Here is a 71,025-nt window from a genome sequence, read left to right on the forward strand (position 1 = left end):
AACTTAGGTTACATATGTAACAGAACAGAAGCTCTGAATATTATTAGCTTATGATAGTCCAGTTCTATGTCTATGGTATGCACTGATGCATACCATAGTCCACCACTGTCCACATACCAGTGATGGCTTGATGGTTAGGGAAATGCACTTGTAATTGAAAGATTGCTGGATCGAATCCCTGACCAGCAAGGCACCACTGAGGTACCCTGAGCAAGGTACTGCTCCGAAGCACTGCTCCCCTGGCGCTGAATTAGCTGCCCCCTGCTATGTCACTAAAGTCACATATGGGTTAAATGCAGAGGACACCTTTTGTTGTTGTGTGCTGTGGTGTGTTAACAATGACCACTGATCTTCTAATTCTGATTGAATAGCAGACACAATGCACAGCAAATTATGCAATTATAGTACAGACAGGGATCTGGCAGATGGTATAAGAAATAAATGCATTTATCTCATTTATTAACTAGGAGAGTATGCTAGAGGTACCATGTGGGGGAAATAGCATGTACTTTTCCATAATATGAAATACATTTCAGCGTACACTTAGTTGATAAAAAAAGTAAAATGTATGTTGAAGGCCAATTAAGGGGTGATGAGGCTGTTCGATGTATTAGGAAGACCTAATATAGATTGCTGCAATTATAAGAACCATTAGAAAAATCCATATTGTTAGAGGACAGCCAAGGACAGCATATAAAATCTCTACAGCCGTACTAACCAGTTAATGGACGGGAATACTTAAGAATACTACATCTTGAGAATAGGCCCGATGGCTATTTCAGTTAAGCACCGACTCAATAACAAAGGCACAGAAAAATCCGGCCATATAGTTCAAGTGTAACTAAAGGAAACATTTCTTTACACATAGTAGTGTAGTTCAATCGCAGAACTGAATGATTTAAGGAAAACGAACACACATTTCATCAAATTCTGTGCAGCTTCAGTGGCCGGACTAGAACAATGCCGTTTTTATGTAAAAGACAGATAATATTCAGAAAATAAGTAGTACATAAATCAACGGCTCGGCGAATGACAGAAAAGTACTAGGGAAGTTTAAACGGAACGTGGCGGAATTATGTACCGATGCTGCCAAACCGCATGCTCATACTTCCACTATGCTGTGTAGTTTTATTCAGGGCTGAAAGGCAACACATGGATCGCTGTAGCGACGTAACGCGGCGTAGCGTGATTTGACGTAACGTGACGTGCGCCGTCTACCCCGGCTAAGAGAAGCGTGTTAGCAGGTAAACGAAATGAGCCTTTTGTGAAATAAAGTAATACAGTACATTTCATACTAAGTGCAGGTATTTAAAATGTTTCCTACTGTTACTAGGTGAAATGATAATTCCGAAAGGTAGGAAACCCGTTAGCTAGAGAATCTAGAAGTAATTCGATGTTATCAGTAGAACAAGCGAGCAATGCCAACGGTGTTTGTCGGTTTCGTTCGTTACTGAGCTGTCTGGCTAAGCTAATAGTGGTTCCGCCTTATGGCTGCCTTAATTTCGCTGTAAACGTTAGGCGCCGGGACTCCAGGGCGTGTCCGATAAACGCCTGGGTTTTCCTCTGAATGGTCGAAAGGGTAACGGGTATTTTGGGGCTGATAAGCGGCGTTGTTACTGACCGCCAGTGCCCGGCTCTTCGGGGTCGCCGACACAAAGGGGCCTCGAACCTGGGCTAGTTTTACTGTAGGCCTCGAAGAGAGGTGGTTTATTGGGACTGAAATACGAAGTCGTTAGACGGCTAGTGAGATGGTTTAATGCATTATGGAGGGTGAGACGTGGTCGACAGCTACAGCGAAATAAGCCGCTGTTGCTGGAACAATAGGGAGGCGGCGCGGCGGTGTAATTCTCGGATCCCTATAACCCCTGCGTCTTTAATACTACAATGCATGAGGTTAAACTAGGTTATAACACAGCATTTTAATTCTTTACAATTGGATATACGGAATCAGTTTAAGTAACTAATATTACGACGCATCCGTCTCTCTCGAATGCTGTTTTACAACGTACTGTTTACTAATTGTAATTAATTCATGTGTTGTTTGTGTTTTTATTGATGGTGACTGCTTATGAATCTTGAATATGGCGCAGTGGTGTCCTGTTTACTTTGGGATTCCTGTTACGCTGTTAAATCAATCTAAATTATTCCAGCAGAGTTGCTTTTTTGCTCACTGAGTTACATGTACAAAATGAGACAAGTTCCGACAGAGAGCGCAAATGGTGAAGTGTAATGGGACACCGGGGCTGTCCTTTCGCGAGAGGCTAATTTTAAGTCAAGGCAGTCATATGTTAGGTTGTGTTCCTCCGGTGTGTGGGTGGCCGCCTGCGAGATCACGCCTTGTTCCGCACTCCTGATCCAATCCCTTGTATCTTTAAGTACTACACAGTTGTTGTACTTGGTAAAAATCTACAGTGTAAGCCCAGGTTGTACAGCACAAATGTTTTTCAGATGTAGCAGGAAATCTACATGCAAACTGTGTACCATAAACAAACGTTTGAATCATCCAACTCTCTCTTCCAGATTTTTCTATTTTGTACATACATTGTTTTGTATATACTGTATATGATGACTTCGTTAGTCACCGACCGACCCCGGGGCACTCGGGAGAAAGTGCTACCTGCAGCACCACAAGCAGTACAGATACAGGTGAGTAGCAGAAACCCTGGCAAAGCTGGGAGTTTTTTGTGTGTGTAAGGTCCTGTGAACAGGTGCCGTTGTGACAGGTTGATCTTGTCAATAAACGTTCATGAGGATGTAGGGAAAAACTACTCATATTTCTTTGAAGCTTTATAAACAAGTGTTCTGTCTTTCAGGCTACAGCAGAACAGATTCGCCTTGCTCAAGTGATCTATGACAGCAATGATACGGTCTTTGAGGATAAAGTCAAACAGGTGAGAGAGGTGAATTTTATTGTCGTGTAAGTGAATGCAGCATGGTTGCTGAGCAACTGTGTGTCTATGGTGGCAGTACTAGAAGTAATGACATTGCGTATTCAAAATTGACTGAACTGTCATTCTTTGTATTAGCTGATGGAAGTAACAGGGAAGAATCAGGATGAGTGCATGGTAGCCCTTCATGACTGCAATGAGGATGTCAACAGAGCCATCAACTTTCTCCTTGAGGGCAGCTCAGATACGGTAGGAAGAAGGAAGACAGTTTGGGGATACTGAGGTTCACACATGATATGTGAAAATATAAAGATGTTTATTAATTTATCCTGTCACCCCAGTCACAGACCCACTGTTTAGCTGTTTAGTTTATTTGATTTGCGGGTACTGATTCTAACCCAATTTCAGAATTCTTGGGAGACCGTGGGGAAAAAACGAGGTTTGCCGAAGGAAGGATCTTCATCAGACAAGGAGAATAAAGAGAGCCGGGAAAAGAGAGCAGAAAGAGAGGCTGGTCGGGGTCGTGGGGGGCCAAACAGGAGGGGCCGTGGAGCTGTCCGTAACCGGGAGGGTAAGGAGATGGAGGATCTGTTGGTGACAGAGTGCAAAGGAAGCTTTCATTCATAACCTTGACCTTGCTTACTTTGTGTTCCATTACATTGCAGAGTGTATTTCTGTGTTTTACATTTGTCATTTTTTAAATAAATAATGTTTTAAATATGCAAAATACAGTTTCTCATTTGCCTACTGAACAGATGCCAATGTGGCAAATGGCCTGTGTGTTTGTGCTTTGCAGTGTGTCTGGAGGAGAACGGCGTGGACCTGCATCAGGGGGAAAGGGGGGCGGACAGGGGCCGCCGGGGGCGAGGCAGAGGTGAGCTGCTCTTAGTGTGTTTTCTTTTAACTGTGCACTTTTATTTTTCACTGTAAATGATACTTTCGGCTTGGGTTCCGTTTTGGAAATGTGAAGAATTAAAACTAAGGGTCTGTATCACTGCACTGATGAATAGTTGAAGCTGAAATAGAAGTTAACTCTGAGCAACAGTTCTTTTGATTAGTTTTTATATGGAACACTTCCAAATACACATTTCCCAAAGTACTTAACATACATTTAGAAACAGCTTTACCCAGTTGTTTTAATTTCTGTGAAGAATAGCATCCATCCTAAGTGCTTGTTATAGTGTTGCCAGTGAACCTGAAGGCAGCATCATACATGTTTGAGTTAAGTGGGTTTGTGAATGAATGTTCCCTTGCCTTCAAAATCACAGGCAGTTTATGCAGTTGATGAATGTGGTGATATAAAGAAATCCGTTACGTCTCAATTACAGAATTATTAGAAGTAGTTGTAGCTTTTCTTTATAGGTAATCCCAGGACTGGACCTTAGGTATGAATCAGGAAAAGAGTGTGGCTTGATAAGGGAGAGATGAACAATTTTCCTGGTCCTGTTTCTATTTATGTCACATGGCTGTCACTGTGAGCCATGTGCAACGTGTTGTGTGGAGGTTGTCACACAGCTGCTGTCGAGCAAGGCTTTAGGATAGGGGCAAAAAGAATGAGTCTGAGGAGGTGAAGGGAGGGAAGCTGGCTGCCGGGGAAGATTTTTGCTGGTTCCTCGATTAGCCAATTCCATAAAAACTTTGTTTCTGTCCTGCATCTTGAAGCAAATCAGTGGAACATACAGACTATGTTGTATTTTGGGACACTGCCCAGTTTGGGACCCAAAGACTTGGTGGTGATGTAGCTGTATTTTCAGCTTCAGGTGGTCGAGGAAGGGGCCGGGCAGCTGGTGGCAGCAAGTTTTCATCACAGGGAATGGGGTGAGTGTCGCACGTAGCCGACGTGCTCACAAGGAATGGGGTGAGTGTCGCACGTAGCCGACGTGCTCACAGGGAATGGGGTGAGTGTCGCACGTAGCCGACGTGCTCACAGGGAATGGGGTGAGTGTCGCACGTAGCCGACGTGCTCACAGGGATTGGGGTGAGTGTCGCACGTAGCCAACGTGCTCACAGGGATTGGGGTGAGTGTCGCACGTAGCCGACGTGCTCACAGGGATTGGGGTGAGTGTCGCACGTAGCCGACGTGCTCACAGGGATTGGTGTGAGTGTCGCACGTAGCCGACGTGCTCACAGGGATTGGGGTGAGTGTCGCACGTAGCCGACGTGCTCACAGGGATTGGGGTGAGTGTCGCACGTAGCCGACGTGCTCACAGGGAATGGGGTGAGTGTCGCACGTAGCCGACGTGCTCACAGGGAATGGGGTGAGTGTCGCACGTAGCCGACGTGCTCACAGGGATTGGGGTGAGTGTCGCACGTAGCCGACGTGCTCACAGGGATTGGGGTGAGTGTCGCACGTAGCCGACGTGCTCACAGGGATTGGGGTGAGTGTCGCACGTAGCCGACGTGCTCAGACTTTTCAGTCGTCATTTGGTTCATCATTGATTTTCTGCATTTTAATCTATGTTGATGTTATATTTTGGCGGATGTTTGCTTTAAATGCACCTTTCTTTTTTTTCTCTCTCCTCTCTTCAGGACCTTTAATCCAGCAGAGTATAGCACAGACTCCAATACAGCTGCAGGAGGCTCTCGCTCTGAAGACTGGGAGACAGCAGTGACAGAGGCGGTAGATGGAAGAGGTATGGAATCTATGGCTGCAACAAATATTTGATGGTTTGGTAAATTCGGAAATTAAAACTTTCAGATTCGATAATTCATTTGCTTTGGGGTTGCTTCACTTTTCTGCGAGGGTACCTTGAAATTTAGGGTTTCCCCTTAATGTGCTGTTCACCACAAGTTTAATTTCTACTGCGACACCCCCGACATGCGTACAGAAACACACACGCACATACGCAGTACCCACTATGCAACAGTTACAATAGAAATCAACATTAAAAAATTCTAAACAAACCACTGAAATTTCTTGGGTGCCTGTCAAGCCCCTGTCTGGCACTGCCCCTGATTTGAATAATCTGTACTTGGACACTTACATTATTGGAAAAATTACAGAATTTTTCCCTTTTCAACTATTATTAATGAGCAGCAATTAGTAGTTCTCTGTGAGATGTTTAAAAATTAGGGGGGAAAAAATCACAGAATGTATGCAAGAAAATCAATGGACAAAATGAACAGAAGTCTCTCAAATGGGGTACAGTTACAGTTCTGTGTTAACTACTTTGGGTTGTTTGGCCAGTTTTTTGATATTGGAAATATTTTTAATGCAAATATTCTGCAAAACCTTCTAATATCTTTGTATTTAAAGAAATAGTTGGAGGAAACAATGGCTCTGATGTGACAGGGTACTGGAGGATGTGAATGAAACTCAGTGTTTTGGACTTGTGTGTGTTTGCTGACAGGGGCTTGGACGGTTCCACAAGACGACTGGGCCACAGATGATTGGGCAGAAGATGTAAGTGATTCTGGGAAATGGTTACTATGTGTTTAAGTATGTTAGTGGGAATCAGGTAAAATGATTGCAAATGCTGATTGATGATTAATCTGCAAATATTTGTAGAAATTGGCATACAAATAGAATGTTTAATTGTATGAGAGTCAGCTGCTTGAACAAGCTTCAGAAGTTAATAGGAGCTTTGTGTTACTTCTGTCTGCAGCTTTCGGAGACCAAAGTATTTACTGCCTCTTCTGCTGAGAACCACATCCCATCTGGAGACAGGTAGACATGCTCTTAAAATGGCACCTTTCTCAAATAAACTATAGTTACGGGTTCCTCAGCAGCTGGGTTTGCTGTGGAGGTTGCTGATTATTCATTTTTTGGGGGCAGTCGTATCTCAGATGGTTGGTGAGGTAACTTTTCATGCAGTTATTCAGTCGATTTTAATCTAGGTTGTTCAAAGTTACGAAATCCAGCAGAGTGGAAATGCATTTAAAAAAATTCTTGGCTTTTGAATCACTTCATTCAGATTTTTGACCACAGCATGTCTCCTCGGCTTCCCAGAGTAATATGCTTGATTGATGTGGTTGATTGTGGGTATGATCTCTTCCTACAGCAGTAATTTTTATGGTGAACCCCCCACAATTTTGAAACTTGTTAATGCAGTAGAAGCATCAGAAAGGTGTCCTATCTCCGTCTTCATAGGTGATGTGATGACATCCAGAGCCTTGGTAGTTGTTGTTGCTTGTTGTCTAGTGATCTCCTGTCAGTGCTTCTGTAATAGCTATTCCGCATTGCACATCTTTTCAACGTAGGGCTGGGCAATTAACCGAAAATGAATAGAAACTGGCATTTAGAACCTCTCACCAGCTTAATCTTACTCATGTCAGTTAATTCAGTTAATACATTCCTCACTGCATACATTTATGGACTGTCCCCTTAAAAAAACTCGTGTTCAGTCACATGCCTCTGCCCTGACCAGCTAGCGTTAGTCCGTGTTCATTCTAAGTGTAGCTGGCGGTATGGATGACAGTATCACAAACACCAAGCTAACAAATTGGCCTTAAATCGAGCAGCTTATACCTAAAAAGAATGCAGTGTCCTTCCTTTGGACACATTTTGGCTCCCATGAGGACGACACCAAACCAAAAACAGTCATGTTAATTTGTTACATCACTTGGACCGCAGTCACAATACCAAATACTTTTACTTTTTCAGAAGACGCTTTCTATTCAAGCCTTGTGTGCTTTGATTTCAACTGTTAAAATTTTTCAATCAATAACCATAAACGGTTCATCTGTGTGTTTCCTCTAATTTTAAAATTACAAAGAGATGTGCTCCTTCATTAGAAAAAAACCCCCCAGCTTTAATAGTTCAGCATATTTGCAGTATAGACCTTGACAGAGAACTATGAGGGCAATGTAAACAAAATGCATATAAAATAGTTATGGGAAAAAATCGATTGAGTTATGTATCGTGATTTTTTTGCGTGGTGATTCATGTATCGCCACACTAACTCAGAAATCGATTTTTAAAATTAATTTATGTATGTCTGGATTCGTGGTGGCAAAAAACGTTGCAGTTCCTCTATAATTCTTCCGTTTGCGCATTTTCCCACATGGACAGGCAGTGCAGGAATGGCAGAATACATAGCAGAGATTCATGCTGCTTGTCCACAGTTTAAATCCAATGTATGGAGGAACTTTAGCTTTCAAAATCTAAACTGTAAAGTGGAGTTGGACACGAGCCATGCTGTATGCAGACTGTCCTGCGAAAATTAAGTATTGTGGCAATACGACAAACATACGGGCACATATTGCTGGACATCATCCTGAGATGGACAAGGCAGCGGGGAAGCATAAAAGCTCAGTGTAGTTCATGACATCAGCAAATGTAGCTTCTTGTTAACTTCTAATTTTAAGCTGAAATGTATTCAGTTGTATTTCTAGTTTTTGTATTGTTTAAATGATTCTTTTGGTTTTCTTTGAGCAGGAAAATTATTTGGAGTATGCCGTGTTTACTCATCTTCAATTCAGCTGTGCAGCTATTGAATAAAAGTTTAGTATTATGTTTTTTTTGAACATGCTTCAAGGTTTTAAAATTCTAAAAGAAAAAAACTGAATTGGGATATTCACAGAATCGCAATGCATATCGAATTGGCTGCTTGGTATCATGATATTGCATCGGGAGGTCACTGTTTTATATTAGGGATTGGAATCACCAATCGATCAACAACCGTCATCAAGGTAAAAGTGTTAATTGTGATATTGATTAAGTCATTTTGCCAGGCCCTATTTAAACGCTGTACAAGTAAAGGATTCTAGACATAAATTTAACTCTTAAAGGCAGTTGATGGATTGCCAGTAGACATTCAGATACATTCACCTTTTTGTTGTAACAGGTCTTCAGCAGTGTTAATAGGATAGCAGTCTAAAGCAAGTCATTCTGCATTAGCATTTTCGGTAGCTGAAGCTGCTTCGCTAATGGATCCTCTTCATATGCATTCCTCAAGTGTGGCCTGTATAGTTTGACCTGTCTTCAGGCTAGCATCACTCACATGATAGCGTGTTGACAAGTACATTACTACATTTTGTACCTAAGCATATGCACATAGCTTTTTATGTAAATGTAAAGTGAAATTTGCTATCTGTTAAGTCAGGGATGGCCAGTCAAATCCATAAAGAGCTAGTGTGTATGCAGGTTTTTGGGATAACCTGTAGGTCAGCTGTTCAAACAGGTGTGAGGGCTCTTCAGCCACTTAGTCCTCTAATTAGTAACCTAATTAGGGAGTTGCAGTGAAAATTCGCATACACATTTGGCCCTTACTGGATAAAATTGGCCACCCTTTCATTAATTACAGGCAAGTACGTTTACCCTTGCTCATAGACATCATGTAGACTTACTGAATAATTTCCCATGCTGTGTAGTACCCTCATGTCTCAGAATTATGGGATTTGAAGATTGTGCTATTATGTTGTGTGATAAACACATAAAGTGAAGCGCGCTAATTTTGCCAACCTTATACATACGATATGAAAATGTTTCAGTATCATTCTTTCTGACACATATCTGGCTTTCAGACAGTCGAATTCAATGGCTGACTACATGAAGTTGCGAGTAATTGAGTTTTCTTGTGTTCTCACTGTCTTCCTGTACCTAGTTATAGTTTAATGGGAGTGTATTGCACATACCGCTAAACTCTACCGTTTTGTGTGTCTTAAAAGGTCTGGATGGCTTTAAACCTAACTTGATGTAAAAAATTGGATAATAGCCAACCTTCCCTATAAAAATACCAGTAATTGACTTTCTCAAGTGGATGTTTGCTATATGCAGTGGTAAGAAATCAGGCTTTGGCAGATAAACTACTTGGCTATAATTAAGAGCTACAATACATCAGAGATTCCCTACACGAAAAAAATAATGCATTATAGCCTAACTCAGTTTTGCTAAAGTTCACCTATATTTTCAGCAGCATTGCTGCAACAGTGTCCTGTGGACAGGTGACACTAGCAATTATCAAAAATACAGGTGTGAGAAAACAAGTGTAACAAATTGAAGAAATTCTGTTTTGGAAGTCTGACGCTGAAATGCTGTGGTGTGATCGGAAGTAGGGCCATTCGAGCGAGACATTAAAAGAAATCTATCCATGGACTGGAAAAAAAGCTTTGCAAGGACAGTTGCGTTAGAACACTGAACAAAAAACCAAGTTTCTGTATCTTATGTTAAGCTCCAATGAAGGAGCTTCAAATAAACAGTTGCAATAAATAGTAGCTTCTCACTTAAATCCAGAGAATTCCAAAGAATTCACTCCCCCCCCCTCCCCCAATTCAACTGTACATCTAAGTGGGTCTGTTTTGCAGTAATGATTTTGGCATTTTGTGTGCATGCAGTGTGGATGCGGAGAGCCTCCTGCTGAAACCTGTGGATGGAAGAGAGTCTGAGGATATGGGATGCGTGGAGCCGTCCTCCCAAAGCCTTGCCCATAGCCTGGTGTTCACCAATTCCCACCACCCTCACACCAATCCAACCAGCTATGCACACGCCACCCTGGTGAGTCATGGAAAGGAACATCTACAGTAAATAATGCATGAATAAACTAGCCCAGTGGTTCCCAAACTTTCTCTGCAGGGCCCCCCTTTTCTATATAGGAACATTATTGAGTGAAACAAATGCAATTACAAAATACAAATGGTGCAATTTCACCACTGTGGGAGAAAAAAGAGCGAGCTATTAAAAATAAAAGTCCAGCATAAGTTTGAAATTATGCAAATGCAGATTTAACATTCCTGTTAATATTCATTGGCGTACACAAATTAAAGTTTGTCTTACGATTACCGCATTTTGTCTTTAATGATAACCGCAGGTTTCAGCCTATACTATAGCACAAAACAACACTAAATCTTACCCATAACCCATTATCCCTGCACTTCATGTAGAAATTTTTAAACCTCGTTTTTCATGATATGGTTAGATTTTTTTGTCCGGCGCTGCAAAACGTCACGCATTACCATGTCAAATGTTACGAAAACCTTGCAAGAGCAAGACGACTTAAAACAGATTGTACAGCACCTCTCAGCCGGCTGAACAGACTGGAACAGCCTCCGTGACGACACAACTTTGCCCTTATTGGCTGAAGACCGTGACGTTTGTATGACGTTTGTATCCCAGGAAGTTCCGATGCGTTATCTGCTATTTCTCCCGAATATCACGTAAAGCAGTGAGAACTGGTTTTCAGTTAATTTACCTGGTAAAATAAAGTTTAAATAAATTACATAAATGCTTTAATAGTACATGTAAGTTAGTGATTTATTTATTGTTAGTTACTGTAATGTTGCGCTGCTTTATTTGTTTAATCGTCCAGTCTGTGAAGAGATCATTTTAAGGTGGCACATGCCCCTGAGGCCATTTCTGCGCCCCTCCGCAATACCTCTGCGCCCCCCAGTTTGGGAACCACTGAACTAGCCTAACATGGTCAATCATGCACAGGCAGGTTTTATTACATGCTGAGTGTTTGGGTTATGTGATGTTTGCATGGAGTCATATGGTAAAACACAATTTGTAATCAAACTTGTAGGTTCTTATTGGGGCAGTTCTATGAAGTTTGTTTTAGCTTGTTTATTAGTCTCGAAGTTAGTAAAAAAAAAAAAAAAAAAAGTTAGTAACTTTTTGTTTATATAGCTGCAATTTAAAAACTTGATTTCTGAATATTTTATGATCTTTCCCACCTCCACACAGTCCTCAGTCCTCGGTTCAGGCTTTGGAAACTTGGGCAGCTCCAAGCTGCCGCTGTCAGCCCAAATTCTAGAGCAGCAAAAGGGCCCAGGGATCGGACAGCTGGCTGCAGAACAGGCCGTCTCTGGGGGCAGCAGTGGATCTGTGGGAGTGTCTGGGGCATTGGAGGTTGAGAACCCTGTCCCCACTTCATCTTGGGAGGCCAAGCCGCCGGTTTCACAGAATACCACTGTGCTGTCTTCTCCTTTTGGTAGTGAGTAAATGAATTCTATGGTCCAAGGGCTAATTCAGCTTCACATTTGTTCTGAAAGACAGTGCTTGCTCTTTGTGCCCATGTAATAAGACACATTCATCAGAGCCAGATCACTGACCACAGATAAACCAGCACAGATAACAGATGATCTTTGTAAAGCGATCTAAACAATCCCAAAAATAAGTGGCATTTCACTTTAGTTTGCATTGTATACATACTGTAGAATTCAGCCAAATGCACTATAAGAATTCATATAAGAATTAGTTTTATACGTTTATTGTCTTTTACAGAGCATAATGTTTCTGTGAAAGGTTTGTGGACCTGATATGCCTCTCTTGCTTATTTGAAAGTGTCAGGTTTTCTGTGAAACAGTATGTTATTCAGAGTGTTCGGTGAATTTACTTGTGTTGAATGATTCTGTGGCTAATGGGTCTGTCTGAATGTGTCACTTCACCTAGGGGATTATAAGGTGCAGCCAGAGCCTTCCCGGGTCCTGAGCCAACTGGCCCAAAGGCAGTCGAACTCTCTGCCCCGGGTTCAACCAGCTACCCCACCCACAGCTCCTGCTACCTCAGCTCCAAGCTTCGAGTCCTTTTCCAAACCTCAGGATGCCTCTTCAACCCAGAACGGACCCTCGCCAGTTGCCAAACTGTCTCTCCCAGCTGGCTTGCCCCCTCCCCAGGAAGCCATCATGCAGCACAAACTTAAAACCCAGAAACGCAAAATACCTCCAACTTCAAAGGTAATGTTGCAGTCAGACAGGTGTGTTGGGTGTCTTTAGGATATGCGTTGGCCGTTGAGATGCATTTGTATCCATTTTGTTTAACGGCTTTGGTTTGTTCAGCTGCACACGGCCATACACTTGCTGTATATTACATCTAAAACAACTGGGCTCATCTTGTATTCGAGAACTAGAATTTAAATGTGATTGTACATATACAATGTGTACAATCTGGCGTAAATTATCTGCCTCCTAGCTAGACTGACTGGAAGGAAAGCCGGTTTGGGTAAAATAATTAATTATTAGAATATTTGTTGCTTAATACACTTGTAATGCAGTGTGGTTGTGGGGGGGAGGTAATGTTATTCAGGGTCATGTAATATTCGGGTAAAACAGTAAATGTTACAAGGCTTTGGAGTATCACTTTAAGCTGGTGTGAAGCTTTAAGTAATGGCTTATACCATCAGGAGTTAAATCCCTAGAATAGTGTTTGGAAAAGCATGCTTGTCCAAAAACCCTTGACGCCTAATTTTAATTTCTTTGGCATCTAAGTGTTTTGGGGTAATATACTAAGTTTGCTTATTAACAAATTGAACTGATATTGAATAATTTTGGTAAACTGTTAGTGCAAAACTCTTGGATGTTCAGCTGAACACAACTTGTACGAATTTCTCAATGTAACAAATGCCCTGTAAGCAGGTGCGTTGGGTCAGGCTCATTTAGAACTGCTGTATGTAACATCCTTGAATGACTGGCATAGGTTCAAGAGCTTAGGTTCTGCAGTTATGTCAAATATTTTGTTTCTGGGCTTTATGGATTTTAAATTGGAAATGTGCCTTCCTCGTGTTTTTGTTTCAGATTCCTTTGTCAGCAGTAGAGATGCCTGGTTCTGCTGATGTCTCTGGGTTAAATGTGCAGTTTGGGGCTCTGGACTTCGGGCCGGAAGCATCCTTGCCTGATTTCAGCCATCCAGACAATGGGAGCAGTGGCATTACTTCAACCAACAGGGATCCAGTGCCAGTATCTCAGCCTTTAAATAGCCACTATTCCAAGTCTCCCAGGTCAGGTGCAGTTTGGTTAGTATTTAGATGCTTTAGTGTTCTTTGTGTTCCTTTCTCAGTAAGTTAAAATGGCCATTTGACTGAAAGATTCAGCTTTGTTTGAATCGTGCTCTTTTCTCCTCTGATCACCTCACAGTGAACCTCTTGGGAGCCCTCAGTCTCTACCAATGTCAACATCTGACTCGAGTTACTCCTCGCCGTCTGCCTCTCTTTCCACGTTGCCCTCTTCCCTGCCCCTGTCGCAAACCATTTCTGCAGCACCCCATTCTTCTTCGTCAAGCAGTACTTTTGATACAAATGGGCCCCCTCATCCACACCTTACCTTCTCGCAGGGCAAGGAACCCACAACCTCCTCTGTCACGGTAAATTCTGCTATCATGTGTTGATACTGCTGATCTAACACGTTCAGCTTATCCTCTTCTCATAAGTCACAGTCTGACAGCCTTGTTAATAAACTGTTATATTTGTGCTTGTTTTGAAATGTGTGTGTTTCATTGTATTCAATTTAAGTGTATCAACTTTTTTTTTGTTACAGAATAGCTTTGACTGTGTCAGGACTTCAACTGCACTTGAAAGTAGGTTGAAAAAAATTAATCATCCAGGCCTACAGAAATTCTTTGCTTTTTGCTGATACCCTTTAAAATGACCTTTTTCGGCACTGTAGCTGCAGTTGCTTCTTCTGCAAAGCCAGACTGTCCTCAGAGCAGTGTGAGCAGTTCAGCTCGGCCTCCTGTCCTGCTCCCCTCATCCACACCAAGCCTTAGCTCTGAACTCCCCACACTGAGCAGGTGAGCGTCGCTTTATAATGAGCCGTTCATGCGTACTTCCTCAGTCAGTATGCCTGCCTGGACGGCACTTGGTGATAAGTCCCTTTGTTGGTGATCATGGATTGACTAAAGTGTTACTGGATATGGCTGTATAGTCATACCATCAATCATTCTCTTCTGTCATCTGCCCTCTGTCCTGCAGTCAGGTGACTAGCCTGCTCTCCAGTTGTACCCTTGCATCCAGTCCCTCTTTCACGGTGAGCATGCCTGACCTCTTCTTGGATATCCTCCATTTTCTTCTGTATACAGATGTGTGATGTATTGGTATAGGTAACTTTGCGAGGAATTTTTGTGTATTTTACATAAGAATTGGTGTTGAATTCAATGCATTTAATTGCTTGTGATTCAGTGCAGCTTCTGGATTTCCCGAAGACCTTCACAGGAGAAACCCTGATTCTTTGTCTTTCAGAATACCAGTGTGAACTCCCACAGCGCCTCGGTCTGTGTCCTGTCCTCAGCGCCAGCTCCGCTCAGCGCGAGTGCGGTCAGTGTGGCCAGCGCTGTGCATGGGACCGCAGTGACGGGCAGCACGCTGGGGATGAGTAGCAATGGGGCAGCTACCCTTCCTGGGTGCCGCAGCACGCCCCTGTTACAGTCGTCCTCTGGTGAGATGTACGCTTGTGTGCAGACTTCTCTGCGCTGAATGTATCTGTAGCTCTGTGAGGAAACCAATACAGCTTTCGCTTTAACAGATTCTCTCATACCCCTCATTCTCCAGTAAATACTGACACCCCCCCACCTCTTGTCCCACAGGCAAAGCTCCGCCCAATCTTGCCCAGGGCGTGCCTCCTTTACTGCCAAGCCAGTACATCATGGGGCCAGGGGGTCTTCTTCCTGCATACCCGGTAACCCATCCGCCCTCTCTATCCCTGTGCCGTCAACCTGCATGCTGAGTGTAGTACAGTTTGGTTGGTGCTTTAGTGACACTGTTTTGTGTACCAAAGCAGATCTACGGGTATGAAGAGCTCCAGATGCTGCAGTCCCGACTGCCCATGGTGAGAGAAGATTGACTTTTCCCTCCCTTTGGTGGTTTCTCTGAAAGCATACATTGGTGTTCCTCATCCTCTTTGTGCTACTCTCTTTGCAGGATTACTATGGGGTCACATTTCCAGGCCCTGCAGCATCACTCACTGGCAGAGATGGGAGTCTGTCCAACAGCCCTTACTCAGGTAGGGCTGTGTCACCTGGCCTCTTCGCACAGCATTTCCGTAACTGCTCCCATTAAACTCCTCCTTTCTCCTGCCTCACAGGTGAAATGACAAAGTTTGGCAGGGGTGATTCTGCCTCCCCTGCCCCTTCTACCAGCCTGTCTGCACCTCCCCCTCCACAAGCCCAGCAGCCCCTCCAGAGCCAAGCCCAGCAGCAGCCGCCAGGCCACCACAGCGGCCAGCAGGCCTTCCTGAACCCCGCCTTACCGCCGGGCTACGGCTACACGGGTCTGCCCTACTATCCCGGGTTGCCGGGGATGCCCAGCCCGTTCCAGTACGGACCCATGTTCGTGTCGCCTGCCTCAGCCAAGCAGCACGGCGTTGGCCTCAACAATCCTTCCACCCAGTTCCAGCAGGCCAGCGGTTATGGGCAGCATGCCTATGGTTCAGGTTTGTCTTCCCGTTCTTGTTATTCGTCTGCTTGACTGACATTTTACCCAAGGTTTATGCTGGTATACATCTGATCTCAGTCAGATAACTAATCTGGTGGGATGGAAAACATGCTGGATTCTTGCAGTCCAGGATTGCCTATCCCTGATCTATGGAATTCCTTAACTCCACCTGCATTTCTTGTCGGTCTTTTCCAAAATGAATAACTAATAGACTGAAGGGAATTCTTAAAGAGATCAAATTAGTGTGTAATTTTTCATGCCTTTTTTTTGTAGGGTTTGATGATCTGACACAAGGCCCGACGGGTGGAGAATACGGCAAAGGGGCCTATGGCAGCTCCACCCAAACACAGGCCAAATCAGCTGCTACTGGACCTGGGAAAGGTGACAGTCTGTAAAGCTGCGTCAGCCTTTGGAATCCAACACATAATTGAAGTGGATTTTGTCTTAGCGTGCAGAAGCACAATTAAAAACAAATTGCTTTTTCAGGGAACTTCCAGTTGAAGCTGACATGAGGTATTCTGTTTGTAACAGGTATATCGGTCTCATCTAACAATGCAGTAGGACCAGACTTGAGTGCCACAGTTTACAATAAAGCCCAGGTGAGATGCATCATTTCAAAAGCAGCCTTCTGGAAGCTGCTAGGATGTTTCACAACTTGTGACTGAATATATGTCTCTGCTCATTTGCCATCCCCTTACCTTCTAGTCCTTCGACAAGCAAGGTTTTCACACTGGGACACCCCCACCTTTCAACCTGCCCTCAGCACTAGGGGGAGCGGGCCCCTTGAATCCAGGGAGTGGCCCTGGTTATGCCCCCGCCCCTTTCCTTCATATCCTACCGGCACATCAGCAGCCCCACTCCCAACTGCTGCATCACCACCACGCGCAGGACAGTCAGGTGAGCGGCAGTGCTGCATGCTGTAAGCATGCTAATCAGCATCAGTGGGGCAGTGCCTGTTACGCTTATGTGTTCAGTAAGAACTAACCAGCATAAGTCAGGTACACACTAAAGAACCTCTAATGGTTTAAAGAATTGCCCCCCCTGCTGGACTAGACTTGTTCACCCAAATGTTGGAATAATTAATGGTAATAATGATTAATGCTAAATGTAAGCAGATTAATGCTTAATGTAGATCATATTGTATGGCTTATTAATAAAGGCGAGTGTGGGAGATGAGCTTAAATCAGCAGATCATGTTCTTTAATACTTGCTAATGCTTTGTGTGGAAGTTCGTGTCTTATTGGAATGTGGGCTCCCCCTACAGGGCAGCTCTAGCCAACGCAGTCAGTCAAGCAGCATACAGCAGAAGACCCCAGCCAACAAGTCAACCTACGGCAGCTCTGCTTACTGGGGCAACTAATTAAGGGGTGCAAAGAGCTTCCCTCCCTGTGCTCTCACCCTACCTCTCGTGTGCTGACCCTTTCCCAGGAAGCACAGTCTGACTGGTGTGAAGCTAAACAGATACACATACACAAGCGCACCCACACACACACTACCAATTTGCTTCCCCCAGTTCTCCTTTTACTTTTTCTTTTTTCTCAATCTCCTGGTTGTTATACGTGTAAGATATTTATGTATTTATATACTGTATATGTAATAGTAGAAATGTGATTTCTGCATTTGAAGGATTTTTGTTTACAAGTTGTAGGAAGATGATGCATTATAGAAAAGAAAAAAGAAAACTTAAGAGAGAACTTTAATTGGGGGGCATTTTAAATTGTCCTTAAGTTAATTTTAATGTGAACTTTTTAGAAGAATTTTTGTATTTTCATTTAATATTTCAGGGTTGGTTCACGGTTCTTGACCAACACCATGATGTTCTTGATTGACCCACACAAGTACCATCCCAACTGTTACTTCATTTTAGTCCATATTATACACCAAATAAAAGTTCTGAAGTCAGTGTGTAAGTTGTCATAAGCAGTTAATGTGTAACCTTGTTTTTAAGATTATTCTAATTTTCAAAATATTAATCAGGCATGTTTACACTGAATTTGAAGAAAGGATATTATTGCTACACAAAATAGCCTTTTGAAAATTATTCTGTACCTTTATACATACAAAGTGTCCTTACTGCTTTTAGTTATTCATAGAGAAGCCCCAACAAAGGGTTTTTTTCTGTCTTTACCTGCTCTGTTTCTTTCCAAACCTCGGCTGTTTCACACACGTTCCTTTTTATCCTTGACTGGTTAAGTTCCACGCAGAGTCTTCCTAATGATTTCAGTTCTTATTCATATGGGCTGAAGTTTCAGCTTGCTTTGTTGTATCTGCTTCCTTCTGTTCATTCTTTGGATTAGTCATTTTTGTCAAATGTCATTTTTTATGGATGTATCTAAATGTTTTAAATACAACACAAGTCACCTGTTCCATTGTTCTGTTAAAATCAATAGGCTACATGCCTTACTGTAGTCCAGGTATTTGACCAGTAAGCCAGATGTTCAAAACCATAACTATGACCCAGTATTCAAATACTTTTGACTGACTGACGATGACTCAACATCATCTTTGTACCTGCTACCATATCATAAAAATGCTATTGAGAGTAAACAGACAAATGCCGTGTTTTAGCATTGATAGAACTTGCAGAAGCACACTTTAAAAGGTCTTATTTTACTTTATAAATCCTCCTCAACCATGCATTGGTAGTGGTTTTCTATTTCACACCAAAAGACACCTTGAGAAGTCAGAAATGTACATCACCACATAGTCAAATATTTAATTACTTTGCAATCGGATTTTACAGGTGACGCAATGGTTAATGAACTTTTAGGATTTGGGGTTTGAATCCTGGTCTTGGCTTTTTGTGGAGATTGATACTATATGCCTTTAAAACGCTATTTTTGTTTATTTTGATTCCCGGGTGTAATCATTTTACACTTCTTGAAAGGTGCCAAATATTCTGCTATTAGCCAACCAAATTCTTGAGAAAAAATCTGATTTTTTTTTTTTTTGCATGTCATATGTCATAGTTCTTCTCACCATAAATCCTACAAATCGCGCTTGTCTCACTATCGCGAGAGTTAAATGCTTCCGCGAAGCATAGATCCAACTATCCTGGAAGTTTAACCCTCTAAGTTACATTAAATTTTATTTTCTATCGATTTAATCTACACACAGACGTGCCATGAGAAAATAACCATTATGGAAACATGGATATTATTTTCAATATTATTTAGCATTTTCACGCTGCAATAAAGGAGGAACAATACTTTCAAGCTACTGTGCTTAAAAAAGACACGTTATCATGGATGCGTGTTTTTCTACTGGAACAAAATAGGGGGTTTAATTGTATTTATATAGCCCTAAAACAAGATTAAATGTCAACTGTTTTCTCACCGATCGACAAAATTACTCTTAAATGTGCAAATTACTCTTAAAGTTCACATTGATTTCGGAAGTTAAAATAGGCAACTATTTCCCTCATTTACACTCAAATATTTAATTTCTTTCTGTAAAATCAAGGATATGGTATATAAAACGCAGACTAGTCTTGCCACGGACACTTGTGTCTATGTACGGACCAGCCGACGATCCCTGTTTGTGACGAGTACATAATTTATACTCCTTTTCCGGAAGGCGGAAGACGGCAGTGAATTACCTCGGTGTGGAAATTCACCTGGAGCGTCTTTTTTTAAAAAAATAATCAACAAATTCGGTAATTACGTGTTTTAATACCCACATATTTGGGGGACGGGTACCGAGGAATGAAAGTTACTGTTTGATTGAAAGGTAGCGCAAGAAAGACAGTCAAATACTTAGAAATATTTCACGATCAGTGCCGCCCCTGAACAAATAAACTAGTGGGCGAGGGGGATCTGCAAATCCCCCCCAGCACTTCCTTCTATGACGCGGTCCCTGTTTACGATGATGTAATCGTAAGAAAACATTTTTAAGAAATGGTTTTGTTTTATAAGACTTATAGTAATATTTTGAAAGAAAGCCCGGCAGCCCTTAACCAGGGTAAGAGGTAAGAAAATGTATGGATAATTGAGTTTTGTTTTTATTTTATTGTAACAGGAGGAGATTGAGATGCCTCTTTTCAGAAGACCTGAGGCTTGCTTGGTTAAAAAGGGGGCAAAGACGAAGAGGAAAAGTCAACAAGGCAAGAGAGAAAATGATGGAGACTGCAGCTCTCTCATTCGTTTGTGTCTATGGAGTCTGGTTGAAAACATGAAAGATGTCTGGACCAAAGACTATGCCAAGATGTACATGGACCAGTACTCCTTCCGTTACATCATAGGACCATTCAACATCCTGCGTTGAGTATTTATGGTTTAATTTCAAACCTTTGGTGAACAGAATGTGAATGGTTGCATTTGTGTTTTAAAATGAGTAAATTTGTTGCCTGATATTTTTTCATCCCTTGCATTCTGTCCCAACAGCAGGGCATCTTGTAGAGGAGCTACTCTTTCTACTTTCCTCTCATCGTTTGATGACGCGTCCTGCCCTGCACCTCCTGCTAGTGCCACAAGTGAAGTCGCTCTCACTGTCTGCCTGTTCTAGCCTGGTTACCCCACACATCTGCCAGCTGATTGGAATTCGCTGCCAGGTCAGGTCCAGTATGTCAAGAAAATTCAACATGCAAGCAGTAGTCTTTCTCTCTCGGGCAGTTTTGGTGATTATTGTGTCAAATGTCCAAAAGGGAATGCAGCCTCATTGTAACCTGTTTGTAACCTTTCCATATGTTATTGCTTAAGTAATGATGCATTTATCATGGGCAGTGGTGGCTTAATGGTTAGGGAAACGCACTTGTAATTGAAAGATTGCAGATTTGAATCCCTGACCAGCAAGGCACCACTGAGGTACCCTGAACAAGGTACTGCTCCTCAGGTGCTGAATTAGCTGCTCCCTGCTTTGTCATGACGTCACATATGGGTTAAATGCAGAGAACACATTTTGTTGTTGTGTGCTGTGGTTTGTCAACAATGACCACTGATCACTAAATTCTAAATGATGTGTTACGTGATTTGCAATGTTTGATCTCTCTCTCAGGCTCTACTCTCACTGGATCTGTCAGGTGCTCAGCACCTCTCTGCCCTGGTCCTGAGTGAGCTGCTGGGGCATCTTACCAGGCTTCATTCTCTCTGCCTGGCAGGTACTCAGTGTGATGGTTCTGTGTTGCAGATTGTGGGTAGCAACTGCAGAGAACTGCGGCAGCTGGATGTATCGGGTTGCTATCAGCTCACCCCCATTGGCTTGCTGTCTTTGGTGCACCCACCAGCTTCTCACACTCGCTTGCCTCTACGGAGCCTTGTGGCTTCAGACATAGGCTTTGCAAAGGGGGATGATGAACGAGTGGCGGTGGCAGTGTTTCTCCTGCTTACATTGCCCTGCTTGGTAAAAACTGCGCTAGATGGCCTGGGTGATGCTTTTGATGTAATAGAAAGCCAGGATTTTGCAGATTTGGAAGCTTTCTGTTCCCTTAATGGAATGCCTAACCTTAAAGAATTATGGGATGAACGGATACAAATACAAGGAAAGTTAACAGAAGAGAAAGAAACAAAAAATGAAGGATTGTTAGATGAAGGAATGGAAAGATGGCTGTCAGAAAGTGAGGAACCTGATGGCGATGATGAGAGTGAAAATGGATCAGAGCATGAAGAGGCTGACGGTGGAAAAGTGAAGGTACAAGAGAAGATTTTGCTTCACTGTGATAGGCAAGAAGAAGTGAAGGACATAGGCAGGACTGAAGGACAAACCAGGTATGCAAAGAGTGTCTTACAAGACCACTTGACCCTTCCTTTGAGGGAAGCTCAGGGAATATCCTGCAGGAATATGAGGGCATTGGGGAGACTTTGTCCAGATTTGTGTGCTCTCTCCCTGGACTGTGACAATAGTGAACTTGGACAGTTAGCAGTTGCATTGGAGCGATGGACACATGAGTTGCTCAGCCTTAGTCTGCATTTTGCAGGGATTTTGACTGAAATTCTACCTGCCATACAAACTGTGGGTGCCACGTTACACCATCTACATTTAGAAGGTGTCAAGATCAGTGATGATGCTTCTTTCCTACAACTACTCTGCTTGTGCACCAAGCTAAGGACACTGGCAATACACACAGAGTCTCCCATTCTAAATGAGGACGAAGAAGAAGATGAAGAAGATGAAGAGCAGGGTATTCAGGCTCTGCCCTGCCTGTCCCAACTCCGTTTTCTGTCTGTCAAGTGAGTATTCATTCACTGCATTGCTGTTGGAGTAGTACTGTATATCTATTTTTACTTATATATAAAATATTTATACATTTTATTTATTTTAATGTTGTACAGAAAGTATATTCTATGCACTCTAAAACCGCACTGAATCTGATAAACTAGTTTTATGTTTATATATGTGGACGTCATGTAAAACAAGATTGACCCAGAATGGGAACAAAAAAGAATTAAAAAGAGAGAAGCAACATTACAAATGTCAAATCTTTGACTAATACTTCAGGCTGCCTATAATGGGAATAAATTGAATTGCGCTTTATACTGATTGTTCTCTTTGATTCATAGGTTCTTCATTGATCATAGTAAAAAGAAGCCTTTGATGTGTTGGAGGTCCCTGAAATGGGTACTGCTGGGCCTGCTAAGAGGATCTCCTCTTCTTGAAAAAGTTACGCTGTTTGCCATTCCATGCTCTATAAATTCTGTATTCCAAATGCTTTTGGAAACTCATCATTTACCTCCAGCGACTGACAGAATTCCACCACTGTGTCAGTTGCGATATTTGAGTCTGGCGTATTGTGATGTTTCCATGGAAACTGCAACCCGACTAGTGACCTTGGACAGCTGCTTGTCTACACTAGATCTAAGTGGTTGCTGGGCTGTGAGTGCTGACATTATTGAGCAGTTACAATGGAATACCAGCAGGAGGAAACATTCACTCAAAATTGTCTGGACATAGACTATTTCATATTGTATCGATTGTACTGACACATTTAAATAAATAATAATTAGTTTGCTTTTTTTTTATTTAAAAAAAAAAGCAAATCACATTGTTATTGATTAATCCTCAATTTTACTCCTTGTACTGATTGTTATAAGCACTGATGTATTGGCACCATTACTGATACTTTACATAGAAAGGCAGGTCAGCATTGTTGCTTACTAATAATCAGGTAAACTTTGAGGCTTGTGTATTTCATACACAGCCCAGGCTCAGTGTCTATGAAGTTTACATGTTCTGTCCATATTTTTGGGGTGTTTTTGATTTTTAATTTTTATGACCACCACCTTGTAACAATATCTTATGTGATTTTTCTTCTAGTTAAATTAATTTTATAGAATGTCTTTCCTAACATGGCTTCCAGACTATCTACATATACATGTACAATACACAGTAGTCTGTTTAGACAGCCAGAGGACAACAGAGGAGGAATAAGAAAAAAGCTTTAAGTTGGGATAGTATGGGATACTGCCAGTGCACCCGTCCAGGGCATGTTACCCATACATGTCCAAATATCAGCAGGTAACTAGGTATGCAGGTAATGTTCAGTTGGTCTGGTTCTGTGCCTGCAGTCTGCGTCAGTTTTCTGTTGCCCATCTTAGCTATGGCCTGGTTGTATATTGAATCAACGATTGTGAAATTCAGCCCATGTGAGTTTAGCATTAATAAATCATTGTCTGTTTTTTAAAAAGGTAGATCTTATTCATCTGTATCTCAGTTCAGTGATACAATGCACTAAAGCGCTAAGCCTAATACTATTCGGTTTGAAAACAGAATATAGTGTTATTGGCATAATAGTGAAAGTCTGTTTAATTTTTTCCTATCCTATAGTGGAAGCACATGCAAAGAGAGTCTTTATACTGAGTCCTATAGAACTCAAAATGTAATTATTTTTGTGAATGAGTCACAGATGTCAAAATTCTGGGCATGCTGCTCACGGTTTCTAGGTAAGAGATAAACGATTGTATTATTATCATTGTGTTTTTCCTTTGGGATCAATAAAGTATCTATCTCTCTATCCATCCATCCATCTAATTTCAGCCCAAGTCCATAAAGCCTTACAAAAGGCTGGAGACTTTTCTGCACAATTGTGCAGTCAATCGTATCAAAGGCTACCATTAGGTCTAGCAATATACAATATTTGTTATGTTTCCTTCAACACAATGTTGACTCATCATTTACTTACCCAGTTCATACAGAGTCTGTCCGAATATGTTTTTAGTTGTGAGGATTTGTTCTGGGACTTTTGGAAGGAAGGGTAGGTATGACACTGGTTTTTGTAAGTGTTTGTTTATTTTTATTAGTAGTTTGATTACAGCCACTTCAAAGTATCTTAGAACAGCATTTATTAAGGTAAGATTCAAGAGAGCAAAGATTCCTTAAGCCATTTTATGGGAATAGGATTCATAAGACAGGAAGTGCATTTTCATAATTTCATAATTTATAACTTTTTTCACTAAAGAAACAAAAGTTGCAAAGGCAGTGCTTGGGAAAGGTCTGTTGATCAACAATAATTTGTCATTATAACTACATTTATAGCTGTATTATTCACCTGAAATCTTGCATCTTGGATTTTATTATTGAATATCATAGGTCATTACTACGGATGGGAAGTGTGACTACTCTTTATGAAACTGATTTCTTGTTTGTTGGTCAAGTTATAGCTTGAAAATAAAATGAGAGTTATTTTTAATTTTGTTTAGGCTAGAATAAGAGGCACAGCAGGTGATATATAAGGCTTTTTATAGTATGACAGTTAACCAAGCCGACCTGAGGACTTGTAATTTGATGGTCTGTGGCATTTTCATTTGAAGGATCGCATGGAGTCACTGAACCATAGGGAGTATCAGGTTATTACTGGCCTGTTTGACAGTTGTCTTGCAGTCATCCGAATTAAATTAAATTTAACATTATGTTAATGTTACTTTATTTCTCTTTAATGTTCACCATGTCCATAAGATGTACAGCCAGTTTTACTCATCATCTCTTTTCATCATGGTGCCTGACTGCCCAAACATCTTGCAGTTTAAAATGGGAATGGGGTAATAAATGTTATTTTTAGAGGACATCCCCCAGGAAAAGGTGCATATCTTGCATCATAGATCCATCCCTGCTCCGTGCTAGTACCTTTCCATAGATCTTCAGTGGGTTTTTTTTCATCATTGAACAAGGAGCCAAAAATAACTTTTTTAAAACGCGTTTAATAAAAATACATTTGTCAAAAATAGAAATATATCTAGAAAAACGAACACTTCGGAACTGCATCCCTCGAGTCCACCTTATTAAAATAACTGAAGGAATATAAAAGAAAGTAAAATACAAAGGATACACTGACTTACATCCATAAAATGGACAGTTCTGCATCAAAAAGGCTCATAAACAAATAAAACGCTTCAAGTTTAAGACTGCAGGGAGAGGGGGTTTATAGGCAAAAAGGAACCAATCAGAAATCAGCTCGAGGAGCTCGCGAGCTTTTCGCGCCACTGGCGTAGTTCGCCTCTGGTTTGTCCGATTTTTATTAATCAGTTAAGCGAAGAGAGCGGTGATGGGGACGTTAAAGTACTAGATTAGTCAAAACTATAGTTGAAAGCTTATTTCTTTAAGCGACGGAGAGTGGGAATTTTTCAGACTTCGAAGGAAGTTCTGTAGTATGAGATTCGGATCCAGAAAACCAAGCCAATGAAAATCTGTACATGGACAGGTGAGTAGCCCTAGTTAAGTTTTTTTAAATAAATATTTAAATTATCAGGTATTTATATTATACCTGAAGATATTAATAAAAATATGTATGTAGGCAAGCAAGAGACTGCACTATAATAGGAACTTAACCATTAAATCCGGTTAAAGTTACTACAACTTCCCAAGTCACATGCACGCGCAAACATATAATTGCGCTGCAGAGCGATCAATAACAGGGTTATTGCGAGAAACATCCTACTATTACTACTGCAGAGAGTTAATACCGTCAGTGACTTTTCATACAGGCACAATAATAATATAAGAATCACGCAAAACGTTTAAGAGCCTAATCAGAGCAAACAACAAAAATCACAGAGCAGAGGGACACAGGTAACATCTTTATGCTTCTCATACAGACCCCTTCAAGAACAACAGATCACAAAAAGAAAAAAAGCTGAGCTCCGACATACTGAATAAAACGCCGTTTCTTCTTCTTCTTCTTCTTCTTCTTCTTCGTATTATTATTATTATTCATAAAATGCCACACCCACTCATTGATCAGGTTCTGGTGGATGCGTAAATGTAGTAATTCCAGTGCAGCGCCGCCACGCATGGAAGACCAACGCAGGAATCGACAGAATTGACATCAGATATTACATGTAATTTAACAGACAGACAAGACTGTGTTCGAGACATCTTAGCTCCTGGGGACTTCCGGGAGTCTATCTAGATGCAGGAGACTCCCGCAATGTTTGCAATTCAGATTTCAGACTTACCAGTTCCACTTTCTCTTGTCTTAATTGATTACCGACAGCCTATCACAGTCCAGGAAAGGTAACAGTTTCTGGCAGAACTGAGTCATTAGTTGACACAACATTATATGTATAACGCGTTTGCCGTAGCAAAGAGCGGCTAATTGACGGAAGTTCTTTCTTTAGCAAAACAATCAAACAGTCTATCAACGTAAGTATTTATGAGCAGGGGCGTGCATGGGGTGTGCTGGGCCCCTTTTGTACGAACGATTGCCTCCGTTCTAAGTCCCAAGTGTCCCTTTGTATATAGCAGGCTCAGATTTTCACCTCTAATCTTCGGTTACCTCACGACTTTTGGGCATAGTTTTGGGAGCTTCAAAGAAAACAATCTTTGAGTCAATAGAGGTCACATTATACATCTTTTAAAATATTAAGTTGTTTAATAGCTTTAAACACAGAGTTTTCAGGTTGTTTTATTTAGTTTTATTGGAAATTGCAGATCTGCAGGCTCAGATGGAAATGAAGAAAGAAGCAGTACCACAGAAAACAGAGGTAGGTCCACAGGTCAGAAACAGGAATTGGCAACCAGAGCATCTTCCAGAGTGCCTTGTGCACCATTTTAATTTCAGCTGTTATTTGAATATGAATTAACAAAAAGATGGATAGATGGATGATAAATGATGCATATGGTAAACAGACCCTAAGGGCATTTTTGTTGCTATTGACTGTTGTCCTTTAAATGATCCCCGCATTGATTGTACCCTCACTACCCAGAATGCTCCTTCATCGCTATGGCAATGCTTAGGCATATCTGTTTCAACAGGCAGTCGTGCCGCTCAGACTCAGGTTCTGGCAACACCTAAGGCAGCTGTCCCAATGATGCAATAGATGGCAACTGAATGCAAAAGTTGAAAACACTTTACTTGAGGGGGCACAAGTACCTTAGTAACTCAGTTAGTACTCAAGTACAAATCATGAACTAATATAATAACTGCATGAAATATATGAACCATTATGACTTATTAATGATTTACATGGGATCAGTACGTAACTAACACTTTCTGGGTTATTATTACATTAAACTAAAGGGAGAGGGTACTACTACATTATTTATAACCACTCAAGTAAAGTGTTGCCCAAAAAGCTATTGCATGGTGCAACAGTAAAGTATAAATTCCGCTTCCCAGGAAGATTACAGTGTGGGTATGTTGAGTCATGATGGTGCTTTAGCCCCAGTGGTGGTGCGACGTACTACAAGGCTGAGCAACAGGGGGCCATCAGGGGAGAGGTATGCAAAAATGTTGTGTACACAAAATGCACTGCAGACCACATACTTTACAATCCACTGACTAAACTTTCTTTTTATATGTAGTAGTGACAGCAGAGGCCAAATTGTCGTCGGGGAACAGATAACTCATTTTAAGATCCTTGCTATAAATTTAAAAATCTGTTATTACATAATAAACCTTTCTGAAAAGGGGTGCTTGTTGCACAGAAGTATTGTTTTGATGCATTTGTTGTAGACATACTGTGACTTTGTTGGTGACAGATCAGAACAGAATGATTTCTGTAATTCTTGTGTTTGCCCAGCAGCATAGAGTCATTGTCATCTCTAAATGTTTTCTGCTTCCCAGGAGTACATATGCTGCAGTCTTTGGCATGTCACAGCAAATAACTGCATGCGGTGAAAGACCAAAGACTGTGAACCAAGACTGTGCTCACAGAGGCAAGCATGCAGTACAGTCAAAACACCAATATCAACACTCCATATATTCTGATCTGAAAGAGATTTGAGTGGTGATTTTGGACCTTGTCAGATTTTATCAGAGTATTTTTCCATATTCTAGTAGTTACTGAAAAAGAATTGTTAGGATTATTACACATCTGCTGTTTTGTTATTTCATTTTGTCTGTTTTGTCTTTAGCAAGTTTGATTTACTTAATCATGGTGCCATACATGTTAAGAAAATACAAGGTTAATGGCCCAATTGTTTGGAAAGGTTATTTTCCAGGCAATACAACAAGGAAGTCTTTGTCTGAGATCATCGGCATTAAAAAATGCTGCACAGTGAATGAACTGGATCAAGCTACACAGTTTTTGGGGGGCAAATCTGATCGTGGCAGAGGTATTTGTAAGTTCAGCAGTATGATTCGGATTTTAGCTAAATTAAACTTGGGAGGCCAAGATTGCTCCTTGCAGACTCTTTCCTGGTGCTTTCTTGTGATTATTGTTATTTATGCAAAAATTTCTTTTAGAAATTCTGTTGACCTCCCAGGATACATTTAAAAAAAGGCATATTTGTTTTTAATTTCTTTGATTTTTAAGGTACAGATATGGTGTTAAGATCAAAGACGCCGAAGAACCTGTCCCTCAGCAGAGTTAACCGACGAAACAGGTTTGGAGAAACCCTGCTTCATCTAGCTGTGATGGACGAAGATATACATTTGGTGAGAGAGATATTAAAAGTTGGTGCCTGTGCAAACAAAGCTGACTATGCAGGTGATGTATCAAAGGCAACCTGTCTTGCTCTGCATGATTCCAATGAATATGAGTTTGAGTAAATAAGGCAGCCCAAAATGAAGCCATAATGAAGACATTTGTTTAGGGTAAATATGTGGTAGTATTTTGTGAAAGTAAAAGATGCCTAGAACAGTATAGAAAATGTGGGAAGTTGCAAGACAAACTGTTATCACGTAAGTGGCATTTGAATAAGCAAGCTAATTTCTGCAATAAAGCATGTCTTTATTATACATGCAAAACAGGTACAAATGCAAAAAAAAATTGCTTCAGTGTAATACTTGAACTGCCTGTTATCAGGCTGGACTCCACTACATGTGGCAGCAGCTACAAGTCATTATGGCATTGTCGTGACCCTACTTGAGGCTGGGGCTGTGGTTAACTTCTCTGGAGACAAGGGTGTCACTCCACTTCATGATGCCATAGAGTCAGGAAATTATAAGGTAAATAAGCAAAGAAGTTCAAGTCAGTATTGCAGTGGATGTAGACTACTACATAGAATTAATATAACCAATAATGCTAAATATATTTAGTTACATATTTCTGTAGTGACGTAGATTTGTAGTTGTAGATGTACTCATAATTACCTAATGTACTCTTAAAATAAGTAGAACTGACATGGTAATTGAATACTTAATTGCAGACTGCTATGTGCTTCTAGATTGTAGAGCTGCTTTTGAGCAGTGGGGCAAATCCATTGCAGAGGATGGATGACGGAAGATCAGCCTTAGACATGACTATGGATGCTTGCTTGAGGAAACTGATAGAAAGATACCAGCCCAAAGCCAGTCAATCATCCCCAGGTCTGAAAATATATTAAATGACTATATTTATTATTATTTTTTCAGTCCCTCTGCATTTATTGTATGTCCATTGTATGATAAGGTTTACAAAAGTAAGTTTTTATTTGTACAAAACAGAAGATCAAAGTGTTCTGAATTTGAAGAAATCAGAAGTAAGCACTCAAAGACCAAAACATGGTAAAGGTTGCTTTCAGGGGTTCTGTGTGTATGAAACTGAAGTAATTTCTTCTGAGGTGTTGACAAAGGATTAGTTGTTTCGTATATTGGATATTGCTAGGAAATGGTAGGCAAAGAAACAAACTTTAAAAATTTATTCAAACTTATATGGTGATTACGGGAAAATCAGTTAATTTATTAGTACAAAGGCATTAAAATATTGTTGAATTAATTTTCTAATTTGTTTTTGATAAGGACAATGTGAGCTTTGGAAATGGTTTTGCCAAGATGGATCCAAGGTTGGTCAAATCATTGAACGTCATTATTGAAATGGTGGAATGGAGCAGTAAAAGTAAAAAGCTTACTGTCTAACCTCTCTGTCCCTGCTTGTTTGTCATATTTTATTAATTGAGTAGTATTTCGCCAGATACTGATTAATCCAGATTTTCACCTTGCATAAATTACAATTTCAGTGCATAACTAACAATAACAGCAGCAATATAAAAACTACAGGTTGCACCACATGGTTTGCAATTAGACTGGCTTTAAGATGTCAATAAATGTTCTGAATTTACGTAATTATGGTGAATATTCATTCTGAATTTAAATTAAACCAAAAATTTGAGAAATAAATTGGAAAACTCTTGGGTTTCAGGTAGCAAAATCTGCACTCGACAGTGATGCCAAAGCAAGTTCCACTTCTGGAAGTTTTTCTCCAAAAAAGATTGCATGCAGTAAAAACCAACAATCATTTGGTGTGGAAGAAGTGTTAAAATGTAAGTGGCGAAATTTTTTTTATTTAATTGTCTAATTTTCTAAGAAATTTCAGTCAAAAACTCAATGGAATTTACTCGTAGGTAGAGATTCAATAACTGCTGGGGACAAGGATGCTGTTTTATCAAAACCTGCCATTGTGTTCGGCAAAGCTGGAAATGGACAAGTTATTGCAGAAGGAACTGAAGAGGATAGTCAGGATTCAGATTTCACACCAGCCATAACAGCGGACAATGAAAAAGAACACTCAGAATTGTCACTGTCACAAAACAATGAGAGCATAATCATTTGTACTGAAGATTTGTTGGGGAATGGTAGAAACTCAGATGGTAACCTTGTGGCTGATGTTGGAGAACAGTTTATTCATCAAATCTCGGAAGACAAAGCTCAAGAGTGTCCTGAATCTTTCACAGCCTATTTAGAAGAAGCTACGGCTTGCTGTAGAGTCAGAAATCAAATGAAAGAGCAAAATGATTTACAAACAAATTTTGACTTGGAGCAACACAAAAATGGTAAAAATGAAACTGTGAGATGTGATTTGAACATAAAGCAGAACTTTGGCTACCAAACTCCTAAGCCTATAAGAAATCCCAGTATTGCCAAGGATTCTGTTGGAAATTGTGAAATCAGAACATCATTTGAATCCAGAACAAGTGACCATGAAGATGATGTGAATGAAAATATGGATGAGTGCAGCATATCACTGCTATGTCCTTATGCAAGGGATTCAGATCTTCTATGTGCTCCAAAGGCTTGGCATAGCCTGAATGCTTGTGAAGGCGAAAGGTTGTCTACAGCAAGCAATTCAACACCATCGATCAAAGGATCATCTAGCTTCTCGGACAGTAGCACACTATCACTACTTTTAGAAAAAAGCAGAAGTTATGATAGATTTTCAGCTTCTGATTTATGTAAAACTAGTACTGCAGAATCACAGCATGAAGTCTCAAGTTTTGGTGAACAATATGATATTGCCCTGTCTGAGAGAATTTCAGAATCTTTCGAGATTAAAAATCAGTCAGTTGAGCCATTAATTGCCTGTGAAAACAAAAATAACAGCACTGAAGTGAACCAAACATTGTTGGAACAAGATAATGACCGATATGAACCCACAGTGTGCATGGAACATATAGAAATGATTCGTTTGTTGTCAGACAGTGAACTTTCCAACTTATCTAATCCTGAGACTCCATACCCTGAGAAGGATGCATCGATCTGTGTGCCTGTAAATCCTATAAATGTAGAACATTTTTGCAACTCACTGGAAGATGATTGTGGTGCCCTTTTAGCTTTGAGGGGTTCTGGAAGTTGCAGCTCCAGAGTATTATCACAAGAAAATGGATGTGACATCACTAACTGGTTACTTGACTCTAACACCCAGGTGGGATCACCGAAAGTTGTAGAGTGTGTAGATCTTATCTCTCAGACAATAGAGGATATTTCACAGGGAGCAATTGAAAAGGCAGGTTTACAATGTGGCCAGGGGCTTCTCTCCCAACAAACATTGTCATGCCAGTCTGAGTTCCATATAAGTGAACAAGTTTCAGAGAATGCTATGAGTGACAATTCTGGCTCTGTATCCAAAAAGGAAGGACTGTTAGAATCAGAAAACAACTTAAGCCCTCATGTACTGATGTCCACTTCTGAAAATCTCCTGTGCAAATTCTCCTGCAGTTCAAGTAAATCACAGCCAATGTGTCATGACACACACAATGATGACGAAAACTGTTCATTTGATTCTGATTGTACTTATGTTTCAGAATCTTGCTTTTTGAAAAGTACAGAAATTGAGAAGTTGAACAATGACAGCCTAAATTCAGGTAAAATTATTTTTAGTAAAGAAAATACAGACACTCCTCTACTTATGAACTGTCAACTTACGAACTTTCAGACATATGAACGAAGAGGACTGTAAGTCCAAATTGTGCTCGTTGGGCTCCTGCTTCCTGTCCGTAACATCAATTTTTTTTCTGCGCGGCAGTTCCGACTAGTGCAACTTCTGGCTGCTACTCCCGCCGCGCAGCAGTGTAGCGTGCAAACTCCCAGCATCCTAGTTCTTTGTACTTGCGTATACCTTTAAAATGATGCTGAATAACGACTTACGAACATTTCAAGTTTCGAACGGTCACTCGGAACATATCTCACTCGTAAGTGGAGGAGCGTCTGTAGATTATAACCAGATTTAAAAGTTCCATTTTGGGCAATTAATGATTCTGGGGTGATTTTTATTCTTTCTGAGGCAGAGAACAAAAAATGTATTTCTTGCTGTAGGTACCAGCCAGGATGCAAGCAATAAATATTTGAAGAGGCAGAGTAAGAAGCAACACGATAAATTTGGCAAAGGGTCTGACCAGAAAAGGGGTAAATTAATACAAGACAATGTTTCCAACGTGGATTCAATCTACATTCAAGAAGATTGTGACCCAACTGACCAATCTGCCAATATCCTAGAAAACCTGGAAAGTGGAAGTGACTCCATTAACCCAGTTCCTTGCACAGGTATTTAAACAAATGGGGTATAGGTATTCTCACCAGACTTTAGCAGGTGTTTCTGGTATATATTTTATTAGATTTTCAAATCAGAGTCCCTCTCCCCAGCCAGCTCCTCCGGGGGGGGGGGGATACCAATGCGTTCCCAGGCCAGTCGGGAGATAGAATCTCTCCAGCATGTTCTGGGTCTGCCTCTGTTGTTCTTTATCTTAATGTTAGAGAGGAATAATACAAGGCAAACTGTAAGTGACACCTATTGAAAAAAAAGAAGAAAGTAATGATCTTTTGACCATTTGCTAATCTGTCCTTTCTTTGCATTCAATATTTTTGGTCTATTATAGTGCATATGAATATATTTATACTGGAGTGCTAGGCTTCAGGCCCCCCCTGCAACTCTGACTAAGATAAGTGGTTAGAAGATGACTAGATGAATGGATGGATACTGAGTGGATCATTGTATACCATCTTGAGAGCTCCACTGATGGCCATATAGTCTCTGTGCCTATTTTAGGACATCAAGTCCAGTTGAGAAGGAAATCAGCTCCTCAGAGGACTTGCTGCATGGACTATTTGACTGAGGTTCTACCCAGCAAAAAGCGCAGAAGTAGCAAAAACGTAGGTATTTCTTGGTGTTTTGCACTGACTTCAAAATGCAGTGAAGTTCTGTTGTTTTGGGTCTGTTTCTGAGTGTTGGAAACAGATACAAACATAAAAGAAATGGCGCAGAACCCTGGTAACAATGCAAAAGCAACCACAGTGTTACATGATTATTACATTTGATAATCACCACGCAGAAAGGTTACGGGTGTGTATTTAGTATGCTGTGAGTAGACTTTACATATTGGTAAATTCACAATAGCGTCTGTGACTGCCATAAACACAAAACACGCAGTTCTTCACTTCCTTCTGGTTTTCTTTTGACTCTTGGTCAATGGGAGTACAGTAGCATGAACTGGAGACAGAGACACACGAACAGTCCTATATACACACAAAAAAAAAAACAGAACATGACAGCTCAACCCCCAGAGGGCATTTAATGGCTTTACAGTGGGTATTTGAGAGGGGACCTTTTAAACACTGGCCCAGATCTACTTTGCCCTTTTCTTCACTGCACTGGCACTGGTCCCTGTCCTTGCCTTTTCCTTTTTTTTAGGTCTGCCACTGTCACTTTCTCTTGGGTCTTGGCAGGTTCCTCATAGGTCCTGGGAGAATGCGTGACTCCTGTACACACACCCTGCCTTTTTCTCTTTCTGTTGATAGACATTCTGGGTGGCATAGCAACCGCCTCGTCAGCTCCATCCTCGCTCCTGTTACCACTCCTTAATGCCCAGCAGTGTTATAACTGTCTCTCACCCCCCTGTACAAATTCTCCGCTTTGTCACTGCTGCAGATTCTGTTGTCTGTACCCCTTGCCTGTGGCTCCATTTACATCCCTCCTGGTTCCACGTGGCCCCTCAGCTGGCTCCTTGTCCTCTGTTCTGTTTTTTTCAAGCATCTGTCTGCCCTTTGGGGAGGGGTGAGGTTCTATTTTCCACATGCTGCACATTTCCCAATAAAATGCATGGCCAGAATGTCTCACTGGAACTTGTGCCCAGTTAGGGAGCAGCTCTAGGTTCCCACATGATGTCATGTGCTATATTTCCACATGTGCCAACAATATAATATGCACTTTACACAGGATTAATTTTATATACACATTCTGGATCATGTAGAAATTGTCCTGATTCCTTCACCATTGAGTGTTGTTGTTGTTATTTTTGTTATAATTATTATTATTAAGAAGTGGATAGTTCAGAAGTCCAGAAAGTAAAAATCCAGACCAAGATTTTGTTTCTACCAACCAGTTGAGTTGAGTCTGTGACTGTGACTCTTTAAACACAGCTGGTTAGTTGAAACAAAATCTTGGTCTGCATTAATACTTCCTGGGCTTTAACTATCAGCTTCTGAGTAACATAATGATAATAATAATATTGATAATGATAATAATAATAATAATAATAAGATTGCAGTTTTCTGGCCGATCAACGATCACCGATCCTTAGGCAACCTTACCTGCCGATCTCGATTTTTTTTTGCCGATCTTGTTTCTTTCATAACTAAAAGACAGTTACTTCAATGTTTCCATTTTTATTGAGTAAATTGATATGAATACTCACAAAACATGAGGTAGTGTCCTCAAATATAAACGAACATATAAATGAGCATTGCTGTTTGAACTACAAAATCATATTTTTTCTTCCAGACTTTAATTTCTCTAATTTTGTAAAAAAAATATATATATATAGCTGTTATGACACACTTGTCCAAAAAATAGGGAGGGAGGCAGCCTGCACTGCACCTCTCTCGGGAATGGGAGAAAAGGCTGATTTAACCCTCTGGGGCCTAGGGGTAGGAAACACACTTTCACTGACTGGGGCATGATCACACATTTCATCACACTTAATTCATGGCAAATAAATTATTTCTTATATATTTGTTTTGCCATTACACTCATCTTTATTTTAATATATATTGTAAATATGTCAGATTTTTGTTAAGTTTGAAATTTGACATCAAAGTATAGACATTGCAAAATGCAGTTTGGAACACTTGCAGAAACATTATAAAAGTACATAGTAAGCAATGCTGGCAGTTTGTTTTGATCCCAGATATCTGATCACCAAAGTCTTGGCTACATGAAGATGACTAAATGGTGTAGATGCAACATTAATTTGGATAAATAAATAAGAAAAACCTAACTCATGTAACTATTTCTGGCTCCTTTCATTGAATATGTAGCAACTTTCATGTGTATGAATGAGCCATTGTCACCTGGCCACGTCCCCGACCCCCTTTTATGGCGCTGAAGGGGATGTATCTGGATCGCGTTTCACCGTTGCGCTGTTAATGAAATTACCATGCGAATGCGATTTGAATACGCGCTAATGCGGCTATTTAGAATGTGAATAGCGATCTTCGGGTGAGAGCGGTACTACACGCCCCCGATGCAGGTAAAACAAAGTAAGATGACATGGTTTACTTCTTTGCCGATTTAACCTAATTAAAAAAACTTTAATACTTCCGACAATGGACGTTTTGAAAAGAAGACAGATCACGGATTTAGCCAGCGTTTTTTTCATGATTATACATTAAGATTTCAGCGAGATATTTATAAACTGAAATAGACGCGAAAAGTACGCGATGTCGTCGACGACATACTCGACCCCAAAGAGTTAAAAGCATATAACTAAGATCGGTGGATCTCATGGGAATATGGTCGATTTCTGATCCCCTCAAATTAACGTGATCGAGGCCGATCGATCGGTGCGCCGATCGATCGGTGCACCCCTAATAATAATACATCTAACTATGTGTAAATATCTTTCTGGACTGAACCTTAGGATCTGCTGGAGTTACAGTAATTGACCTTTTAAATATACACAAAATTGTACACCATAATTTAGAGATGGTGTTTCCCTAATCCTGAGACTGCATGTCTTTGGATTGTGGGAGGGAACCTGTGAGATGGAAAGAACACAATTCCACCTACACCATGGAGATGGAATTTGAACCCCTAACCCAAGTGGGCAATAATTGCTCAGCAACATGAGATTGACCATTTCTAGCTATTCAAACATAAACGTTTGGTGGCCGCCGTGACAGTTTTTTTATGCAATTTATACATTTAGTGAACCAGTGGTTTAAAGGTGTTTATTAAATTCAAGATATCTGCATTAATCACAGTGAAAATGTTTGCTTGTAAAATCCATAGTGTAAGAGGGAAACAGTTTAACCTGGTAACGGTGTTTGTACAATCTGTTCCAACAATTGTTTACCTTAGGTACCAATTTCATTACAAATATGGATTTAAGACATGTCTGTATGAACATAAATAATGGAAGTTTTTCCCTGAAATGAGTAGTTGAAATGAGTATTCCAAGTGAACTACCTCATGAAGTATAGTAGATATCTTGATTATAATTAAAAGGTTCTATTCCACATGCTGAAATGTAGTGCAGTTTCACTGAGTATTTATTTATGTCATCAGCCGAGTACTCAAGGATTGGTTTCCCATAAACTTTTATATTTCAGTTTCAATCTACCTCATCCGCATTAGACAAAGTGAAAATGAAGCAAGACGAAATACAGGCCATGGATTTGACAGACCCAGAGCATAAAGGTCATTTATTTGTAATACTCTCCCTGAAAAGTGTTGTTATAAAAAAAATCTTATGCAACACAGCATAATTCCGTAATGCTGATTTACTGATTTTAATACCTTCATGTTAGACATTCAGTGTTCTGAGTTTGCAATGTATTTTTTTGTCTTCGGTTATACTGTCTGCAAAATAAGCCTAGTGAGGCCCTACATTTGCAGGATGTATTCTTTTCATGAGCACATAGAAACACATGCAGTGCTGAATGACAAATTTTACTGCTTTTATTAGGTAAATTTACTGAGGCATTTGCCCAGATCCAGACATTGCTCAATGATGTGCAGAACAAACACAAGGCAGAAAATGAAAATCTGACCAGAAAGTACAGGTAAATTCTCCTTTGTACCTGGCACATAGAAACACCTATCTGTCTATCTAACAACCATCTATCTAACAACCATTTCATGAGTTTTTTTTTCCCCCAGGATTGCCTCTGATTCTTTTAAGCATGGCACTCTCAGAGAACAATTATCATCACTTTCTTCAAGGCAAAAACGCCTGTTGGATATACTGCAAAGACAGAACAATCTCAGAGTTAGATTTCAGATGTTCCACAACAAGCCTTTTGAGAGTCAAACCACCACAGAAGCTCCTTGGACAAGTATGAACATATGTGATGCCGAAACAATTCACAAAACCCAGTGGAGAGACTGTCACACTGGTACTCTGGACCAACTTTCAGAAGAAAACTGTTCAGGTTTCAGCTCAGCTTTGAGCCTCTGCAATGAAGCTGTTTTACTGAGCTGCAGTGACCAAGCCCAAGTTACTTTGGGTATCAATTATGCAGGACCCCAGTTCACAGTTAAGGAACTACCCACAGATTCAGGCACATTTTTTGATGGCTTTGTGAATGTTGATAACCAAGCAGACATGCCACCCAGTTTCACAGTCCAGGCTAGCCCAGTTGCAGTTCACACTGAACACATTGAATCACAGATTGTTAAGGCACCATCTGAGCTGGCTCATCTTATTAAACGAGGCACCATCAAACCTGGAGAGAATGTGTTCAGGCTAAAGTTGAAGGTGATTTCATTTTTATTATTTGTTAAAAATCATACAAAAAATACAATAATCCTAGAGGCGTAATGTTTTTGTCAAATGCTTGTTTTCGCTACTTTTTACAAACACTTTATAGACACAGCTTATGTAGTTAAAGGTAGATGGCCTAAAATCAGTGTAACATTTATATATAATCATAAATGTAATGTTTAATATTAAAATGCTCATTTCTGCAAGAGAACATGTTTATTCAAGTCATTCATATTGTTTCAGTGTATGAAAGCTGAGCTTCTGGATGCAATTCCACTTAACCAGCAGTGTGGTTTCATAGGTATCATTGGCTTGAACAGTTTTACTTTTTATGTTTTGGTACTTAGGGTAATTGTCACATAGCTTCCCTCCAGGAAAATGGATCTATAAAGGACACAGGAGGTCAAGTCTACATTTCTCCAGAGCAGTGGATTGGATCTGTTTTGGGGCCCAGTGTTCCTATGAGCCCAACATATGCATGGAAAAAGGTAGAAAGAAAGAAAGCAGTTAAGACGAAACGCGTTTCTATTAATTGTTTACCTAGAGTTGGTTATGGGAAACGGATATTTATTTTAGTTTAGGGCAACCTTCCCAAAGTAGATACCGTATAGCACTTATACATAAGCAAACACAAACATCAAAAAACAGCAAATGAAAATAAATATCTCTTTGGTTGGACTAATGACTTGGGGGGGATCTAAGGTCAACTGTGTTGTCATCTATCGATGGTCATTTATGTTTTAATTTCAGTAAAAACTTGTGCTGCCTTAGAATAGGTAACTGGTGTCCAGGGAGTCTAACTAAATGCTCTAAGACCCCCAGTTATATTGACACACTTGAACTGTACAGTGTCTTTTGACACAGAGTCACCAGGAGGGTAATCTGAAATCAAAGCACTTAACTGCTGTCCAAAGGCATACTTAGAGGAACTTTTTGATTTGTTGTGCTGCTTGTGTTAAATGTTTAATAATGAATCCAAAATTATTGTTGTGAATAATGTCTGTTTTTATTTTAGGTGACATACAGGTCCAAACCACTCTTAGAATACATAAAGAAGGCTGGCCCAGTGGCCGACGACTCCACAGCATCACAGCAAAACTGTCCATCCAAAGTCACACCTCCAGATCTCCTTAAAGGTTAAGTAAGAGTTGAGGAAAAATGTTCTGAACACAGTGGAGAAAATTTACTCCTAAGCTTCTTTGTATGTAAAGTGTCTAGTCGAGTTATTTGAGGGAAAGTCTTGAACTGTACCTTTTGATTGTTTGCTATATAATAACCATTTGATGAGGCAGATACACATACTGCAAGATACAATGCACTTTGAGTGTGTGCCATAATTGGTACACCCCAGTACTTACTCGCCTTATAATGAGTGGTGCTTTTTTTGTTTGCAGATTGTGCACCTCTGGGTTCATAGTACAAGTCTTTGCTTTTTTACATATTTATTAATCGTTTCTCCAGACAAATATAGAAAGTATCTCACTAGTGTGTTGGGACAGAGAATGGCTAAAAATACTAGCTGTGCCCTCATTATCGAGTGTGTGAAAGTTGTGTTTAAGTTTTTTTTTTCATTAATTTTATAGGCTTTTCAAAATGGTTTTATAGATACATCCTGTCCTTTTTATAGAACTAACTTGTGATCATATAACATGTCCTGATTTGTTCATTTTAATGTTGCTTGCACAGAGATGTGTACCAAGTCCTCCATCAGTGATTTAACGAGGATACAGACCATTCTTCTAGTAAGTGACAGTGAGTTCATGAACAACTATGAACTGGACCAACATTGGAAGAGGCTGTTAGAGTCTGATGACTGGACCATTTGAGGAGACCTTTCCATGTGTACATGCATGCAATGTGTACAACTGTTTAGATTAAATAGATTCGGTTATAATTATTTTGACCTATTGATCATATCAAATTTGTATATTTATCTGTTCTTAAAGTTCTAGTGATGTTCTTAAAATGTTCCTGTTTTATGTAACATGAACATTAAGCATTAGGTTGTGCCATTCTTGTTGAGCACTCAAAACTTAAATAAAACAGCTTTTGACTAGGTCATATTTTTTTTTTCTTAGTTAACTTTGACTGCTTTCTAGATAGTTCAAGAATATGTAATTATACGTAACACAATGTGACAACAGAAAATCAAAAATGAATGAAATTCAAACATTCAGTATTAACATGTCATTTTCAATTCCACAAAACACATTTTCAATTCCCCAGCTCAACATAAAAGCGTACAGTTGATTGATTAGTTTGTAGTGGACATTGGCATTTGACAGAATTATTAGTCAAATTTTGCCAGTCATTATTCTAACAATATTGCATTGCTCCTGCCCTCACCCCACACCCACCAAACACAGAGAGAGTGGTGTATGGAGTATAGATCAAAAAATTTCTTTCCATACATACTGAGATATTACTAATTGCTGCAAAAGGATAACGTAAATCATTAAACTCAAGAACAGTAGCATACAATGGCATTCAATGAAAGACAAATGTCTTCTGGTAATCCATTCTTGTTTGCTTATTCTTCTCACTCATTTTTGTTAAATTTCTCACAAACACACCACACTATGAATATATCGACGACCTTCCAGTCACAGGCACAGAGGCCTGACCCATTTACCGTAAACCTTTAATTGCACTGTAGCGTTGTCTTTTATCGCCAGTCTCATTTCTTGATGGTTGTCTTCTATATACAACAAAGTGGCCGATTCATGTAGTCTACAAAGCAGAGTTTGGAAATGGATGGAAGTATGACGTGATTAGCCTTCTAAAGTGTGCCACACTGCACTGCAAGGGGAAAACCTTTATTTTATTTTATTTTACATTAAGTACATGGTAAGCTTTGCTTTTTGAATTTGTGACTGGTTATAAGAATACAGGGGATGGGATTTGTTGAATTGAAACTGAATGACACTCTACTTACCACCATTGCGTTTGTAATTGAAAAATCAGCTTTTCTGTGCCAGGAAAACCAAAAGTCCTTAAAATGTTTTTGACGAGTCCTGCATAAGTTTGATGTTAAAATGCCAGAAAGATTTTTTTTTGAGTGGGTAATGAAACTAAGTTTCATGGGTGTTAAGTGATGGTCTGTAAAGTCAACAGGAACAATGGCACTATGTAAGTCTGATGGTTTTTGTTTATATATATACAAGTTATAGTCCTGCCTGCACATAACATATTTCCTGTTGCCTTCACCTATGTGTATTGTCTGATGCCAAGAAGCCAAACCGGATTTAAAAACAAGACAGCTCTAGGTGAATATAGTTGCAATTCCTCTCTGGTCCAGTCTACATCAAAGTCCACGGTTTCACTACCCCTGCTATAATAAAGTGCTGCCTGCTATCCTGTTTTTCCCAGGACCCCCATTAACTGTTAAAAAGGCTACACGTTCAGCACCCTAATTTGGTGCGTAGACATTAAACAAAACCTCTCTTCTAACCACACCATAAGTCCTCCCCCATTCACCATTTCCTCTGACAATAATAAACAAATAGCAAAATTCACAGTGAAAAAAACTGCCACCTCTGAACTAAGATTTGTGCAGCAGCTCAGACAGCATCCCAAACCCCAGTCTACCTCATTCTTCTCATCACTGTGTGTTTCCTATAGAAAGGACAGCATAGCATCTTTGAAATGCCACCTCAAAAGGCAAACAACTCTTGTCTGTCACTCCCACAATTTATACCGAGGGATAAAAAATTAGTAAACTGCATGAAGGGCTAAATAGGAAAACAGTAAAATAGAACGACTGACAGAAATACATTTGTATCATTAACTACACTTCCTTATATTTTGTGACCCTTTTGTTTTATTGATATTTTTAACAACATAACATGTTTCTGTAACCTATGCCACCTTTTCTTGTTTAGAACATCAGTGCCAAATTGTTTTCTTAATGTAGTTTCAGATTTAATAAATTTCTCAACATGGTATTGGTCTTTCTCAACGGGAAGTGGTCTTTAACTTTTATTTCTTTTCCCTAAAAAGTAAAAGCATCTAAAGTCATTAATTTCTTGCAGTGTATACAGATCGTGGTTTTGGGAAACAGTCAGTGACAGACGTGCATTCAGAACTGGATTCACAATCATGACCATTTTCATCTCAAGTTTCGCTTTCCGTAACCTTTTCTACCACACATCCCGATTCGTTCAGTGTCAATAAATCAGCGCCTTTCGCCACATTATGGGCCACAGGAACATCTATGAGATATCCCACACACGGGGCTGCTGTACTTGGTCGGGGGGGTTCAACATTCTGCCTGCTGGTTCCTTCCCCCTAGTCATGTCTAGCCTCTTCATACCACAGGGAGCCTGGCACTTTGCCCGAGTCAGCGGGTTCACCAGCAACCCCATTTTCAGCGGAACCCCATCTCTGCGGGCTGGCTGTGTGGAGATGATATTTGATATTTGCTTACCCAGGGAGGGAGAAGTTCTTTGGCAAAGGTTATCTGAGTGCTCAAGCCTTGACTGTCCGTCTTGATAACAAATTTGCAACAATTTTCAAAGTTTCAGAGCTTAATTAGCTCATTAGGGCTATGGCTTGTTCACAGTCTTTGTTAGGAAATGATGCAGATTTCAAAGCGGTATAAATACTCTAACTCCTCAGACTTTGTCCAACAATCAGCAGCCATGGACTATGCTAAGCAGATCTCTTGCACTCTGGAAAATAAAAATAATTGATACCCACAAAGCAGGAGGCGGGTATAAGAAGATAGCAAATCATCTCCAGGTAGCTGTTTCCTCAGTCTAGAATGCAATTAAGGAATGGCAGTTAATAGGAATGGTGGAGGTCAAGTTGAGGTCTGGAAGCCCAAGAAAACTTTCTGAGAGAACTTCTCGTAGGATTGCTAGAAAGGCAGATCAAAACCCCTGTTTGACTGTAGACCTTCAAGTCGATTTAGCAGACTCCAGAGTGGTGGTGCATTGTTTTACTGTGCAACAACACCTGCACAAATATGACCTTCAAAGAAAAACCATCAGAAGAAAACCTTTCTGGCATCCTCACCACAAAATTCAACAACAGAACTTTGCAAATTAACATCTGAATAAGCCTGATGCAGTCATGTAAACTGATGAAGTTAAAATAGAACTTTTTGGCCATAATGAGCAAAAGTATGCTGGGAGAAAGAAGGGCACAGCATTTCAGCCATTACGCACGGAGGTGGATTGATCATTCTTTGTACTTGTACTGCAACCAGTGGCACAGGGAACATTTCATTGGTAGAGGGAAGAATGGATTCAATTAAATACCAGCAAATTTTGGAAGCAAACACATTGTCTGTAAAAAAAAAAAGCTAAATTTGAAAAGAGGGTTGCCTTCTACAGCAGGACAACAATCTTAAACACACCTTAAATTCCACAATGAACTTCCTCAAGGGACACAAACTGAAGGTTTTGGCATGGCCCTCACCATGCTCTCACCTAAACATCATCAAAGATCTGTAGCTAGACCTCAAAAGAGCAGTGCATGCCCAAGAAACTCAGACCTTGAAGCCTTTTACAAGGAAGAATTGGTGAAAATCCCCCAAACAAGAACTGAAAGACTCTTAGCTGTGCTACTTGCCAAAGGGGGTATTACTAAGGACTGATCATGCAAGATGCCTAAACTTCAGCCTTTTCCTTTTTTGTTATTATGAAGCTGTGAACAACGGAAGTAAAAAGTAATCTTGCTAAATAATATCACAGAAATGTGTCATCTTGCTTAGCTATTCACAGTAACTGACATTTTGACTAGAGGTGACCAAACTTTTGCATGCCACTGTAGATGGACAGACAGACAGACAGACAGACTACATGGCCAAACTCATGTGGACACCCCTATTAATTAGAGGAATTGGTAACCCATTGCTGGCACTGATGTATAATTATGCACACAGTCATGCAACAAACATACGTAATAGAATGGGTAGTATTACAGACGTGGTTAGTGCCTTTTCACTTGGCACCATCATAAGACACCATATTTCCAGCAAGTCAGTTTGCCACATTTCTGCCCTGTTAGAGCTGCCCTGTTCAACTGCAGGTGAAGTGATTGTGAAGGTCACAACATGGCTGAACGAGTTCAGGTGTGGTTAGTGACACAAGCTCACAGAAAGGGATCTAATCACCCGATGTCAATACCCAAACCAAACGGCAGTGAATCCCACCATTAATGCTCCAACATCTAATCGAAAGACTTCCCGAAAGAGTAGAGGCTATGATAGTAACACAGGGTGGACCAACTTCATATATTCATATTTTGGTTTTGAAATGAGGTCTTGGATAAGATGGTGTCCACATACAGTGCCCACCTACACTGAGTTTCCTTTGCAGGGTGCTTGGGCTCAGCTTTAGAGATAGAGTGAGGAGTTTGGACATTCGAGAGGAGTTCAAATTAGAGTCGCTGCTCTTCTGCATCAAAAGGAGCCAGTTGTGGTGGTTCGGCCATCTATCTAGGATGCCTTCTGGGCACCTTAGTGGGGAGATGCTTCAGGCATATCCAAATGGAAGGAGGCCCAATGGCAGACTCAGGACATGCTGGAGAGATCTCTCGTCTGTAGAAAAATATCTATAAGTAATAACAGTATCCTAACTAAATCACTATATGCATTAAAATAGTTTATTTAAGCTGAAGTAAATGTATGAGATTCTAAGCTCTTTCTGTACTACAGTATCTTCTTACTGGGAGTCTGTATTTCTAAATGACAGGTTCCCTCTGGGTCCTTTTCACTCCCACTTCCCTCCTGACTCCTCCCCCTCCTGCCCCCTTACCCTCTTACCCTCCTACCTCCATACCTTCTTAGTTCTTACCCCTGTTCTCTTCGGTCCACAGCAAGTCATGAAGCTGAATTATCAATCAGACCTGTCAGGCGTGGAGAGCCATTTGGGTATCATGAAAGTAAGTAACCCTGTGCTTCATTCATATGTTTTTATTAAAGTAATATTTAAATAAAGTAAAATAACTATTTGGTGAGAACATGCTCGAATTTAATTCCGCAAACGGTCGTGTCGTTAAGGGGAGTATTAATGGCAGTAAACTGCTTAGTTGGCTCTGTTAGCCCAGTAGTGAAAATGTGCATCAGTCGCTTATTCCAGAATAATGATAGATGTATTCAGTTTGAAAACGTGTTTGTAAATAAAGCTGATTTTAAAGTAGACGTATTAAGTAAGTGATTTAGCTGTTATTAATGTAAGCCTGCTAGTGGTTTGTTCAGAGTGTATCCAAAACAGTAAAAGGAGAAAACATTACCCGCAGCGAACTTAGAGTAGTCCCGTTACTATCACCCAGCGTTATAGAAACTAAATGTATGGCTGTCCGCTTTTTCCGTGTCATAATTTATTTTATTTTTATTTGTGAATGTTATGTGTGTTTCTGTTAGTGTACGGCTATGTTTAACAGCGCTTAAACCAATTCCGAAAATAATTTGCGTGAGACTGCTGTCAGAAGTTTTGGTATCAATGGGGATTTACATATTGGACGGCACGGTGCGACACTGCGCGGTTGTCTCATGCTTCTTTATGGTTCCTCTCCTGGTTCTATGTAGGCTATGTGGATGGCTGAAAGAAATAACTATTCATAAATGACTTTTTTCAGTTACCAAAGCTACTACAAACATATAGGGGCGGAACGGCGGCGCACTAAGACTTGTTGCCGAACACCTCCGGGACCAGGGCTGGAGTTTGAGAATTCTGGCTGCGCGTGTGCAGAATGCGCATGTCCTCCCCGTGCCGGGTCCCCCACATTTCATGTTAGGGTGATTTGGAGTTGCCAAATTATCTGCGTGTGTGCATCGGCGTAGGAGAGTTTATTGGGGGTGGTGGGAACTCAACTTAATTATTTAAGCAAAAAGGTCTATTTATAGTGGGGGTAAATGAAGCGAAATTAAATATTGCGGGGTACAATAGCCCATGTGTTTCTGTGCCTTCCGATCGCTTGGCTCCTTGCGCCAGCTGTTTCTGGGATTGGCTCCGTACCCCCCGCTACCCTGAACGGGTCAAAGCGGTATATCGAAATGACAGTGACAATAATGAATGAATTAATGAATGAATGATAGTGACACATTTGCTCATCAGAAATACTCATTAATTGTGTTGTAGGCTCTTACAATTAAGCTAGATTTGTATATACGCCTGTAGCTTCCGGGAAAAGTTCCGGATCCGAGCGACGCTGAACAGGACATGCGGGTACAGAAAATGTACAGATGGATATGTATGGTATAATTTCAGAATTAAATGCACAGAACGGGGTACGCAAGGTGTAAAAACCAAAACTGGATGAATAAATGTGCATTTTAATAATAATATAGGCCTACCAGACCACAGACATACATTTTAATTAAAAATATTAATGAATGTGAATGTAAATACACTCTTATTAAAACAATAGGCCCTACCTATGTTTGTAGATTTTTTTCTTGATTATTCTGTTTTGAGTTAAGGAAGAACACATCAATTAAAGTTACAAGGCATCATTGACGTTTGGAAAGGAGGCTGGCTTGGGTATCGGATAGTGCTGAGTTCTGCAGCGGAGTTTAAACAGTACTAGCGAAATAATTCCTTGAGTGATGGGGATCATTGAAGAGCGTTATTCGAATTTAATCTGTATTGGGTTAGAATATTTAAAAAGTAATCTGTCAACTTGTTCAGCAAAACGTTATCAAAAACAAGTTAATTTTAACTAAGAACAGCATCACAGACAGATATAGCAGTGGTTAAAGTTATACAGTTTGAAGATTCAGTGCAGAAAAAGCACCCGGGTGGTATTTATGGTACATAGGCCTACATTAAAATAGGCTAGCACTAGCTGCTGGCTCATATATTTTACATTTAAATAAAGCTGAGGGGCATCTTGTTGTGAATCAGGAGTGGAGATGGACGGTGTTCGTTAGGTAATATTTTTGGAATGATTTATGTGATTTGTGTTTTCATGTCCGTGTATGTGTTTTCATGTCCGAATATTTAAACAGATTCGTTATACAAGTAATGTATGGCGAGGGAAAATGTAATAATTTCACAATTTTTTTATTTCAAATGTTCCTTTTAAAGATGTTAAAATTTGAAGTATTCTTGAACATACAGTGTTAGATGAAAATGCCTTGAATGATTTCATTCTTCTACAGGGATTGTCATCATGTGCATGGATCTAAGGTGAACTTATCAAACTTATTGTTTCCAGGCAATTTTGATACTAATAACGAGGCAGTTAATCACATCCTTTCACGTAATACCTTTTGTGGACTGTCCTCCTCCTTGTTTTGAGAACACCACATCTTAAATAGTCAGATACTCAGATTGGATTTCCAGAAGAGCAAAGATTTCTCCAAACAATTACTAATAACCATACAATATTCACTCATTCAAACAGATGTATCCTGTTTTTAAACCTGCGGTGGGCGGCGGCCCGTCCTGCCGGGGGACGGGCTGGGGGGCTGGAACTCCTCCGGTGTGTGGGGGGCCGTCCGCCGGGGCGGGGGAGGGGGGGGTTGGTGGTCCCGGTTGGTGGGGCCCTTCGGCCCTGGACCCGCCTGCCTCGGTGAGGGGTAGCGGGTGGGGCTGGGGGGCTCGCCGCCCGTCCTCCCTCTGTGGGCCTCCCTGTGCGGGGGTTGGCGCCCCCTTAGTCCCTCACGGGCTCCTTCTCGGGTTGGGCGGGTGGTTGTCTCGTGGATGCATGGCTGTGGGCCCTTGTGCCGGGGGGGCGGTAGGGTGGCCTCGGTTGCCTGGTTCTCCTGCCTTCGCCTTGGGCCTTGCGGGGGGGGGGGGGCGGGGGTGATGTCGCCTCCCCTGACGGCATTAAATGCCAGCACATCCAATGACAAATCAGGTCACACCTACACTTGCACATGCATACAAGAATGGTTGAGCGATCAATATCATTATTATTATTACTTTTTAGGGTATGTTATAGATTTAGGAATTGAAATATACATATATAACGGTACGATCACGTGTATGTATGCTACATATGTATAATACCGATTTGTCACATTATTAATTATTATTATTATCACTGATGTTGTTATGATTTTTGTTGTTTGATGAGTGTTATGTTTCTTATGGTTGTTTGTATTCTGTATTCCCCTATACTTATTTTTTTCCATCCCAGCTACATTATTAGTGTTATTATTTCTGTATACCTTTTTTTTTTTCTCTCTCCCCCTCTCCCCATGTTGATTGATGTCTGTTATTGTTACGCTTGTTGTTTCTGTATCCCCCCTGTTTTTCTTTTTTTCCCCTTTTTCCACGGTACTGGTGAGTTCAGAGCGGCCACAATCTTTGCTCTTGAATGTAATGTAAAATAAAGTTGTCCTCCGAAAAGGGCGGGTGGTGGTGGGCAATAAAAAAAAAAAAATATATATATATCTCACACTGTTACATTAAACTATCATGAATACTATAAATGGTGAAACATCCCAAAACACATGAAACTTTAATGTGAGTTAATTATGAAAACACATTTGTTTATATAGTTCATCGAAGAGAACTAAACATTTTTGCTTGATAACATCAAGCTCTAAAACACATTATGTACAGAAAAGTCTTAGGCAGTCAAAGAAAATTATGTTTATATGATCTTCATGTTGGAATAATGTCTGTCAGAGTATGTCAGCTTAGCCATATCAAAACATCTCTTAAAGTCACCCCAGTATGTCATGCCCCGATCGTCCGCTCCTCTTGTGTGCCACGCCCATTGTATTTAGTCCGCGTTTCCGTTTATTTCCCCAGTCCGGTCATTGTAATGTGCTTCCTGTGTTTGTCCTGGAGGAGATGTCCCTGCCCGGAGACGCGCACCAGTCTAGGGAGGTGCGCGAACAGTTAAGGCGGCTGAGACGCGGGGTAACGGACGCTAAATTAAAAAGGGAAGCCGCCGCCCTCGGTTTGGCAAACGGTCCTCTGGCTGAACTACCGGAGGTGCCCCAAACGCCGCCGCCCGTTGTTGGAAGGCAAAGGAAAAGGTGGAGAAACCACAGACAGGAAGACACGCAGGAGGTGTGTCTGGGGGCTGTCTCTGTCTCCGCTGCTTCCTTAGCCAGGTATCGGGAGGACCCCCTCCCTGTTCTAAACCCGACAGTGTTCGCACCTGTTACCGCCTGCCCTGACTGTCCACCCGCCGCTTCGCTGCCTGCGTTTGCAGCTTGTCCCTTTTCCGGGACGCACCTGGTCCTTAAAGGAGCCAGGTCCGTTTGGGACTCCATCCCGCGGGTCCCCAAGCTCCCGAACCGGGCGGCGCCCCCAGAGGCACCTGTTTCTCCTGCTCCTGTGGCGCCCCCAGAGGCGCCTGTGTCTCCTGCTCCTGTGGCGCCCCCAGAGGCGCCTGTGTCTCCTGCTCCTGTGGCGCCCCCAGAGGTGCCTGTTTCTCCTGCTCCTGTGGCGCCCCCAGAGGCTCCTGTGCCTCCTGCTCCAGCTGCACTGCCCCCTGCTGGCCTGGAGTGGGCGCACCCTGCCCAGTCCCTTGTGCAGCCCCCTCAGCTCCCCGTGACTCCTGTGCTCCCCGTGACTCCTGTGCTCCCCGTGACTCCTGTGCCTCCCGCGGCGTCCCCCGAGGTCCCCTCAGTGTCCCCCGCGGCTCCTGCTCTGGCGCCCAAGGCCCCCTCACCCGTGGCTCCTGCTCTGGCGCCCCCTTCTGAGGAGCTGGCCCTGGCTCTGCCTCAGTCTCCCCGGTCCCGGCTCCCTCGGCCTCAGTCTCCCCGGTCCCGGCTCCCTCGGCCTCAGTCTCCCCGGTCCCGGCTCCCTCGGTCTCAGTCCCCAAGGTGGTCCCTGACAACCTAACCCCCGCTCCTTCCTCCACAATGGAGTTGGAGGAGGAGCTGGAGTGGGACCCCTCGGGGACCACCCTGACTGTGCCTGTGGACCCCCTCGGGGGGTCACCCCAACCACCGGCACCTCATCGAGGTGATTCACGGCCGGGGTCCCACTTCTCAGTCTCCCGGAAAGGGAGGGGACACAGACGGCGGGGTAGACTCCCTGGTGCCCCTCCACACCCCCAGGTCCCATCTCGGCGGTTGGCCCCGGTCTCACCCAGGGCTCCGGGGCAGCCGACCACGGCCCGACCGCCGCCGTCCCGCCCGACGCAACACAGTATTTGCAGCAGTTATCCAACATGCCAGTGTATTTTTTGACTTGATCACTACCACGCCTCGTATGGTTAATCGGTATCTCATTGGATCAACTAATTAAGTTAATTAGTTAAGTGAGCTGGTGGTGAAATTTAATGATCCATGGAATGGCTGAGGTGACCCTGAGGAGAGGTTTGGGAACTGAAGCGGTGTTCATCTAGCCATCCAACATATCATCTTTTTTGAGAATGGAAGAAAATGGGTGGGCAGTGGTGGCTTGATGGTTAAGGAAACACACTTGTAATTGAAAGATTGCAGGTTTGAATCCCCGACCAGCAAGGCACCACTGAAGTACCCTGAGCAAGGTACCGCCCCCAAGCACTGCTCCACGGGCGCTGAATTATCCCATATGCACTAAAGTCACATATGGGTTAAATGCAGAAAACACATTTCATTATTGCGCACTGTGTGTTGACAATTACCTCTGATCTCTAAATTCTTGCTACTTTTGACTTTGTTCTTAATTTGCATACGTTCTAATGTTAAATTGTTTATTTTTTTTCTGAGCAAGTACACATTACTACCCAGATAAAGCTATACATTTTTCCTTTGAGTGCTTAAGATTTTAGCATTTAATAAAATATGTCAGGTATCTGAAGTTCTGATACTTAAAGTCAGAGCCCGTTGTGTTACATGTACTGTTATCTGTCAGGTCTTGTGAGTTTAGTGATTGCACTTATCTGTTAATGACAGACAGGAAGTACTGATGTTTCCTCTTTTTTGTCAGTTATTTGCTGTGTTAGGCATATGTTATTCTCACAGTTACCTATTCATTCAGTTGGCTTTATTAAGGGTAATTTAGTCTAGTAATGATTACTTTGTTATTAAGAATTCTGCTACATGGGAATATTTCTATGCTATGAATTTGAGCTTTTTCTCTGTAGAATCAATTTAATTTCTAGGAAAAAGTGCATGATTTATCTTTAGAGTGGTTGGCATTTGTAAAGCAGCCAGTAGCAACAGTATTTATAAACTAATATGGTTTGAAACCATGTTTTCAACAATATATGACCATGCAGACACACACGCAGACACTGAGCATATCATGTATACTGAGTGTCAAGATGGATGCTTGTTACAAGATATGTCTTATATAGTGTCATTAATTGAAAATAATATGTATATCATATACAAAGTGCTGCAAATATAACTTTTTTTTATCCATTACAGAATGAACTTACGATGTTTCATCTTGCGTCTGCTGAGATTCAAGTGCCTCCTTCTTTCACTGGCCATCGTATGTCTTTTCAAGTTTCTTGTCGTCCACAAAAAATACTCTGCTAAAGGTGGCTTACTCATAGAACCATATGGAAATGCAGAAAATAACTCCAGAATCCAGCTAAAGAAATATGACATTGATTGTTCTGCAATCTATAAACTGGACCCGATGGAAGTTGGAAAGTCCTTAGAAATCAGGCATAAAAACATTATCGATTTGGAAGATGACGATATTGTCAATTTGACTTCAGACTGTCAGAGTTACAAAGAGTTGAGAGGACACATGCATAAACCATTATCAGACGAGGAGAAGGAATTTCCATTGGCTTACTCTTTAGTTCTGCATAAACGTGCTTCCATGGTAGAAAGGATGTTGTCTGCCATCTACATGCCTCATAATATTTACTGCCTTCACTATGACCAAAAATCTTCAAAGACATTTATTGCTGCTATGGAGAACATAGCCAGGTGCTTCCCCAATGTTTTTATCGCCTCCAGATTGGAATCAGTAGAATATGCCCACATAACAAGGCTTAAAGCTGACCTCAACTGTCTGTCTGACCTTCTTGGGTCTGTAGTCCCATGGAGATATGTCATCAACCTGTGCGGCCAAGACTTCCCTCTCAGGTCCAACTTTGAGCTAGTGGCAGAGCTGAAGAAACTGCAGGGTGCCAACATGCTCGAGTCGACCCGTCCCAGTAAACAGAAGAGACAGCGCTTTGAATTCCAGCACGTTCTGCAGGACATCGAATTTGATTACAAAAGAATTCCTGTTAAGACGGCACAGACCAAAGCGCCTCCACCGCACAGCATCAAGGTCTTCGTGGGAAGTGCCTACTTCATCCTGTCACACGAGTTTGTGAATTACATCTACGACAGTCAGCTGATGCATGACTTCTTGTCCTGGTCTGCAGATACCTACTCACCAGACGAACACTTCTGGGCCACGCTGGTGCGAGTGCCAGGGGTACCTGGTGAAATCCCAAGGTCCGAGCCCGATGTCACGGATCTGATGAGTAAAACGCGCCTAGTAAAGTGGGTATACTTGGAGGGGTCACTGTACCCCCCCTGCACTGGCAGTCACATGCGTGCTGTGTGCATCTATGGGGCTGCAGAGTTCCGCTGGCTCCTTACTTATGGGCACTGGTTTGCCAATAAGTTTGATTCTAAAGTTGATCCTGTTATTGTTCAGTGCTTGGAAGAAAAACTTGAGGAAGCTCAACGACACTGGGTCAATTTGGCGTCAGAAAAAACATTTTGGAGGTATATCTGAAGTCTGTATACAGTAGTTGTACTGGAAATAAATACAAATTTTTTTAATTTTCCATGTTTTCAGAACGGGAGAATTACTTTTGGTTAGTCTATTTTTTTTCAGTCTATTTAAAAAAAATACAACATCACATTCACCCCTGCAAAATCAAAATGGATAACACATGAGTGTGGCTGGTTGCCAAGACAAACATGCACGGTGTATCCAAGCCAAGACTTTTAATATTAAAGATATAGTATGTACTATAAATATTAATATTTAGGCCTATATATGGTTTTATGTGATCCAAATAATTTTCAGTATTGTTTTTGCCTTGCGCGTCATCTGTGAGTTTGTGCAATCTTTCAGCAAGCTCCAAAAACATTTCCATTTATTTTTTCATGGCTAACTTATAAATAAAACCATGAATTTGCAAATATGGAGGGGTGACTGTACTTGACTCCTGATGTAAAGGTACGTCAGTGAATAGAATTTGAAAGTAATATTCATAATCAGCTGTTAAGGGTATAACAGTACACAAAAATTATAGTTCGATACGTACCTCAGTTTTGAAGTCACGGTTCCGTATGTTTTCGGTACAGCGGGGGTAAAGGACACAAAACATAAACTGCTTATTTTTTCTTTATTAAACAGAGGTTTACTGAACAAAGTATGACTGTCTTTCTTAAATAAAAAGTTTTAAAATGTTTTATTTACTGCTACAACATACTAATAAAAATAAAATAAATATCCATTAAGGTGTAGATTTAGAAAATTAACTGAACCTGTTCTGTGCTGTATTCACATTAGCAGCTTTCAGCTTCATATTAGAACTGTGCAACACATATATTGTCTCAAAAAATACAAAGCATTACAAAATAAATATCCATTATGGTGCAGCATTTAAACAAATACCTGTACTTGTATTCACATTAAGAGCTTCCAGATTCACATTCGGACGTACACGTGCACGCATAGTGACGCCGCTTCATCCGCCCCTTTCCGAATGTTGCTCGAGGGAAATGCAAAGGTTCTGCATTTGCTGTATGCGTTTGGTACATTTGTGTACCTGACCGAAAGGCCCCTACCGAAAATTTTCGGTACGAATACGTGTACCGTTACACTCCTAATAGAAGTTTTAATTACCAATGTTAATGTAAGCATATTATGGCTTATTATTTTAAAGTGTTTACAAGTTTGAAATAGTATCGGGGTATCAGTGGGTGGCCCTGTTAGCTCACACCTCCAGGGGTTGGGGTAACTGTCTCACCTATGTTCTATGCAGGTGTGGATTCAGCAGTCATACCCATGCAGTTAGGCTAATTTCTATGATGAATACTAAAGTATGTTCAACTATAAAATAAAATATTAAATAATCATATAATAACTCAAAAGTTGCCAGTAACATGCATATCATAATGTATAATGGGTGTAATTGGTAATCTTACCCTCAGAATGGAACTTAACTAAGAAATCGCTAATTTCTTGCCAAGGACAATGAAATTGAGCCTGAAATACATGGAATATTGTTTAAAAGGAATATATTTAAAAGGAATGTGTTGTTTGTACATTGACAGTGGTTTTGTGTATTAAGTTATTGGTTTAGACTGTTTTTTTTTTACTTATTTCAATAAATGATCTAAGTCATTAACTTTGTGTTTTGCATGTTAACTTTTAACTTTGTAAATTTGCTGGTGATTGACCAAACCTGGAAGTGCTAATTTAACTGTATATGAAGTTCAAAGCTGAATATTGTTATTGAAAAATCAATACGCCTATATACTTTGTATCTAATTTGTTTTTGTGGTCTCTATGCCTGGTTCTTGTTTTCATTTTTACTCCTGTGGTTATGCTGTTCAGTCTTAGCTCAGGAATTCTAGCTATGTCTCAGCAAGGTTTTTATCGAATAATGCCGAATCTAAAACTAAAATGATAATAAAAGAATTTTGTTAATCAAAATTAAAACTAAACTAAAAGCACGAGGCACAAAAACTTCACTGAATGCAAATGTGAATGCAGAGTGTGAAGCTATTTTGAGTACAATGCAAGCTTTAATAAGGGCAAGGTGTCGTGGATCTAAGCAGTCCAGTCTGTGGCACACAACTTATAGGAAAGCACCTAGTTAATTTAATTACACTTTAAGTTAACACCACAAACTTGTTTATAAAGAGGCTGAGGTCAGCGACACCATGAAAGAAAGTGGGACTGAAACAGGAGGTAGCATTGAAACTGAAGACATCCTGTCTCTCCCGGAATTTCCATGAGTCTCCCACAAATTGACAGCAGCTCCCTGACATCCGTGAGTAATGTCCTGGAAATCCGTTGTTCTGCTAATCCGTGGCGGTACAATTAGTCAGAGAGACATTGTAGTGCTGCAACCCATGCAGGCGGCAGATTTTGCTAACATTTTCTCGCCCCGGTAGACAGAGCACCCCTCTACCCTTAGCTCGGCAAACTTTACTGGCAGTACCCCAACGTCACCCCCCAGCTAGCAACAAGCAATTTTTAATACCATGATACTGTCCGGACATTGCACTGTGGTATACGGTATGGTAAAAAACAACAGTATTCTGGAATTTGCTGAGCGGTCGGCGGGTTGAAGTATTTTCGAATGGCAATACCGCCACCCTAAAAAATGCCCTCCCCTCCAGCTGGTTGTCCCTCATCCGCCTCCCTGAAATCAATATGCGTAAGGTGGGATGTCTGAAACTAGAGCGATTATTTTTATCCAATAATCAAGCGATTTTTTATCCCTGAGAATTGCCTATACAGTATTATTGCATACCACAAAAAATGTAATAATCTGTATATTCACTATAGAAATGCATTTATTTTATTAAACAAGATGAACTAAGTAACAATGCTTCCCTAGTTTTCCCCTCCATCATGGGCCTCTGTCACAAAACTGGTTTATCAAATACAGGGTTAGAACATAAGTTTCTGCTTAACAAAACCAAACAAATGCTATCCATGATAAACAATATCACAACACTGACTACACCGATTAGCCATAACTTTACATGAATAAATATTAATATTGACATTGTGTAGGCCCCTTGCATGTCTGCAAACCAGCGCTGATCCCTTGGGAAAGTGGCCTGTGGTATCTGGCACCAAGACGTTAGCAGCAGATCCTTTAACTCCTGTAAGCTGTGAGGTGGGGCCTCCATGGATCGGATTTGTTTGTCCAGCACATCTTACAGATGCTCTATCGGACTGAGATCTGGGGAATTTGGAGGCCAAGTCAACACCTTGAACACCTTTTCATAATCCTCAATCAACAATTTTTTGCTATGTGACAGAGCACATTATCGTGCTGAAAGAGGCCACTGCCATCAGGGAATACCGTTGCCATGAAGGGTGAACTTGACTTGGTGTAACATCCACATGAATGCCCGGGCCCAAGGTTTCCCAGCAGAACATTGCCCAGAACATCACACTCCCTCCATTGGCTTGCCTTCTTCCCATAGTGCACCTTTCTATCATAACAGCATTAACTTTTTCAGCAATTTGTGCTACAGTAGCCTGTGAGATTGGACCAGTGGGGCAATCCTTCACTCCCCACATGCATCGATGACCCTTGGGTGCCCATGACTCAATGGTACTGACCACTGCATACCAGGAACACCGCACAAGACCTACCGTTTTGGACATGCTCTGACCTAGTTGCTTAGACATTACATTTTGGCCCCTGTCAAAGTCACTAAGACCATTACGCTTGCCCATTTTTCCTGGTTCCCACACATCAACTTCAAGAACTGACTGTTCGCTTGCCTAATATATAATGGAACCCTTGACAGGTGCCATTGTAATGAGATAATCAATGTTATTCACATCATCCGTCAGTGGTTTAAATGTTATGGCTGATCGGTGAATATTTGTATAAGACATAACAAGCCCTGAGCTGTGGGCAATGTAGAAGGAGCCATGCAGCCATGTAATAAATTAGGGAGTTTAAATCTCTTTGAAATCTGCCGGATCCCCCTCAAAATTCATTTCTGGCAACAGACCTGTGTATAAAGTGTTTGTCTGGTGAGTGAAAGCCTACAAGGTGCAGAGAGGAAAATCCTGGTGAAGGTTTTTGTATAATCACCAAATTGCTTTTTGGTGTAATGTTTTTGAAAGTCCCTCTGGGATCTGGAAAAGGCCATCAGGGATACTCAGTGCTCACATTGATAATGACTGAAATACCCAGATGTGCTAATTAGGCAAAGCAACTCCCCTGGCTTCCCCAGTGGTGATTTTTTACCGGACTTCCATTCAAATCCTGCGGTGTGTATAACAAGTACCAGTTCATCTGCTATGAGGCTCTGTTAAAGTGTGGCCCCCTCTGGGTCCTTGGGACTCTGGTTGGATGGCAGCCTCACCTAGGCAAGGCCCTGTGAGCATGGTGGCCTCCTCTAGGCAAGGCCCTGTGAGCATGGTGGCCTCCTCTAGGCAAGGCTCTGTGAGCACGGTGGCCTCCTCTAGGCAAGGCCCTGTGAGCATGGTGGCCTCCTCTAGGCAAGGCTCTGTGAGCACGGTGGCCTCCTCTAGGCAAGGCCCTGTGAGCATGGTGGCCTCCTCTAGGCAAGGCCCTGTGAGCACGGTGGCCTCCTCTAGGCAAGGCCCTGGGGGTGCTGCGGCCTCATCTGGGTAGGGACCTGTCAGCACGGTGGCCTTCCCTGGGCACGGCCCTGGGGGCACAGTGGCTCATCTGGGTAGGGACCTGTGAGCACAGTGGCCTGCCTCCCTTCAGGACCAGGTGTGGAAAGATGTGTGGAGGTGTGGAGGGCTTGCCATACACTCTCCAACTCCTGGGTGTCTGACATGGGGGAAAGCAAGGCTAGTCTATCTCCTACCTCCTTGACGAGGATTACAAGAAAATGAGACTGACAGGTGGCTGGTTATCTCCAGATGTCCACCAAGAATACATGGAGGATGGACTATTCTGGCCTGGAGACCTGGAACAGGCAACTTAGATTGAATGGGTTCCTCTGCTGGATTCCCTGCCCATGAAAAATATTCAGCTAACTTTAATTAATTAAAATTTATTTGAATATAATGCCTTTTACAAGAGTTGCCCCAAGGTGTTTTACATAGGTGTGTTGTGCTACATTACATTATTAAGACAGAATAATACAAAAACAGGGGAAAGGAAAGACAGAGAAATGAAAGAAAGAACAAAGGTAACAAAAGTATGGAGAAACAAAACTTCTGGGGGTCCAAGGTCATCTGGCTGCCTAACCCTCCTTAAGCCCTGGCCTAGTCCTTCCTGACAGCCCCTGGCCTAGTCCTTCCCGACAGCCCCTGGCCTAGTCCTTCCCGACGACCCCTGGCCTAGTCCTTCCCGACGACCCCTGGCCTAGTCCTTCCCGACGACCCCTGGCCTAGTCCTTCCCGGCGACCCCTGGCCTAGTACTTCCTGACCACCCCTGGCCTAGTACTTCCTGATGACCCGTGGCCTAGTACTTCCTGACAACCTGTGGCCTAGTACTTCCTGACAGCCCCTGGCCTTGTCCTTCCTGACAGCTCCTGATTAAGTCTTTCCTGACAACCCCTGGCCTAGTACTTCCTGACAGCCCCTGGCCTTGTCCTTCCTGACAGCTCCTAATGTAGTCTTTCCTGACACCCCCTGGCCTAGTCCTTACTGATGACCCAGAAGTACTGAAGATGATGAATAACATTGCGGTGATGTGGATAATAGAGCTCATCGGCATTACATGGAAGAAGAGGGTAAACTGGGAAGAAAGAATACAAAGCTCTGGTACCTTATAACTACAGAAGTATTTTATACTCCAGGTTTGTCCTGTACAGGGGTGCTGCAAAACACTCTTTCTGGTGGTTGAACATCAGTTCAGAAAACTTCCTTTGGACTTTGTAAAGGAAAATAAAGGAAGGTGAGAGTGGTACCCACTGACCCACCCGATTCAGTCAGTTGTCATTAGATTTTGTCAGTTGTAATTAAATTTTAATAATTATTCATATCTTCTATGACAGTAATGTTTTATAATTTTACCTATTATCCAACCTAAGAGCAAACAGCACAGTTTTTTGTGTCTGTAGTATATCTTAGTCAATGCTTGATTAATGTGCATCTCGTGTTTGGAGTAAATCCCATACAAAGCAACCATCTACACAGCCCATGATGTTACAGATGCCATTTGCTTTAGTTACAAGTAGGGAGTACAATGTGTGTTGTCTTTATTGATATTATCAGCTGTTGTGTCAATAAGGATATACTGTAGGTTTGACATATCATACTGTTGGTTTATGATTGGTTTTGTCTATCTTCTGAATGTGCACAGCCACATGAAACAGCTAAGTCAGAAATGAAGAGAGAACCATGACACAATTTCCTACTCCAGATCCAAACTGCATGAGAAGTAAAATTTCTGTTCAAATGTGTTCCTTGGAAATGAGGACAGCTCCTTGTTTTTTTGTATGGAAATAATGTTGACGTATCATTTTGATCAACTTCTCAAAAATACAGACAGCTTGGCTTCAGAATCTCCATTACGTCATGAAATGCCAGCGTGGCTGAGGCTGCCAGAATGCTCATTTCCATCCCAGAATAGACAGATGCAGCACTGTGTACCCGGCCCCGTGCCGTTACCTCAGAACATAACTCTCCCACACAAATTTCCAAAGACTGAGCCAAGCATGGTATCAATGCTACGGTGAGCTGCTTCATTGGAGATTTTACCGTGTTGCTATAAGCAGACTCTGCCTTTCCTATGTTTCTCTGTGTCTCTGTTACCGTGTGGAATGCGGGTATTTAGTGTAGCCCCCCCCCTAGCCCCAGGGTGGAAATATGATACAACAGCAAGTAAAGAGATGGGCACCAGGCAAACAAGACCGATTCTGTTCACAAGCTGTCTATGGCATCAAATTAGAATTTCTTACAGTTGCATTATTGATTATCAGTACTGTACATTCTGGATAGTACACATTGATCTTTTAGTTCAGTATTTGTAAGAATAAGAATAAAGTTCATTCTGTGCTTAAGCAGAAGCCAGTGGAGTAACATATTCGCTCCTATTTTAATTCTTGCTGCTGCATTTTTAATCCACTGTAGGAAATAGTGCATTCCCTGAGAAAAGAATATTTTGATAGTCTAATCTGCTTTATTTATCATTTCTGTATTATGTCTTGAAAAGTTGCGAAATATGTAATTTTGACAATTTTACTAAGTTACTAAGTTATAGCCCTACAATTTAATTTGATGGTTATTAAAGGTAGTAGTAGATTAAAAGTTTTGATCAACTCCACAAGTGATATTTCAGTCTTAGGAGTGATTAATCATGTGTTTTAGCCCAGTTACATGGCCTAGAGGCAAGATGGAAAACTTCTACCAAATATCTGTCGGTACAGCAATGTGTATATTAAAATGACCTAATACTACAAATTAATCATACTTAAGTCAGAAAAATGCTCTCCAAAACCAGTGATGTACAGAGGTCTGTATGCTAAGAGAACGAATGTTGGGAGTCAGGTGATATCAAACATCTGTGTCTCTAGGGTGCAATTGGTTTGTGTGCTCGGCTGTTCGCTGAGAGGTTGGTGGTTCGAGCCTTCCTGGGGACGACCCCTCCATCAGCTAATTTCCCCTGGGTATATACTCTCTCTCTCTATATATATATATATATATATATATATGGGCTATTCCATCGAATGGGTGCCATTTCCTTGTTGTGACTCTTCCAAATGAAACTTAATTTTGTATCTTTTTTCAACTCTAAATCTAATAACACACATATTTAACTATTCAATGCATGTATTGGTCAATCTCAGGCAGCTTTATTTAATTTTGTACAAGGTTTCTAAGCCGAAGATGGTTACATTTTTCTCAGTCCTGTTACCAAAACTCATGTGACATTTAAAAAGCATGTTTAAAAGCATGTCAACTAATTCCTTTGATTTTCCCTCAAGAAAATGTTTATTTTAGGGCTGTCAAAATTAAACAAATGGATAGATGATGGACCAAAGATAATTTGAAAAAAGTAGTTTATCTTGATTTGTTTTAAGAAAAGTAATCAAATAACAGGATCTGGGTAACAGAGACATGTGCTTGTGTGTGTGTGTGTGTGCGCAAGCGGGTTTACCTATAATAGGCTATAATATAATATAATGCCCCCATAATGTGATGAATATCCGTCTTTTTTCCTGGTCCCCATAAGGGAAGACTCTATTTTATAAAAATTGGTGACTGCTATGAAAAAACTAAAAATGCAAAAACTCAGGCAGGTAGGGGTTAAGGTTGTCATAGTTAGCGTTAGCATTTTTCCCATTGAAATGAATGAGCGGTCCCCATAAGGATATGTTTACCCTACATATGCGCACGTGCATGTGTGTGTGTGTGCGTGAAAACAAACTTGTCTGTCCTTTTCTAAGAGATCCTCTCTAGTGTGGCCCAGAGCTCTTTTTCGATTTCCATAGCAACACGTGACTTGCCTCAGGGGTGGGATGATACACAAAACATCCTCAAAAAGGTACCAAAGCATGTCTTCACTTTCTGGCCAGAAAAACATGTTGACCCAAATTTTGTGCAACGGACCTCAACATGTGTTTCACTTGTATCTATGATGATGCCAGGCTATAGGTCACCCTCGAACTTCACCATACACCATTTGCCAATAACTTCAGGACTTTGCCACTGATCTTCCATGGCTGTGGGAGCCGTCTGTTGATGACTGAATGTGAAATGCTTTGCATTAAAGCAGTCACAGGCTAGGTTTTATTTTGTTGTGCACAAGCAGCTGACGTCCCTGTATGTCAGTTCTCCTTGGGCAAGGGTCACTGCCTGATGCATCCGCATGGTGGAGGGAATAGGTGGCACATCATTGGACATCTTCAAACCTGCTTCCTCTGCTGCTTCCTCGCTGACAAAAAACAACATGATTGTTGTTTCTGCCTTTTGCAACACAGCATCTCTGCAGCATTAGGAATGTCTGTCCCTTTGCTGACCAGACTGTCAGCCCTCCTCTTCAGGGCTCCTCCCACACCATCTGGGGCACCCTTCCCATGGCTCCCCTCTAAGAAGTTCCACGTCCCAGCAGTGAATCCTCTTCTGAACAGCTCAGTACAAAACATGAAACAATTCCCTCACTGTCTATACTGAGTGCATTGGGCCATCACTGTAAAAATGGATGGTGGAGACCTCTAGATGTGCAACCTGCATGTCATTAAGCACTGGTGACAAGTGCTGCCAAATTGCTGGTGGGCCCTTTTGTCTTAAGGGGGACACTGTGCAGAAGGTCATCGGGCGGGGGGATGCATGCACATAAACCAGAGGACTCTACTCACTCCTGTTACTGGCACTCAGTCCTGAGTAACAGGACTAAAAGTAACAGGACTGAGTTTTTAGAATAGAATTAGCAAAAGCATGAACTATAGGTACATGGTGGCTATGCTAATAGCACGAGAACACTGAGCACATTCTAGTGATTTACCAAAAATTTGTATTATAAATAGATAACATCTAAGAATTAATTTAGGCATCAGGACAGAACATTGAGATTGACCTCCTCAGTCATAGTTAAAATATGATCAAATATACAGAAAAAAGGAGGGAACTTACTTTTGGTCTTCCCATGGCCTTCAGATGATCCAACTGATGCAACTTCCTTTTGATCATGTGACTTGTGGAATGTTCCAAATTTTTCAGATGGGGTAATGTGTTAGGGTAACAGGACTGAGCAAAAACCTAGGGACACAACTAAAATTTTAAATTAAAACTTAAATATTAAGGGTTTTCTTATGAAAAAAATATTTTCAAAGCATAGTTGGGATTTGGAGTCACACAATAATGCAAAAAAAAATACATATCTGAAGGATTTTAATAATTGTATTTCAAGGCAAAGTGTATAGTTAGAGAGCGTGCATTGTAATAACACAAAAAAACTGAGAAAAAAGGCCAAATTTGGCATAATTTCACACAAAACTCAAAAACTGGGCTGGACAAAATTATTGGCATCCTCAACTTAATATTTTGTTTCACGCCCTTTGGAAAAAAAACAACTGAAATCACTCGCTTGTTAAACCTATCAACTGGAATTTTCGACCATTCTTCTTTTGCAAACTGCTCATGGTCTCTCAGATTTGAAGGGTGCCTTCTCCCAGCAGCAATTTTGAGATCTCTGTTCAATCAGGTTTAGATCCAGACTCATTGCTGGCCATTTCAGAACTCTCCAGCACTTTGTCTTCAATCATTTCTGGGTTCTTTTAGAGCTATGTTTGGGGTCATTGTCCTGCTGGACCACCCATGACCTCTGACGCAGACTCAGCTTTCTGACATTGGGCCCAAAATCTTTTGGTAGTCTTCAGATTTCATGAGGCCTTGCACACAGTCAAGGCATCCAGTGCCAGAGGCGGCAAAACATCCCCAAAACATCTTAGAACCTCCACCATGTTTGACTGTAGGTACCGTGTTCTTTTCTTTGTAGGCCTCATTCCACTTTCTGCAAACAGTAGAATGATGAGCTTTACCAAAAAGCTCTACCTTGGTCTCATCTGTTCACAAGACATTCTCCTAGAAGGATTTTGGCTTCCTCAAGTACATTTTGGCAAACTCCAGTCTGGCTTTTTTATGTTTCTGTGTCAGCAGTGGGGTCCTCCTGGGTCTCCTGCCACAGCATTCAGATGTCGACGGATAGTTCGAGCTGACACTGTTGCACCCTGAGTCTGCAGAACAGCTTGAATTTGTTTAGAAGTTGATTGGGGCTGTTTATCCACCATTCGGACTATCCTTTGTTGCAGTCTTTTATCATTTTTTCTCTTCCATCTACATCCAGGGAGATTAGCTACAGTTCCATGTGTTGTGAACTTCTTGATTGTGTTGCTTACAGTGGGCAAAGGAACATGAAGATCTCTGGAGATGGACTTGTAATCTTGAGATTGTTGATATTTTTCCAGAATTTTTGTTCTCAAGTCCTCAGACAATTCTCTGCTCTTCTTTCTGTTCTCCATGCTTAGTGTGGCACACACAGACACACAACAGAAAGGTTGAGTCAACTTTTCTCCATTTTAACTGGCTTCAGGTGTGATTGTTATATTCCCAGCATTTCTTGCCACAGGTGAGTTCAACCGAGCATCATATGCTTGAAATAAATTTACAATTTACCCACAATTTTGAAAAGGTGCCGATAATTTTGTCCAGCCCATTTTTGGAGTTCTATGTGAAATGATGTCAAATTTATGATATACAGTATATATATATATATATATATATATATATATATATACACATACACACACACACACAACCACTTGCTAGTGCATTACTGCTAGAGGAGGTTAATGTAATCAATCAATGATATGAGATTTTCTTGCTAATAAAGGTACTGAAATGGTGAACATACTGCAAACTTATTTGTTAGCAAAAAATATTGTGTATTTTTAGTGAATGTTAAATGAGTAACATGCAAATGAAGAAAATCTCTTTTGTGTGCAAAAGCAAGTGTGTGCAAAAACATTTGAGTGGTAGTGTGTGTGTGTGTTCTTAACTATATACAACTCTGGAAAAAATTAAGAGACCACAGCACATTTTTTTGTTTCACTCATTTCTTAATTTATGTGCAAAATGCAGCTTGGTTCTTCTTTCATTGATGAAGGGTTTCCTCCTTGCTTTATGGGACTTCATACCTGTTTCTGATCCAAACTGTCCTAGCAGTGCACCTACACTTAATATTTCCCGTTCCTTTTGAAGGTCACTTGATGTCATCCTCCGATTTATGATAAGCCGTCAGATAAATTAGCGGTCATCCCTGGGATTAGAAAGTCACTTCCGCCGTTTAACTGACTGGTTTCTGGTCGTTTCCAGTGTCTCCTGCTTCACCTTATTCCTGTTTACTGCTGTCTTAGAAATTTGAACCTGGAAGCATCCTGCTGCTCAGCATAGCTTCTGCCAGCAGAACCAGGATTAAACTTGAATTTAAAAATGCAGATTTTTTATTCAAATATGGAGCGGTCTCTTCATTTTTTCCAGAGCTGTATATTAGATGACAACAATTGCTGCTAAGGTTGCACAGGCCATGGTGATATATGTAATAATTCATTGACACCTTAACTGCATGTCTTTGGATCGTGGGGGGAAACTGGAAGCTCTGGAAGAAATCTACACTACCGCAGTGGGTCATGCGAACTCTGCACGCGCGGAGTGGGGGTGAATGAATCTAACTAACAACGCTGGATGTGGGAAGACATTCCATTAATCATATGAGTAGCTATTTAGGGCGGCGCTTTTATACTTTGAACTTGAAGAATATTTCAAGCATTTTTATTTGGTTTGACTTCTTCTCCAGTCATGAACATTCTGCAGCCAGATCACTGCCATCACGGCATGGCAAAAAAATGCACCGCATGCGTGAAGCACCTTGGAGGAGGTCGGCACAATACTTTTAATATTAAAACATTAATGAAAAAGACAGGTTCGAGTTTCCTGTCGTGCGAGATCCTGTCATGCGAGATCAGAAGAGATAGAGAGAAAAAGGACAGGTGGTGAGGGACTGCCGGTATCTGACTGGATGGCCAGGTGGTCGATGTGTGGGAAATTCATGCCTGAAGTGTATAACTATGGGTCCTACCCCAGCAACAAGCAAATTCTACCTCCAGTACATCCTGCATACGTATACATTAAGTGTTTTTTTTCTGTAGTTAATATGGAATATGGAATATCTAAAACTCAAAATGTAATAAATATATTTATAACTAAATAAACAGACAAACAAATAAATGAAAGGCCGCATTTAATTGGTTATTGAAACACCTATTTGTTAATTTATTTATTTATAGATACCATTATTAATTTAATTTCATTTTGAATATTATGATGTTCCATATTCCATAGGTTAAGTATTTTTGGTTAGTTATTGTTTACCATGTTTGTATTTCCTGTTTCCTTTTTGAATTTATTTGTCAATATGGTCTGCAGTCAGGGCTGCATGGTGGCACTCTGGGACCAGGGTTCGAGTCTGTCTGGCATTTGCATATTCCTCCCCTGTCGCTGTGGGGTTTTCGCTCTGTATTTTGGTTTAAACCACCCCCCATGAATTAGAGTTGCCAAATTGTCCATAGGGGTGAATGTTCCCCACCTTGAGCCCATAAGCTTTGGACCTGCTGGTGTTCAGATCCTCAAGCATCGGAAGAAGGGATGCTGTTGGATGTCGTTTATCACTTTATCACTGGTGAAGTACGGCGTGTCAGAGCATGCTTTTCCATTATAGTGACTCCCAGGAAACTGAAGCTGCTGACATTCTTCATAACTTTCCCACCAGTGCCGATGGGAGTATAAGGGGCCGTCTGCTTCCTGGAGTCAATAACCAGTTCCTTAGTCTTGCTGAGGGAGGGTGTTTTCTGACTCTAACTTTTCTTGTGGGCTGTCTCATTGCCACTGGTCATTAGGCCCATTTTGGTGATGTCATCAGGAAACTCAATGAGGAAAATTCCAGATTAGTTATGGACATATATCTGGACATGCAGTCACAAGGGAGGGGTGAGTATGGTCACAAGGGAGGGGTGAGTATGGTCACAAGGGAGGGGCGAGTATGGTCACAAGGGAGGGGTGAGTATGGTCACAAGGGAGGGGCGAGTATGGTCACAAGGGAGGGGCGAGTATGGTCACAAGGGAGGGGCGAGTATGGTCACAAGGGAGGGGCGAGTATGGTCACAAGGGAGGGGCGAGTATGGTCACAAGGGAGGGGCGAGTATGGTCACAAGGGAGGGGCGAGTATGGTCACAAGGGAGGGGTGAGTATGGCAGGGGGCTGTGTATGCTACCTTGTGGGGTGCCTGTGTTTATTATCATGGTAGATGAAATGTTTCTACTAATTCACACTTACTGGGGTTTGCAGTTGAGGACGGCCATTCATACCCACTTTCAGAAATATTTGCTGGGTCAACTGAAGTATATATACTCCTAATCAGCACAACAATCCCTGGGGTCCGAAGTCATTTGGTGACAGTGCATTAATCACACACTATCTGTTGCTCTTGACGTAAGCACAGGATTATTAGGAAGCTAATCTGACATTTCTGAGTGGAAAAACAGAGTGTGCATTAATTGAGTGTCCTGTATGTAACACTGGCATGGAAGTACCGGTATGACATAAATATCTGATTTTTAAACCGTTAAAGTGTGAAACTGTGGAAAGAATATAGCCTTATAGGTGTCAGTGGTCAATGGCATTTTAACTCGGAGGACAGTCCTTCTCAAAAGGAACAGAGATGCAGACAAGAGGTTTTGCAGTGTTACACAATGCAGGAGTTACTCTGGACGGGAAACTCCACTGCAGGTATTCCTTGTCTCGGCAACTGATGAAATAACTATGGTCAAATGTTTGGGCTTCAGTGTCAGTAAATTATTGATACTAATGTGCCTGTGAATAGAGCAGCGCATGTGGTAGAAACAAGGTTTTGTGTAATTCAGTCCCTACATTACTGGGGTGTCCCTTAGCACGAGACTGCCCCAAGGAGCAGGCTGTGGATGGGTGCCACATATCTCCGCTGTGATACCAGGGTGGGACCTACACCAGGACACATGGTAAAGTTGCATCTAAGCTCTGGTTTCACACTCTACTGAGGAAATATGACCTCTGTCATTTCGAAAGAGTGCTGATATATTAATATGTTGTGCCATATAATCAGGTGGCTCTGACTTTTAATTTATAATTGATTTTCTGATTGGACAGAAGGAAGTACTGAATATCTTAAAAACGAATGAATGGGTTAATTGAATAGACAAGTAGAATGAGCAGTTAAGTACTGTTGAGGTAAAGGTCACCCAAAAGCAAAACATAGATTAATTGAGGAAATACCATTACAAAATAACTCAAATAACCAGAAAAATAATGTGGTACTATTATATTATATTATTATAAGGTGTACTATTCTAAAGGTAAAGCATGTATGCTGTTTTAATTGAGCGGGGGGGGGGGAGGGGGGGTTGGTAAGGATTAGAGTTGCATGAGCTTCTTAACTGGATCAGTAACATGACCTGTTTTTATGAAAGTAGATCTGTGAAGCCAAGACGTATAAGCAATCATCTTATCTTACGACTTAATTTTTACATCTCTTCACAATTTCTTTCAGTCACTATATTTTTATTCTGCACATTTTTTCATTTAGGATTGTATCAGTAATGAAATTTGAATTTGAATAGAATGTTTTAAATTGAAGTACTAGAAACATGAATACAATAAAAGCATTTAATAAACATCCCATAACCATCCTGCTTTTTCTTTCCCTGGAATTTCCTCACTTCTCTAAAGCACATCTCAGTTCAGGCCTGCAGTTTATGATATTAAAACACAATGACTGATTGGGTATCTAATTGTGGATCGAATTTTAAATATTTTATGAGGACTCTCATGGGTGACAATGGCATTCATAGTACAGTGAGGGATAAAAACACAAATGTTGGCATTTATCAGTATTTAAATGACTGACACAACCAGCCGCTGAAAACATGATACGCTACCAAAGTAAAAAGCGGCTGCAATTCAGCTCAAGTGCAGAAGCAGTTTTCTGTCAAACTACTTTTCCCAAATTATCTATGTTGTACAACTGAATCACTGTAGTTCTGTGGGGCATTTTCCAAAATTGCTTTTGATTTGATTTATACCAGATTGCCATTGAATAAATGAGTGTCCTGTTGAATTTTTTTTTCTACATTTATAAATAAATCCAATGCCATATTTTACTACTCAGTTTGTCACCAGGAGAAAAAAAAATCATATATGTATTATTTTTTGCTTCTTTTGTCACTAATGCCTTCTAAACTGCCACCCATTCTGCTGATAATGTTTGTTGCAGGAGATTGAATAACTGTGTTAATTATGTTTAATTAAATATTAAATATGTTTAATAGTACACATGTGCCAGCAATAGGCTTAATTAGACAGTTCCTCCAATTAATATTATGGGTGTCCACATATTTTTGGCAACGTACTGTATCTAGAATCCATTCAATATCCATATGAGCAATTTCACTGGCATCAGAAGCATTTTGAATGTGGGGGGGACACACTGGCATAAAACTAATATTATGAATAATTATGAAATGTGAGGGGGACGTGTCCCCCTCAGATTTAATGGCGGCGACGCCCCTGGGCAATTTAGCAACCTCAGTTCACCTCAGCATATTTTCATTCTGGGGGTGGGAGCAGAATACCCAAAGCAAAGCCCATGATGACACAGAGAGAACAAGCAAACCTTATTGAAATCACAATAGCTAAACAAGCTTATGTTTCAGAAATGCTGTGTACAATTTCCACAAATACATATTTTTTGACAACTTATCTCAGCAGATCATTTAATGGTGAGAGGGGCCCTTATCGAGCCCCCTTGGCCCAGTGGCCGGGGGCAACTGACCCTTCTACAGATAAGAAAACAAACAGGAGCAACTACAGGAAATAAAACAGAGTGACACGCTGCATAATGACATTTCGGTCAGCGATAGACCATTCATATACAGCAGTGGTCCCATAAGGTGGACCTGGTGGAGCTGAAAAATTCCTGTCGCCTACTTAAGGGCCCTCATGTGTTTGTGACGATGCTCTGCTAGTCTTATAAGGTGTAGCACATACAATTATGTACAGTAAATTTCACTGAGTATATAAAACATTCACCTGACTCATGTACATTAATATATATTTCAGCCCCCAAAAAGCATGAGAGGGGAGGGGTTGTTTTTTCCACTTTATTGGGAAGAAAGCACTCTACCTGCTTTCGAACAACAACAGAAAGCGTGTTTTTTTGAAAGGGGTGTAGGATTCTCAAGGCTGTGACCTTACACAAGAAATACTGAAACAACACCAATCTCACTTTTTTAAATGAGATTATTTCATAAAGTTTTCTTTTTGAGCTTCCAGTGAGCTATAGTTGAGGCAGGTGGATGTAATAGTGAATGATAATTTTTTTGCTAGCTGTGATTTAGAAAAGCTGGTATTATGGACCAAGTATAAACATATAGAATGGGCTAAAAGTAATACAAAATGTTTCTCTAACAATCGCACAAATATAAAGTATACTTTACCCACTCGGACATATACAAGCTCTGTCTATACACCTACCATCTAGAAAGTAAATTTATTATATAATTACTTACACTTATACTGTATTGTTCTTGTCTTCGTGTCTATGTGTGATTGTGCAGTTGCAATGTGAGCAATTTCCTCCGGGATTAATAAAGTCTTCTGATTCTGACTTATGTTGTGCTAGGTTAAATGAAATTCCCATGTTTTGTGTTTGCAGTGAATGTGCTTGACTTGAAATAGATTCTTCTTTGTGTCATTCCAATTGAAATTGCAATTCAACATCCTGCAGAGTGTGGTCAATTCAAATTCCAATTCATGAATGGAATGGGGCACAATTCATAAATGCTGAATTTTGTATACTTCTGATGCCAGTCCACCACAGGCCACACATACAGACACACGCAAATTTATATTAATTTTCCTTAAAAACAACCTGTTTTAATACAGGCTACTTAGATCTCATTTCAGAATTTGAAAAGAGCAATATATATGAAGAATATCCTGAACTCTGAAATTGAACAAAATAAATGTCAACACTGTTAAATGATAATGAATCCGTTGTTCATTTTCCATATGTTAATCCAGTCTAGGGTTACGGGTAAACCTACAGCTTATGGCCATGCTGACCTCAGCTGACCCTATACACAAAGCAGGCCATTGCCTCAATGGGAGACCAGAGCAATGAAGCTTCTCAAAGTAACATTTTTTATACCCCATAGCACAGTTATTAGTGTGTGAGTTATGGACACAGATGTCATGTCAAATATCAGATCCTTAAAACCTCTGTTTTATTTTCTTGAGCAGATGCATGATCAAATTCAGTAACAAAAACATCAACACAGGTCTCTTACAAACTTTTCTTGCCATTCTACTGCCACAACTTGCACTTCATCAGTTTTGGAGAGTACAAGAACCACTTTTGTGAACATAAAGATTACTGAAGCTATTATTGGGGTTTTGAGGCTTAAACAGATATTTTGGATTAGACCTGATCATTATCTTGGAGGATTATATGAACATTTAAATCAGTCTGGCATCTTAAATGACTAATGTGGATTCTTCATGAAGACTGTGGAGTATATGGTGGCAGGTGTGGCACCGGTTATATAGATACTATTAATCTAGATTTTATGAGATTTAAAGTTAGTGTAACA

General features: G+C 41.0%; 4 protein-coding genes across 22 annotated transcripts; all 4 read left to right on the forward strand.

Annotated features, from left to right (window-relative positions):
* Nucleotides 1-1,106: 1,106 nt before the first annotated feature.
* LOC111856567 (ubiquitin-associated protein 2-like) lies at nt 1,107-17,872 on the forward strand. Of its 6 annotated transcripts, none has more exons than XM_023836638.2 (27): nt 1,107-1,244; nt 2,521-2,646; nt 2,814-2,891; nt 3,027-3,137; nt 3,297-3,459; nt 3,685-3,762; nt 4,643-4,706; nt 5,418-5,521; nt 6,239-6,291; nt 6,494-6,555; nt 10,164-10,323; nt 11,509-11,758; nt 12,217-12,500; nt 13,338-13,555; nt 13,677-13,902; nt 14,076-14,115; nt 14,205-14,328; nt 14,510-14,564; nt 14,777-14,972; nt 15,121-15,212; nt 15,312-15,362; nt 15,455-15,536; nt 15,618-15,965; nt 16,241-16,348; nt 16,499-16,566; nt 16,673-16,864; nt 17,232-17,872. In XM_023836638.2, the coding sequence occupies exons 2-27, from the start codon at nt 2,563-2,565 to the stop codon at nt 17,325-17,327; spliced, it is 3,387 nt and encodes a 1,128-aa protein (XP_023692406.1). In that variant the 5' UTR covers nt 1,107-1,244; nt 2,521-2,562; the 3' UTR covers nt 17,328-17,872. The 6 variants fall into 6 exon arrangements, with proteins under 6 accessions (XP_023692406.1, XP_023692409.1, XP_023692410.1 ...); XM_023836641.2 differs by having other exon boundaries at nt 15,315-15,362; XM_023836642.2 differs by having other exon boundaries at nt 13,338-13,540.
* A 604-nt stretch (nt 17,873-18,476) lies between these two features.
* LOC111856568 (uncharacterized) lies at nt 18,477-23,912 on the forward strand. Of its 2 annotated transcripts, none has more exons than XM_023836643.2 (5): nt 18,477-19,622; nt 19,985-20,225; nt 20,350-20,516; nt 20,960-22,131; nt 22,462-23,912. In XM_023836643.2, the coding sequence occupies exons 2-5, from the start codon at nt 19,997-19,999 to the stop codon at nt 22,850-22,852; spliced, it is 1,959 nt and encodes a 652-aa protein (XP_023692411.1). In that variant the 5' UTR covers nt 18,477-19,622; nt 19,985-19,996; the 3' UTR covers nt 22,853-23,912. The 2 variants fall into 2 exon arrangements, with proteins under 2 accessions (XP_023692411.1, XP_072562147.1); XM_072706046.1 differs by lacking the exon at nt 18,477-19,622 and adding an exon at nt 19,679-19,842.
* Nucleotides 23,913-25,355: 1,443 nt separating this feature from the next.
* On the forward strand, nt 25,356-40,348 carry LOC111856505 (uncharacterized). 13 transcript variants are annotated; one of them, XM_023836510.2, is made up of 20 exons: nt 25,356-25,595; nt 26,825-26,877; nt 27,513-27,613; nt 27,960-28,051; nt 28,325-28,456; nt 28,651-28,824; nt 29,143-29,285; nt 29,504-29,645; nt 30,057-30,100; nt 30,457-30,577; nt 30,659-32,395; nt 32,847-32,936; nt 33,027-33,074; nt 33,559-33,680; nt 37,137-37,224; nt 37,493-37,589; nt 37,687-38,284; nt 38,638-38,778; nt 39,306-39,426; nt 39,977-40,348. In XM_023836510.2, exons 1-20 carry the CDS (start codon nt 25,574-25,576, stop codon nt 40,114-40,116), a joined length of 4,206 nt encoding a protein of 1,401 aa, XP_023692278.2. In that variant the 5' UTR covers nt 25,356-25,573; the 3' UTR covers nt 40,117-40,348. The 13 variants fall into 13 exon arrangements, with proteins under 13 accessions (XP_023692278.2, XP_023692279.2, XP_023692273.2 ...); XM_023836511.2 differs by having other exon boundaries at nt 33,577-33,680; XM_023836505.2 differs by having other exon boundaries at nt 32,847-33,074.
* A 4,730-nt stretch (nt 40,349-45,078) lies between these two features.
* Nucleotides 45,079-54,649, forward strand: LOC111856527 (beta-1,3-galactosyl-O-glycosyl-glycoprotein beta-1,6-N-acetylglucosaminyltransferase 4-like). The gene is made up of 2 exons (XM_023836560.2): nt 45,079-45,178; nt 51,564-54,649. The coding sequence occupies exon 2, from the start codon at nt 51,565-51,567 to the stop codon at nt 52,882-52,884; it is 1,320 nt and encodes a 439-aa protein (XP_023692328.1). The 5' UTR covers nt 45,079-45,178; nt 51,564; the 3' UTR covers nt 52,885-54,649.
* Nucleotides 54,650-71,025: the final 16,376 nt, after the last annotated feature.

The sequence above is a fragment of the Paramormyrops kingsleyae genome, chromosome 2, assembly GCF_048594095.1.
Source record: "Paramormyrops kingsleyae isolate MSU_618 chromosome 2, PKINGS_0.4, whole genome shotgun sequence".
In the NCBI taxonomy this organism is placed as follows: Eukaryota; Metazoa; Chordata; class Actinopteri; order Osteoglossiformes; family Mormyridae; genus Paramormyrops; species Paramormyrops kingsleyae.

Excerpts from the sequence above, each read along its gene's own strand:
- LOC111856568 (XM_023836643.2), top strand. The coding sequence starts at position 19,997 with ATGCCTCTTTTCAGAAGACCTGAGGCTTGCTTGGTTAAAAAGGGGGCA. Across the intron at positions 20,226-20,349 it reads AGGACCATTCAACATCCTGC|CAGGGCATCTTGTAGAGGAG; the intron begins GTTGAGTATTTA and ends CTGTCCCAACAG. Across the intron at positions 22,132-22,461 it reads CTCCGTTTTCTGTCTGTCAA|GTTCTTCATTGATCATAGTA; the intron begins GTGAGTATTCAT and ends TTTGATTCATAG.
- LOC111856527 (XM_023836560.2), top strand. The coding sequence starts at position 51,565 with ATGAACTTACGATGTTTCATCTTGCGTCTGCTGAGATTCAAGTGCCTC.
- LOC111856567 (XM_023836638.2), top strand. The coding sequence starts at position 2,563 with ATGATGACTTCGTTAGTCACCGACCGACCCCGGGGCACTCGGGAGAAA. Across the intron at positions 3,460-3,684 it reads AGCTGTCCGTAACCGGGAGG|TGTGTCTGGAGGAGAACGGC; the intron begins GTAAGGAGATGG and ends TGTGCTTTGCAG. Across the intron at positions 13,556-13,676 it reads CCCAGGTCAGGTGCAGTTTG|TGAACCTCTTGGGAGCCCTC; the intron begins GTTAGTATTTAG and ends ATCACCTCACAG.
- LOC111856505 (XM_023836505.2), top strand. The coding sequence starts at position 25,574 with ATGAAAATCTGTACATGGACAG. Across the intron at positions 28,457-28,650 it reads TGATCGTGGCAGAGGTATTT|GTACAGATATGGTGTTAAGA; the intron begins GTAAGTTCAGCA and ends TTGATTTTTAAG. Across the intron at positions 39,427-39,976 it reads ACCTCCAGATCTCCTTAAAG|AGATGTGTACCAAGTCCTCC; the intron begins GTTAAGTAAGAG and ends TTGCTTGCACAG.